We start from the raw sequence: 72089 nt of genomic DNA on the forward strand, positions 1-72089 counted from the left end.
ATTGGGGAACCTGTCACAGAAGACAAATACAGACAATTGCTGAAACATGAATTTGTACCGGCTACATGACGCCGCCGAATGCCCTGAAACTACTGGTTCGTGTAACATGGAGCATGTCCACACTATAGTGCAGACCTGTTTCTTCAGGTGACATCCAGACATCGGATCGTCGTCCTGGATAGGTTGGCATTTACTGGGCATGGTGTGAAACGGCGCCCTTAAAGTCACGATCTCCACCCGTGTGTTTATTTGGTACGGAGTTATCTAACGGACGGAGTCTTTAAAGGTGTTCCTACAGCACTCCAGGATCTTCGTACTGCACTTTTCAGAAAGATTCGTGTAGTCGAAAATGATGTTCTTCAGAAAGTCATCACGGAATTCAGTTGAAGGCTCTGCACACTCACAGCTGCAGAACGAAACCACTTTGAAGAGCCTGTGTAGTAAATTTCAGGTTCTCTACTGTAGTATATATAGGATAACAAGGATGTATCACCCCATATTACGCAGTAGTAGACAAATACTTTATAACACCTATTTTAAGCCACCCTGGGAAAAAAATAAGTTACATTTCGTTTACTCAATAAATCACATAGATTTAAAGGTTGTAGATTCAACTAATTATAAATTCCTAGGGATTAAAATTACGAATAACTTAAATACGAACCATCACATACAAAATGTTGTGAGGTTGGCGAACCAAACATTACGTTTGATTTGCAGAATATATGGAAGATACAATAAATCTAGTAGAGTCTGGCTACACCAGATTTGTCGTCCTCTACTGGAGAACAGCCGCGCTATATCCAATCGTTAGCATGTAGGAAAGGCAGAGTACGCTGAAAAAGTTCAAGGAAGGGCATTTCGTTTTGTGTTATAGCGAAATACGGCAGAGAGTGTCGTGGATATGAGAAGCGAGTTGGAGTGGCAATCATTGCCCGTACAGTTAAGTCATCATTGTTGCTACGAGCTCTTTTAACGAAATCACCAAGTTTCTCTTCCGAATCCGCAAATACTTAGTTGATTACCACTTACGTGAAGTGAAATGACGATCTTAATAAAATAAGAGAAATCAAAGTTGGCACGAAACGATTTCAATCAATGGTCAACGAACTTTTCCTCAAGAATCAGTACTAACATTGTGCTGCGGCACCTCGGACCGCATGTTGTTAATTAGTAATCCACATAAGCTAGTGTGTTATGAATCCTCAATAGACTAGCTATAGCAGGGGTGGCCAATCTGCGGCCCGTGGGGCGCTAGTTTTTGGCCCATAGAGCTGTATCATATGAAACAAAAATTTAAGTTTTATTTCACATAACACCCCCCAAAAGAGCATTTTATCAACCGTCTTTCGTATCATATTCAGCTACAATAGGAACATATCAATTCATTGATACAACTATGTTAAATTTTTGTCTATATTCTTGTTTGAAGAAAGTCACCATGTTGGATTTATTTTGAAAAGTCGGCGAGCCGTCGTGAAGATACAATAATTCTCCTCGGCGATATGCAAACCCCAATCAGCAGTAGTATGGATTGCGCAACAGGATACGTTTTTTGCGCTGCGCGAGTGAGACGACTGCCACACATAGCCAATAAATTCCATATTTAATTTTACTGCAGACTCACGACACTAACAGCTTCCCGTGTATACGTGGTGCACATTCGATCGCCATAGATCTGTCATCACTTCAGGTAAGTAAAGCCAGCTTTCAACTTTTTACAACTAGTGCTGCTTGTCTTTAATTTTAGTATGCTCGCATTTATTTTACGTATTCAATTATGGTGAGGAGGAACACCAATCGACATTATGAATGGTTTCTGCGTCAGTACCTTCTTTTAATTTTAGTAGTATAAAATAAATAAATACTTAATTGTAATAATGTATTTTACTAATGATGTCCAAGGATTCCGCATTACAACGTTAGAAAAGGGACTCTCCTAGTACAACTTCATCCACTGTCTTTTTCTCTTATTTACAGCAACTAATAATGTTATCGACTTGAAATGTTGAATGGTGTTAAAAAACAATCACAACAAAAGAATTCGAAATGGGTATCGAAATTTTAAAGTAAGCCTGCCAGGTTAAGTGAAGCATATGTAATTTTTTATATCTATGATACATAACGTCCAGGACTAAAATATCAATTTCCTAAAGTAGTTGAATACTACTCTCAAAAATTTTCGAGAGAATAGATAATGAAGTTTCCCAAGTGCATATAATACTCAAATGAAAGGCCGTTATCTAGGCGAGCACTGTAGCTCTGTGATACGATGCTAGGTTTCCATGTGTATATGTTCTGTAACCACACAAAAAAATGCCGTTTTCTTTGCAGATATAAATCCCTATCACCAGTCCTTTATACATATATAAGGTTATTCGAAAAAAGAGAAAAACATCTCCAATTAACTTTTTTTCCATCTTCATGTATCCTACGCTTCACGGATAGGCCCGTGGAACATTAATCTTTCTTTAAAAATTTACCATAAGTGGGAATCGAAGGCCACCCATGTGGCAGCTGGGCATCCTACCACAGAGCCACACAGCCAACAAATTAGTCGACTTGTTTAACGGTGCTAAACAACTTAAAGGAACTTTAAAGCGGATTTTGTAGGGAATTTTTGAGAGTTGCATCGAGTTACTTTAGGTAACTGAAATTTGATTCTTAATTTTACGTACCATACATACATATAAAATTACAAAACTCCGTTTACCGTGTGGTCTGTTTGTCAGTTTCCAACTTGTGGTAATAAAATTTCTATTTCAGTTCAAGATGTAAACATGGTATGGCGTCAACTAGTAAACAAATAGGACTTAAGAAGAGGAAGGTTACAGAGGAGTCGAGAACTTTTCAAGACAAGTGGACTGTAAGCTATTTTTTTGTGGAATATAAAACACAACCTATATATCTGACATACAATGAAAGGTTATAATATCAAACGACAATACGAGACGAAACATGCAAAAAAAAAAATGTTCAAATGTGTGTGAAATCTTGTGGGACTTAACTGCTAAGGTCATCAGTCCCCAAGCTTACACACTACATAACCTAAATTATCCTAAGGACAAATACACACACCCATGTCCGAGGGAGGACTCGAACCTCCGCCGGGACCAGCCGCACAGTCCATGACTGCAGCGCCTGAGATCGCTCGGCTAATCCCGCGCGGCACTAAACATGCAGTTACATTTCATAAGTACAAGGAACAATTTCGGCAAGACCAGGTAAACGCCGGGGAAAGGAGACTTTCTGCTCAACAGCTGATATTTACAAGGACTAATTCAGAGTTATCATGCTGTATGAAAGCGAGTAATGGAGTAGCTCTGACACTGGCAAAAAAATCAGAGACATATTCACATGGCTAAATGGCTAAGGAATGTTTAGAGACTGTCGTTGAAATTGTGCGCCCAGAGAAGAAGGATTTCTCAAAAATAAGCCTATCTCATCAAACTATTGTAGACGAATGGACGACATTGGAAGACAAATTGAAGATAATTTAAAAAATCGTGCATCTGAGTTTATATTTTAATCTGGCGGATACCGCCCAAGTGACGATTTATGTCAGAGGTGTTTATGCCCTTTTTAATAAAACAAGTGAATTGTTGAACGTGGTCCAAAGATGGCCGAAATCGAAAGAAGAAGAAGAAGAAGAATTAGCGGCATTGTATCCGTTTAAGGATACCACGAAGTCACGAGATTTGTTGGAAGCAGTTACATCGACATTAAGTTGCTTTTCGTTAAAACTTAACAACCTATCAGGGCAAACAACGGATAGCGCTCCAACAATGGCTGGGGAATACGAAGGTTTACCTCAGATGATTGAAAACGAGGCCAGCAAATTCGGCTATACATCAATGCTAAACTTTTATTGCATCATCCATAAAGAGGATTGATGTGCCAAGTCCCTTAAAATTGACCATGTCATGAATGTAGTTCATTAAATCGAAAGGATTGAATCACCGTCAGTTCCAAGAATTTCTAAAGTTTTGGATTCAGGGCACGATAACATTACGCATTCTACAGAAGTAAGATGGTTAACCCATGCGGAAATGTTGAAAATAGTGTTTGATTCGAAGCAATAAATACGATCATTCTTTGAAAGCAAGTCAAGGAGACTCCCGGAGTGACAGGATAAAAAATAGCCTTCCGAATCAGCGCTCTTGGTCGATGTAACTAGCCACCCACCATTCGACTCCAAGGAAAAGATTAGCTGACACTGTGTAAGTAGGCTGTTTAGGTTTTTATATTGGTAACGCCTCGTAGTGCTCTGTATGAAAATCACAGGCTGTGCTGTGTGCAGTCTGTGGCTAGTTTGCATTGTTGTTGGCCATTGTAGTGTTTGGCAGTTGGCTGTTAACAGCGCGTAGTGTTGCGCAGTTGGAGGTGAGCCGCCAGCAGTGGTGGATGTGGGGAGAGAAATGGCGGAGTTTTGAAATTTGTAAGAATCGATGTCATGAACTGCTATATATATTATGACTTTTGATTACTATTAAGATAAATACATAGTTTGTTCTCTATTAAATTCTTTCATTTGCTAACTATGCCTATCAGTAGTTAGTGCCTTCAGTAGTTTGAATCTTTTATTTAGCTGGCAATAGTGGCGCTCGCTGTATTGCAGTAGTTCGAGTAACGAAGATTTTTGGTGAGGTAAGTGATTTGTGCAAGTTATAGGTTAATGTTAGTCAGGGCCATTCTTTTGTAGGGATTTTTGAAAGTCAGATTGCGTTGCGCTAAAAATATTGTGTGTCAGTTTAAGCACAGTCATGTCTAATTTTTCTAAGGGGACGCTTTAACTGTCAAGGCAATCGGACGTCAAACCAGCGGCAGCCATTAAATATTCTGCTTTGATATCTGAATTGAAATACGAATTCGAAAATCGATTTCAAGGTTTTAAGAAACATCGTCTGCTTTCTTCTGTATTTTCTAGGCCATTCTCCGTAGATATGACTTCACTATAGGGACATTTACAAATGGAATGCTGCGAAATGCAATGTGATGCACAGTAAAAAGAGAAATTTAACCAGTTTAGTACGGAAGAGTTCTATAAAACATATTTGGAAAAGAAGAAATATCCAGCGTTTTGCAAACATGCTTTAAAAATGGTTTCATTATTTGGAAACATTTAAAGTGTGTGAACAGTTTTTTAGTCAGATGAATTACATTAAGTTGCAAATGAGAACACGAATTACTGATGTTCATCTGGAAAACTCTTTGCGTGAAGCAACAACTTCAGTTGACATCAATACTAAGTCACTTAGTTCAGTCAAACAAAGCCAGACATCCCACTAACATCGTATTTCATTAAATTGTATAATAAATGTTCTTTCCTCAAGTTTGTTTTATTTTATTTAAAAAATAAATTAATATTCCATGCTTGTTTTGGTTCACAAAACAAAAATTGGTAATGTCGTCTTCGAGGAAATCCCCTCTCAAAAACTTGGCTCGCCTGCTGAAGAGGTTGGCCATCCCTGAGATATAGTAAGGGCGCAGTAGGTTGACTAATGGACCTCATTATGGGGTCGGAACCATTGGGAACACTTCGTCCTACCTGAGGCTTTTCGCATATTGCTGCCAGCCTCACCGTTCTAACTGTTGTGACAGTGTTGTCGCGAGGTGAATTGTTGCTGGTTTTACTCTATGTGCGAACGATTTTGATTAATAATAGTACATGTACTTATATTTAAATACACTATTGAATATGAGTCTCATAAATTATTTGAAGAATGGCATTGTATTACAACAGCCTTAATTAATTTAATATTCTTTGAAACAAATAAGTACTGTTCCATGTTTGATAATGACCATCTATGTAATGCACATTCACGAATCCATTTTACTTCCGTGTCAAAATACCATAGCAGCTGAACGGTAGGAGTTGCACAGGCCCGTGATTTGTCAGTACTGGAAGACAAACGATAAAACAATTCACCCCGCACATCCTGTAACCTTCCAGTGGCCACTTGCCACGCTACTTACTGAGGTAAGCGCCCAACTTTACACACTTCACGGCCGAATTCAAAATTAAGCACATTTTTACTGACTCTGTAGTTTTATTTCTTACTTACCAGGAAAACTATACTCCCACGAAACTTTAACGTTAGTTGACGTTTTTGGGTTCGGCTGCTAGTTTCTACAAGCATATTATCGTAATATATGGCTGAGAACCGCGGGATGCGCCAGTACTTGATTCGGGCCTCATGCGACGCACCTGACACTTTGACGGTTATTAATTTAAATACATTAAATGTACTCGTAATTGCGAATATGGACAATTATCAGCTGTCGAATGGGATACGACAGTGAATATTTCTGCCGGACGGGGACTCGACGCCGGATTTCCCGGGTTACCGCGAATGGTCGCCTTACCATCTGGCTATCCATGGATGACTCACGGAACAGACCGGAACTTCCATATGACGCCAACCATGCGTCTACAGCTTGTAGTCGCACGTCCATTATGAAGATTCCCGTACAGGAAAGACATTTTACTTGAAAGTCGCTTGTTCGGCGTCGGCGGATAAATACAATACTGCAATGCCTGTGTTATTCCGAATTACGAAGCAAAGTTCCTGTCGACACGCTTGCATGTCTAAAGGAACAGGCACTGCGGCGACTACAGCCGTTGTGAAATACATTTAATGTATTTGCAATTGCATGCATGTCCAAAGGAACACTGCATCGTAGTTCAGAACAACACAGGCACTGCAATATCATACTGATTTAGATGTTCATTTCTCCCCCATAGTCTGAAAGAGATTCTTTGAACCCACTGCCAAACCCTTTCGTGTGAATTGCGGATTAGGCGTGTAGATGTAAAAGTAGATCTACAGGGTGAGCATAAAGTCTTTCCCTGATTACAAAAATCTATGTCAAAGGACCTATGCTAGATATTGCTGAGTGGTTTGTTGCAAACGTTAGCTTATCCCACGAAGTTACCATGAGTTAAACTACCATTTGCAAGACACCGCAAAGCTGTATCCAGCATAGTTCCTTAGAAACAAATTTTTGTAATCAGGGAAAGACTTTATGTTCACCCTGTGTATCCGGGCGTTTACCTAAAGTCGTTAAGGGTAAATGGGCATCCTCCAGATTGTGAATCCAATGTGTTATCAAGGAACTGCCTCGATCGATGGATAAATGGTAAATGCTGCTATGAGAACAGTCAGTGAGACCATCCGATCATAGCTAGCCGTTTTGTTTCTGGACCAATTTTCGACCATGTTACAGTCATAAAACGGCTGGGGTTGGGTTGTTTGGGGGAAGAGGCCAAACAGCGAGGTCATCGGTCTCATCGGATTAGCGAAGGACGGGAAAGGAAGTCGGCCGTGCCCTTTCAAAAGAACTATCCCGGCATTCGCCTGGAGCGATTTCGGGAAATCACGGAAAACCTAAATCAGGATGGCCGGACGCGGAATTGAACCGTCGTCCTCCCGAATGCGAGTCCAGTGCATAAAACTGTCTCATTACGAGTATCACCATCGTTTTTACCCGAGATGCAGGGTTAAAATTGTCACTAACCCAATCCCACCGAAGTGCTCTGTAGCCTTCCATCTGTATTCAGAAAACTTGCGAGATCCGACCACTGGGATGGACAATGTACATCACTAGCATCTGTGTTCCTCTCCCATCTGGTTCTTTGCAACTCACAGAAATCTTCACAAAGGCAATACAGAACAGCATTCACAGCTATGGAGGCAGTCACCCACCAAAATTGAAACCCTTTAAACACATATACGAAAATAAATGCAGTTTGCTAGCGTGAATTAAACCCCACCACGTCCGTCTCTTCCATGAAACACTGTTACAGGTATCCAACAACTTCGCGATGTGGTACAGGGCCCCAATCTACGAACCAGTCTCTTGAACACTCACACGTCCACAACACTCGCCAGCTAAAATCGGAAAAAAACCATCAGAGTTCCACTGCCACGGGTGCGAACGCACTTGCAAATTCTCAGCTTCTTCGTAGCCGTTTGTCGTGCTATTTAGTGTTTAATGTCTAGATCCGACTTTAGGTAACAGGAGAGCCATGTGTCAGGGAAATCCTTTAAGATACAGGTGTCTCAAATTTGACACCCACCGAGCTAGCGGCTGTTATCTTCCAGTAGTGCCATCTTTAGGATACTCATAATTTCATGTTTTTCAGTCTCGTACGTCGATGTTTCACTGCAGCATAGTCTAGTACGCCAGACTTAAGTTCCACACACTTATTCTCGGTTCTTCACAAATAATAGAACTTTGAAACTTCATCCACTTTATCTGTATGATAAAAGCGTAATTCAACCATAGTTTTTATTATTGTGAAGCCAATATCTTTCCTTCTATTGTTGTTATTTTTAATCAAAATTCTCTGTCAGTCCAAGAGTTCATCCAATCAAAGAACTGTTCTGTAAGCTGATTGCTTTTAACCATTTACGAAATATAACTTTCAAAATTTGTCTTTAGCATCAGTTCTCCGGACACTGATAATCTCGTTATGAAAGTTTCATTCGCTAGTTTTATCGACTCTCCGAAAAAAAAGCAAGGAAAGCAATAAATTACAAGCATGCCTTCATCTTTTGTAAGCTGACACTTTCACTCATGGCTTCCCTTTACTTTTACTGCCACATTTTTAAAACGTAAACCGTTCTGTTGAGAAACAACTTCTGTCCACTTTCGATGACGTTGTCTGCATTCACAATCATTGCAACAATGAGTATTCTGATCTACTCAACAAATCTTTTGTATGTATTAAAAACAGGAGAGAGTCTGTAACAATTCCTTGGGGAACTCCAGATTCCACTTCGGTTACGCTAGATGACTTCCTTTCAGTTTCTGTGAACTGTGTCCTTTCTGACAGGAAATCGCGAGTCCAATTGCACAACTGAGACGATACACCATTGGCACGGAATTTGATTAGAAGTTACTTGAGAGGAACTGTGTCAAAAGCACTCTGGAAATTTAGAAATATGGAATCAACTTGAGATCCCCTGCAGATAGCATTCGTTACTGTGATGGAACACAGAATATACACTGAGAGAAATAAGTCGCCACACCAAAAAGTAATTCATGTAGAGTAAAGAAATTTCAGGAACACAATTGTCTAGGTGACATATGTAATGATTAACATTGCAGGATTACAGGTTAATGCAAGCGCGGGATAAACCATTGCAGATGTGAAATTCTGGTGCATTACTAAACTGTGTATCTGCCAGAATGTTGAATGAAAGCTTCCAGATATGCTTGCATTTTTGTCGCACAGGTGGCGGAGGTCAGTGTGTGGGACGGAATTCCATGCATGCTGTACTTGGTCGGTCGGTACAGGTGTTTGGGGGTTACTCTGGAGATGTCTTCCGGTGATGCTCCATATTCTCTCGATTGGAGACAGATCTGGTGACCGAGAAGGCCAAGGCAACAGGTCGACACTCTGTAGAACATGTTGCGTTACAGATGCAGTATGTGGACGAGCGTTAAATGGCTCTGAGCACTATGGAACTTAACATGTGAGGTCATCAGTTCCCTAGAACTTAGAACTACTTAAACCTGACTAACCTAAGGACATCACACACATCCACGCCCGAGGCAGGATTCGAACCTGCGACCGTAGCGGTCGCGCGGTTCCAGACTGAAGCGCCTAGAACCGCTAAACCACAGCGGACGGCGACGAGCGTTATCCAGTGTGAAAACACGCCCTGAACGCTGTTCATGAATGGCAGCACAACAGGTCGAATCACCAGACTGACGTAAAAATTTGCCTTCAAGGTACGCCAGATAACCACGAGAGCACTCCTGCTGCCACCGCAGCCCACAACATGACTCCAAGTGTAGATCCACGTCTGGCATGCAGACAAATTGGTTGCAGGCCCATAACTGCCCATCTTCTAACCAGCACACGGCCGTTACCTGACAACGAGACATGTCTAGTTTTCATCAGAAAACACAACAGAAACCCACCCTGCCCTCCAATGAACTCTCACTTGACACGACTGAAGCCGCAAATGATGATGGTTTTGGGTCAGTGGAATGCGCTCTGCAGGATGTCTGTCTCTGAACTGCCCTTGAAGTAACTGATTGGTTGGTTGGTTGTTTGGGGGAAGAGACCAAACAGCGAGGTCATCGGCCTCATCGGATCAGGAAAGGATGGGGAAGGAAGTCGGCCGTTCCCTTTCAAAGGAACCATTCCAGCATTTGCCTGGAGCGATTTAGAGAAATCACGGAAAACCTAAATCAGGATGACCGGACGCGGGATTGAACCGTCGTCCTCCCGAATGCGAGTCCAGTGTGCTAGAAGTAACTGATTTATAACAGTTCGTTGTGTCACTGTGGAGCCAACTGCTGCCCAGATTGCTGCTGCAGATGCAGAGCTCCATGCCGAACGCGTTGGTCCTCCCTCTCAGTAGTGCCAATGGCTTTTCTGAGTCCGGTCTTATTCTCGTGACCACCGCTGCCGACAGTCATGTACAGTGGCTACATTCCTACCAAGTCTTTCTGCAGAATCGCAAAAGGAACACCCAGCTTCTTGTAACCCTATTATACGACCTCGTTCAAACTTAGTGAGGTGTTAATAATGGCATTCTTGACTAACATCAATTCACCAATTCCAATCTCAAAGGTAACTAACGCTGAGGACCGTCACAGCGTGCCTTTAAAGCAAACTTGATTTGCGTCCTCATAGTGGCGCTACTAGCGTCATTCTTACGCGACTGGTGCAAAGTTTTAATAGTCATCATCTTTGAGACGCACGAACACGCCTACCAGCTTTCGCTCAAGCCGCGCAACTCCTTCTTGGCGGTACGATTTTTTTTTGTCAATGTATTCCACACTCTCACTAAAAATCGATGTCAATAATAAGTGGTTACAATTCGGCAGATTATGTCTTCTATGTCTTCCTTTGTGTGTATTGGTGTGATCTGCACAGCTATCCTTAGGTATGGATCTATCGTCGAGCAAGCAGTTAAATGAAATTACTTCCGTAAGGAAGTGACAGTTTATTATGACAGGCCGGTCAAATAACTTCACTTCAAGTTGTCACAAATACTTGACACTATTTTGTAACAAAATCTGCAAATCTCTGTAAACAACAGTCCGAATGTTCTAACAACAGTACAATTACTCGATGATAGAAATCCGCTCTTAGGTCACGGAGCTGTTTGAGAACTATAATGTGAACATCCGCGACTGGCCGCACAATATTCTCTGTACTTGATGTCGATGGCCGACGTTACAGATCAGCATCGCCCACGTCTGTGTCACCTTGCTCAAATCGTTGACACCGTTTCACTACGACTGGACACAACACTGCATTTGGTCCTCACACCGCCCAAATGTCAAGGTGAATCTGTGTACAATTTCGTCTTCTTGCGCACAAGAATTGTACTGTTCCGCGTACTTCAACTTTATTGTACATTTCCAGACGTTGCGCCATTTCAGTGGTACGCTATGGTGCACGTGTTATATGTGCCGCAGCAGAACTCTTTCTACGGAAAATCCAGACGATGCTCCCCTCTTGTTGTGCAATGCTCTTAACGTTGGGCAACATGTCTAACTTACTTTTTGAAGTACCCTCGCATACGACTGCTAAAAAAGGACATACACTACGTGATCGAAAATACCAGGACACCTGGCTGAAAATGACTTACAAGTTCGTGGCGCCCACCATCGGTAATGCTGGATTCAATATGGTTTTGGCCCACCCTTAGCCTTGACAACAGCTTCCACTCTCGCTCGCATACGTTCAATCAGGTGCTGGAAAGTTTCTTGGGGAATGGCAGCCCATTCTTCACGGAGTGCTGTACTGAGGAGAGGTATCGATGTCGGTCGATGAGGCCTGGGACGAAATCGGAGTTCCAAACATCCAAAGGTGTTCTACAAGATTCAGGTCAGGATTCTGTGCAGGCCAGTCGATTACATGGATATTATTATCGTGTAACCACTACGCCACAGCCCGTGCATTATGAACATATGCTCGATCGTGTTGAAAGATGCAGTCGGCATCCCAGAATTGCTCTTCAACAGCGGGAAGCAAGAAGGTGCTTAAAACATCAATTTAGGCCTGTGCTGTGGCAGTGCCACGTAAAACAACAAGGGACGCAAGCCTCCTCCATGAAAACCACGACCACACCATAACACCACCGCCTCCGAATTTTACAGTTGGCACCACACACGCCAGCAGATGACGTTCACCGGGCATTTGCCATAGCCACACCCTGCCATCCCACATGGTGTACCGTGATTCGTATCTCCACACAACGTTTTTCCACTGTTCAATCGTGCAATGTTTACGCTCCTTACACCAAGCGAGGCGTCGTTTGGCATTTATCGGCATGATGTGTGGCTTATGAGCAGCCGCTCGACCATGAAACCCAAGTTTTCTCACCTCCCGCTCTAACTGTTATAGTACTTGCAGTGGATCCTGATTCAGTTTGGAATTCCTGAGTGATGGTCTGGATAGATGTCTGCCTATTACATATTACGAACCTCTTCAACTGTGGGCGGTCTCTGTCAGTCAACAGAAGAGGGCGGCCTGTACGCTTTTGGGCCGTATGTGTCTCTTCACGTTTCCACCTCACTATCACATCGGAAACAGTGGACCTCGGGGTGTTTAGGAGTGTGGAAATCTCGCGTACATATGTATCAGATAAGTGACACCCAATCACCTGACCACGTTCGAAGTCCGTGAGTTCCGCAGAGCGCCCCATTCTGCTTTCTGATAATGCCTAATGATTACTGAGGTCGCTGATATGGAGTACCTGGCAGTAGGTGGCTGCACAATGCACCTAATACGAAAAACGTATGTTTTTGGGGGTGTCCGGATACTTTTGATCACATAGTGTATTTCATCAGCATACACGACAGGAAGTCTATTCGAATGAATCTGAGACTGGCGTTTTCCTTTCCAATCAAAACTTCAGCTTTGTCTTTAAAGATCTAATCAGTGGGCGGACGTTAAATCCTAATATTCCTTCCGTTCTTTTTGCATTACACATATGTCAATCTGGTGAGTTTCTACATCTAAATCTAGATGACTACTCTTCAGTTCGAATTTAAGTGCCTCGTAAGAGCCGACCTCGTGGAAGATCAGTCTGGATTCTGGAGAAATGTAAGAACACTCGAGGCAACACTGACCCTACGACTTCTCATAGAAGATAGGTTAAGAAAAGGCAAACCTACGGTTATAGTGTTTGTAGACTTGACAATGTTGACTGCAATACTCTCTTTCAAATTCTAAAGGTGGCAGGGGTAAAATACAGGGAGAAAAAGGCTATTTAGAGATAGTACAGAACCAGAGGACAGTTATAAGAGTCGAGGGGCACGAAAGGGAAACAGTGGTTGAGGAAGGGTGAGACAGGGTTGTAGCGTATCTCCGATGTTATTCGATCTGTATATTAAGCAAGTAACACGGAAATAATAGAAAAATCTGGAGTAGGAATTAAAGTCCAGGGAGAAGAAATAAAAATCTTTAGGTTTGTCGATGACATTGCAATTTTGGCAGAGACAGCAAAAGACTTGGAAGAGCAATTGGACAGAATCGACAGCATGTGCAAAGGGGGATATGAGATGAATATCAACGGAAGCAAAACGAGGATAATGGAATGTAGTCGAATTAAATCTGGTGATGCTGAGGGAATTAGATTAGGAAATGGAAGACGTAAGATAACGAAATTTCAAACAACTAGACGATGCACAGCAATCTGCGGAATGGCCCGAAAATTTGTAGGTGAGATTAAAAATCGTTATCCCATCGTTCAGTATGGAATTTGTTTTCAACACTGACGAACGGTAATTTAAAGAGTAAATGTATATGAAGGGAATCCTGAAATTAAGGGGTAGGAAGAGAGCTGTATCAAGGTTATCTAACTTCAATGCCTTAACCAATTCTTATCCAATTATGTCGACTGTTAATCGGACGGTAAATTGGCTGGAAAGTTGTTTATTGTGCTGCGAGAAGTTGGAGGTGTTCTGCACCATACGATTCTTTCCCGTCTGCATGACCTTGCAAGGGCAGTAGGGAATGCTTACGTCACAGCGAGCAAGAGTGAGAAACTGGGCGTAACTATGGCGTGACCACTGCTTTTTGGTAATGGAATTGGAAATGAAGTCCCGTGTTTCTTGACAGAGAGTATGCCGTATGAAACACCCCCGTTCAAATTCCTTTATTGGGTTTTGTGCGATTTACCGAAGCCGCCAAATAGTTAATTATTATAATTATATGACCGTGTGCTTAATGGATGAAAGGCCATCGGTTTTTCTGCTGTGGTTTCGGGGGTATTTCAACCGAGTGCGGCTGTTCTGAGATTGAATAGTGGAATGATTGAAAGTTTGTCTACTATTAATTCTGAGGCAGTTACTACCTTCGCCTTACACGTCTAATTACTGTCATATCTTTTTACTGGTTGCTGATTTCAAGTACTTCGTCGCACGCAATGATGATGGTTAACATTCACAATAATCCTCACTGCAATCCATGGTTGTTGCTGGCCGACGCGGTTGACGCGAAACACGTAATTCGGCACTTGGCACTTTAGGTTTCATATCACTCGCGAATCGGTATTAGTGAGGGTCAACCCCACGACGGTCAGGGGGACGCGCTCACTCGTCATACTCCGGTGAACTTACCGTTTACTACTCACTCGACCACCATTCTTGCCCGTCTCTCCAGTACTACTCACTCAACACTAGTCTCACTGCTTCCTGCAGCGCTCGACAATCGACTCCCGTGCACTACCGACCTGGGTGTCGGGTACTAGCATCTATGTTCGTGGGATCACGGATCCCTTACACGTACTAGGCAGGGTCCTAATGGGGGTGGTTTGCCGTTGCCTTCCTCCGACCGTAATGGGGATGAATGATGGTGATGAAGACGACCCAACAACGCCAGTCATCTCGGGGCAGCTGAAAATCCCTGACCCCGTCGGAAATCGAACCCGGGACCTCGTGCTCGGGAATCGAGAACGCTACAGCGAGACCGCGAGCGGCGGAGTTTCGGACAATAGCTAGTCAAAATAACTTGTTTTTGCTTGATTCCTGCTAAGCGTATAAAAATGTAGTGCTTTGGAGCAAACTATTCCTCCTGAAAAGTGTGTGACATTGCAGTTCAAACCACCTGGAACCACTGGACAAGTTCATCATGTGTAGATTTTTTTTTCCTGCGCCTACAAAATATATCGTCGTACTATCTACAGCTACGCCTTAAAGCATAGCCAGTTTGACTGTAGGCCCCACGACAGACTGGCTCGCATCCGGTTGCATGCCATCAGATTCCATCAGTTGTCATAACGCGTTACACCAACATGACTCTATATGCATTGTTTAAATGTGGATACCTAGCTGACAGTCCTGCACGGTTTGTAGCTCCCAATAAGTTCACTTTCGGTCTTGATGTGCCGCGCGGTGTAGCCGCGCGGTCTCGGCCGTCTTCTCACGTCGGAGGTTCGAGTCCTCCCTCGGGCATGGGTGTGTGTGCCATCCTTAGGTAAGTTAGTTTAAGTTAGATTAAATAGTGTGTAAGCTTAGGGACCGGTGACCTCAGCAGTCTGGTCCCATGAGACCTTACCATAAATTTCCAAGTTTCAAATTTCGGTCTTGATGGTGCTAATCTTTGTAATCATTATGACGCGCCATTTTTCATTCGGTGTTCATGGTACGAGTTAATGGTTTGTTTTGAACATTTCTTGAATGGCGACGATATCCATTTTGTGAAGTGTAACACACACATCCTATAGTAGGTTCACCACTGCTCCTTCTGGACATTCAGTTACTATTGCCCTCCTGATGCACATGGCGAGTCATTATCAGCTAATATGTTTCTCTGTCATAATTCTTAACACAACACTTTCTAATGAGCATTACTAAAGGTTGAACTTGCGACGTCGCACTGAAGGAGTGCCTTGTAAGACGGCTGCCGGATTGTCTCCTAAATCGTTTACATAGTTTAGGGATAGTAGAGAGTCTATGACACTTCCCTGCGGAAAGCCACAAAATTACTTCTCTGTTTCTCGATGACTTTCTGTCAATTAATACGATCCGTGACCTTTGTGACAGAAAATCTCGAATCCAGTCGCACAACTGAAACGATACTACATAGGCACTCAATTTGATTAGAAACTGCTTGTGGGGAGCGGTGTCAAAAGTCTTCTAGAATCTAAAAATATGGAATCAATTTGAGATGCCCTGTCGAAACAGTTCCCTGTCCGTTACTTCACGAGCACTTGCCAGCAATACAAGAGTGTGCATCATAATCGAAAGGCCCACACAGTACGAATCCGTCAGATATGGTCCCCCTCGGAAGTTTTCAGATGCTGCATTCGCAACCACATTCGACGAAGGGCGCGGCGCGGTCCCCCAGCGGCAGACTGCTCGGTCACGGCCCGTGGTGCCACCGCGTGGTGATCGGGCCAGCGGCGGTTCCCGCGACGTCCGCAGACCTCCTACGGTGCGAACGGCGATGGCGCATGATGGATGGCGTCCGCGGGAGACGGATGGAGGCGCGCCATTAGCCATAGCGGCCGATAGCCGCGGCCGTGCCACACGCGCGCCTCCGCGCCTATCCATCTTGGCGGCCGCTATCGGCATTCCCGCCACTAATGGCCCGGGGGCGCCTGTCCGGGCAGGGCCGCCACCTCGCGTCGCCTTCCGGTCCCTCGCGCCCCGACTTCCCTGCACGAGTCTCAGGATGAAGCCTTACACGTATTCCTCGACATCTGCTATCATTAATGGGAGCCAGGCAACTTCCCGGACGACTGGCGAACTTATATACTTTTCCCCATACTCAACCCGGGCAAAGACGTAAGTCTGGGCAGCTAATACCGTCCCATCGCTCTTTCTTCTTGAGTTTTTAGAACGTTAGAAAGGTTCATGGTGCCGTCTGGAACTCCCTTCTGACCCCCTATGAGTACGTGTCTCGAAAAGGAAGAGGCACCATAGACAGCGAGGTCTCTTAACTCCCCACATAGAACGTATTTCTGCATCTAATGGTTACTTGACAGTGTTGTTTTTCGATGTTTTCGGTGCATGTAGCAGTGTTGTCGTGAACGTGTTGACACAGAAACTCCAGCCAGTGAGTATGGCAGACCCTATTACCCACAACCTTTACTCTCTCCTACGGCAACGAGTAATCCATGTCAGATAGACCTCGTCTGGCCTACAGAAGATTGTCGAAAGTTTCGATCTTGAGTCCAATTCTTCATGCAATGTACTCGTCAGACCTTAGCCCTTCAGTAAAAATCCTAATATACGCCGATGACATCTGCCTATACACGTTTCCTCTCAGCTTGGGGGTGACGCTAAGATGGTTGGGTCAAGCGGCATACTCGTGGACGTGCAGAACTGGACTAAAGCTGACAGATAGCAAATCTTCGGCTGTTGTCTTTACACAGCAGAGACGAACGATAACAGCGTCCGAGATACGATTAGGGTCTTTCAGTATTCCAGTAAGGAGCTCAGCCAGATGGCTTGGGCTCGTTGTCGACTGTCGTGGGCAAGCCATTTGCAATATTTGATTTTCAAGACTGGTCATTCAGTATCCTACAATCGGAATCTCGCATATGATGTTGAGCTGATGTTACAGTCCTACTCACTCTATACCATGGAATGATCCGGTATGTATTGGATTATGGATGCACGTTATATGGCAATGAATGCCTCGACATCTCTACTAAGCGAGATCGATATTCTGTAGTACCGTGACATACCCATCTGCTTGGGCTGTGAATGCGCTTTTGGTGGAGGCAAGGTTTGTCTAAATATACCATTCCTCGTCACCAGTAATGACACAGGACGGGAATGGTCAGTGTTGTTCACAAGCGAAATGATGAAGTGCAAGCAGAAGTACACATATGACTACCTGCCGATTTTTTTGATTTTGTATTTGAGCACGCATTACCCATTCATCCGATTTTCGAACTTTCCCCATTGCATGCAAATGTCGCACGATTGTGGGATGATCACATTTCATCACACTTGCCAGTTCTCGAGTAAACTGGCATGGCTAATTGTGGATTAACGCGTTTAAACTACCTTCATCAAACCATGAAGGTCTTACTGAATCTGGAGGGTCACTAATGTCAAAATGATCCTCCTTAAAACAAGAAAACCATTTTCTTGCCGTACTCTGTCCAAAAGCATTAATCCCATACTTGCCCTCCTCTGCTGTCACCACTATGTTAAACTCAGACAGAAGAGTATAAGAGAAATGTTCTGATTTCTCCACTTGGCACTCCATTCTCTAGCTCCCACAGCCCCACTCACTATCTCCAGAAGACAACATATAAACTCAAATAAAAGGATGAACTACAAATAAAAACTGGTAATCGATAAATAAACTCCTAGGAAACCGAATACCAACACGCAAAACAAAGGTGCTGCGAACTCAAACACCAACGTAATACATGATTTGTATTTCACGGAGTATAAATTGTATATGAACAGTCTACATATCAAAGAAGGGGTGTAGTTTCAAAGTTTTTTTTTTTCAATGTGTCCCCTCTTTTGCTGCACGTCAAACATCTATGCTTGAGGTAAACGTGTCCCACACGAGAAGAAGCATGTCTTGTGTTACGGGTTTCACCGCAGCAGTGACATGGTTCCGTAGGTTAGCCAGAGTTGTTGATTGAGGTTGATCGTAAACAGCCTCCTTCACATAGGCCCACAAGAAAAAGACGGATGGGGCAGATCAGGAGACCTTGGTGGCCAGAAGTGCATGTCCCATGCAAACTATCCATCGCCCGGAAGGAGAATGATTTAAAATTCTTCGGACATAACGGTGCCAGTGGGACGGAGCTCCACCGTGTTGTAAAATGAAGTCTTGTAAATCTTTGATAAGTTGAGGAAAAAGCCGTTTTCCTAGTGTATTATCCCATTTAAAGTGCGTGTACAGCAAACGCCTTCTCAAAGCTCGCCATAGAGTTGTTGAGGTATTCCAAGTTTCATCCTAGTTGCATTGGTTGACTTACGTGGACTACGAACAAAGCTGTCTTATATTCATCTGCCATCATCCTCTGACACACACGATTAGCCGGGGATTTCTCTTTGCAGAGACATCGGGTTTGTTGAAACTGCTTTCCTAGTTGGTGGTTCAATGCTGAACTGGAGACGAAATACCTCCTGCACTGTAAATGACAACTCACTTCTTTCAAACTTAAGAGCGCAGAAAATCTTCCGTTGCATAGTAGTCATCTTACCCACAACTGTCTACTGGCGCGAATACCCTAGCTGTCGTTTACGAAACTATCACCGCACTAGCACCCATTTACGCAACAAGTGGTTAACAAAACCTTCCTTTTCGCTTCGGTATGTGGACTCTTCACGTCCCATTCGTATGTCGTGAAATGCAAATTAATTACATTGGATCCATCTTTTTCAATGACCCGGTGCAGTCGCAGTGCAGTAAGTGAAATTGTTCGTGCCGAGTTCACTACTATCAACACTGAATAAGATAGTTTAATCACAGTCTAATATATACAGTCACGTTACTCGCTGCTGGGAAAGTTGTTACCGTCCGACAGCTGGATCGAGACTAGTGCCCCTAACGGTGAGAAAGTCAGCCGTAAGATTAATGTTTGTGTTTGTCGTAGGGTTCAGTTTGAAAACAGGTTTGATAAAGTTCTCCATGCTACTCTATCCTGTGCAAGTCTCTTCATCGTCGAATAACTGCTGAAACCCACATCCTTCTGAATCTGATTACTGCATTCCTCTCTTGTTCACCCGCTACGATTTTTACCGTCTATACTACCCCACCCCCCCACCCCCCCTTATTACTGAAGAAATGCTGAAGATTAGATGGGTAGATCACATATGAGGAGGTATTGAATAGAATTGGGGAGGAGTTTATGGCACAACTTGACTAGAAGAAGGGATCGGTTGGTAGGACATGTTCTGAGGCATCGACGGATCACCAATTTGGTACTGGAGGGCAGCGTGGAGGATAAAAATCGTAGAGGGAGACCAAGAGATGAATACACTAAGCAGATTCAGAACGATGTAGGCTGCAGTAGGTACTGGGAGATGAAGAAGCTTGCATAGGATAGAGTAGCATGGAGAGCTGCATAAAACCAGTCTCAGGACTGAAGACCACAACAACAACAACTACCCCCCAATACTAAGTTGGTGATAGCTTGATGTTTCGAAATGTGTCATTTCAACCGATCCCTACTTTTAGTCAAGTTGTGCCCTATATTTCTTTTTTCTTGAGTTCTGTTCAGTACCTCCTCCTTAGTTACGTGATCTAGCCATATAATCTTCAGCATTCTTCTGTAGCACCACACTTCAAAAGCTTCTATTCTCTCCCTGTTTAACATGTTTATCGTCCATGTTTGAGTTCCGTACATGGCTACACTCGAAACAATTCCTTTAGAAAAGCCATCCTAGCACTTAAGCCTATATTTGATGTTAACAAATTCGTCTTCTTCAGAAACACTTTTCTTGCCATTGCCAGCATTCATTTTGTAGCCTCTCTACTTCGGACGTCATCAGTTATTTTGCGACCCAAATAGCAAAACTCATCAACTACTTTCAATGTCCCGTTTTCTAATCTAATTTCCACACCATGACCCAATCTCATTCGACTACATTCCAATATTCTTGCTTTGCTTTTGCTTATGTTCACCTTAACCCTCCTTCCAAGACGCAGTCCATTCCATTCAGCTGCTCTTCCAAGTCCTTTGCTGTCTGTGACAGAATTACAATGTCATCGGCAAATCTCGCAGTTTTTATTTCTTTTCCATGGCATGTAATTTCTACATAATTAGAAAGAATGGAGTAGACGATAGTCCATCAAAATTATCTGGATTCTTGGGAGAGAAGCCACCTGGTGCTCAAGATGTGTGAGACAGGTAAAATACTTTCAGTTTTCAAGAAGAATGTAATGATTCCAGTTCCGTAGAAGGCATGTGCTAATAATTGAGAATATTATCAATTTAATAACTCACACTTGTAAAATAACGACACAAATTATTTAAAGTAAAATACATCAGCTGACAGAAGTCAGTCGTGGTAATATCAGTTCGGTCCTGGAGAAATGTGAGATCACAGCAGACAATACTGACTCTACGACTTATCTTAGAAGATAGCAGAAAGAAATTGAAACCTTCGTTTATAGCACTGGTAGTCTTAGAGAAAGTTTCTGGAAATGTTGATTGGAATACACTCTTTGAAATTCGGAAAGCAGCAGGGATAAAATTCACGGAAAGAAAATTTATGTGCAGCTTGTATAGAAACCAGACGGCGGTTATAAGAGTCGAGAGGCATGAAAAGGCAGCAGGGGTTGAGAAGTAGGTGAGACAGGGTGTTAGCCTATCCTCTATGATCCTCTATGTTATTCAATCTGCAAACTGAGTATGCAGTAAAGGAAACTAAAGAAGAGTTTGGTGCAAGAATGAAGGAGAGGAAATAAAAACATTGAGATTTGCCGATGACTTCCTTTTTCTGTCAGAGACGTGGCATGTCAACAAGTCGCTATAATTTCTCTGCAGAAATATTGAGCCATCATCCCTCTATAGCCGTTAATAATTACGAAAGTGTTGCCGGTACACGATTTTGTGCACGTACTGGTCTCCCTATTATGTCCTATAAATGTTTGATGGGATTCATGTCAGGCAATCTGGGTGACCAAATCATTCACTCCAATTGTCCAGAATGTATTTCAAAGCAATCGCGAACAGTTGTGGCCCGCTGACAAGGCGCGTTGTTATCCATAAAAATTCCATCGTCCTCTGGGAACATGAAGTCTATGAATGGCTGCAGATGGTCTCCAAGTAGATGGACATCACCATATCCAGTCAATGATCGGTTCAGTTGGAACAGTCGCCAGCTTGCACAGTGCCTTATTGACAACTTGGGTCCATGGCTTCGTGGAGTTGGCGCCACACACCAAGCCTACCATCAGCTCTTACCAACTGAAATCTGGACTCATCTGGCCAGGCCATGGCTTTCCAGTCGTTTAGGATCCAGTCACGAGCACAGAAGAATTGCTACAATCGATGTCGTGCTGTTAGCAAAGGCACACACGTCAGCCGTCTTCTGCTACAGCCCATTAACGCCAATTTTCGCCGCACTGTCTTCACGGATACGTTCGTCGAACGTCCCATATTGATTTCACGCATTGTTGCTTGTCTGCTAATACTGACTACTCTTCGCAAACGCCGCTGCTTTCGATCGTTAAGTGAAGGCCGATTTTCTTGGCGCACTCCTGGTACTGTGGATCTTGGAATATTGAATTCCCTGACGATTTCCGAAATGGAATGTCCCATGCGTCTATCTCCAGCTACCATTCCACTTTGAAAGTCTGTTAATTCCCATCGTGAGGCCATAGTCAGACATGAAAACGAATAACAGCTCCGCCAAAGCACTGCGGTTTTATTCTTTGTGCACGCGATACTACCGCCACCTGTCCATGTGCATATCGCTGTCCCATGACTTTCGTCACCTCAATGTATGTTTGGATATGAGACATGAAAAAAAGTAGATGAATTTTGTTACTCGGACAGTGAAATAACTGATGATGGCCAAAGTAGGTAAGATATAAAATACAGACTCTCAATAGCAAGAATAGCTTATCTGAAAAAGAGGGATTCGTTAACATCTAATATAAATTCAAGCGTTAGAAAATCTCTTCTGAAAGTGTAACTTCTGAAATTTTCCCCCATATTTCTTCTTCTAATAATTTTCGGGCATGCACCTGAAGATGGCCGGACGCCTTTGGGCCGAAATATCGTGGCAGAATATCGACGGGATCTGCTCTTCTGAAGGTATTTGTTTGGAACGTAGCTTTGTATGGAAGTGAAACATCAACGATAGGCATCTGAAACAAGAAGAAGATAGAAACTTTTGAAATGTGATGCTGTGGAAGTTTGCTGAATATTAGTGGAATATCTAATATCTAACGAGGTACTGAATCTGTCTGCGATAAAAAAGAGAATTATGGCACAACATGGCTAAAATGAGGGATCGATTGATAGGATACGTGCTGAGGCGTCAAGGATTCGTCAATCTGGTAATGGAAGGAAGTGCGAAGGGTAAAAATTGTAGAGGGAGACCAAGCCTTGAACACAGGACACAGGATGAAATGGATTTTGGCTGCAGTAGTTACGCAGACATAAAAACATTTTGACACGATATGTGCTGTGACCGACAGAAGATACTGTACGCAGCCACAGACAGAAAGGGAACCCCATTGCTTTGCCACTCTCCAGAAAGGCGCAACGTAGTTTAAGGTGAGATGCCATGGAGGGCGTACACAATACGGGTTATGTTACGCTTCCGTCTTGGTCACGCTCAGTCCCGCCCACAAGGAATACAAGCCCCACAAAGCACTTGTGACATCACACTAGTGGCCTTGTTCGTCATACTTCACGAATGTTTGGCGAAATGCAGGGTCCACGGAAAATAAATACGTCAGTAGAAAGGTGCCCACTATAGGTCTCTACTGGGTCCTGTACCATCGAGAGCTTGCACGCATTTAAAGTAGCTGTTACAAATTATTAAACTCCTGTGAAATAAATGGTCTTTCTCCAGCAATGACGACTGCTGGCACTCGTAAGACCTAGAGCGTCAAGCGCTGTGAAGTACGCGCCGCCGCTTGCATTTTTCGTCGTCCTCGGTCAGTCCGCAAGTGAACATCCATCGGCCAAGCGCAGTAACGAGCGAGTGTGAGTGAGAGAGAGTGTATGAACAGTTCGTTAGACAGTATCAATCCTACGCCTCAAAATATGAGCAGGACCTCTGCAATCGCCTTCTAGAAGTGACCAACTAGCCTCTCTACTTGTTGCATTAGTCATCGTTCACTGGACTCAGGGCTAGGCCAGTGTTCAAGTATGGAAGTGAACTTTGGAGTACACATCCACGCATCATCTTCATACTCAAGTTACGTAATGTATAATTTGCATTTGTACATATTTGCTAACGTTTGTTGCTATATAGTTTTGTTTGGCTGCTGCCTAGCCGTGTTCGGTCATATGTTGTACAGCGGCTGAGTCCAAGCGAGCCACCACATAGCAGCAGTTACTTTCGCTTGTAAAGGGGTTCTGTTGCTGCCACCTTATTATTTTGGTGCCAAAAGTATTTGGTGAAACAACAATAGACGATGTTGAGAGATGCGTCAAAACGGTCTTCGGACTGAAGACCACAACAAGAATATAGGAATGCTCTGTACACAATTCATTGCTACGTTAGTGTCGTCGCTTTATACATTTGTCGCAGCTCGAACGTAACAACACTCTTAAGCCATCCTCATATTGAACGTGTTTCTCATCGCGAAGCAACCGTGTGGCTGCTGCACGCTCTGAAACGACGTGCTACATATCACGGAACTTGCTCCTCGTCGTGATCTGCGACAGCACCACGCTCCAGCGAAAGTTACCAGCTGCGTCTGGCGAGCAAATCACACAGTCTTTTGTGAAATTGGACACGTGTAAGACAGTTCTGGTAACTCAGTCGGCGATCGTCGAAGGAGGAAGAAACCAGCCGGTTACGTAGACCGCAGTGTTGTAGTTCATTGGATCGTGTTCCCTGGCTCATTCACAAAATCGAACCAACTTTCTCTTGAACGGACAGCGTTTTTATTTATAACAATTAACATCGAATATTGCGGATCGGACTTCTATTAAATTAATAGACAAGGCTGAGAATATTTTAGGGAACATAAGGTGAAAAAAATGTAGATATCCAGACACGAATGTGTTACATTTCACTCGACACTCCATCAACTGCGCTGCATTTCTAACACGAAAACAGAGTCTAAAATTATATATATATATATATATATATATATATATATATATATATGTATGTGTGTGTGTGTGTGTGTGTGTGTGTGTGTGTGTGTGTGTCATTACTTGATATTTACCAATAATAAAGAGGAGGAGATCAGTGTTTAACGTCATGTCGACAACGAGGTCACCAGCTCTGATTAGAGAAGGATCGGGAAGGAAATTCACCGTGCCCTTCCAAAGGAACCATCCCGGCATTTCCCTGAGACTATTTAGGGCAATTACGGAAATCCTAAATCAGGATGACTGTAGGCGGGTCTGAACCGTCGTCCACCCGAATCCGAGTCCAGTGTGCTAACCATAACAAATTGTAGTAAAAATGACGTGCATTTAATAAGTTAATAATTTACCACAGCATTGAAATCGTACATTTCGATAGGTAGCATGCTCTAATTCCGTCATTTTTTAGAGTGCCATACATCAGTCGGTAAAAACACAACACATATTGGCTCGCTTTGTTGTCCGTCTGTCTACATGTATCAAGATGAAATTTATGTCACACAACAAGGTTTACGGCCCCTTGGTGGTGTAAAAAATATGTAAGCTTCTAAGTCAACGCAATCAAAACGGCTATTTATGTTACACATTTTGATACAAACTCAGCCATCAAAACCTATAGGGTACTTCCTCAACGCAGAATCACGAAACTTGGCAAGAAGCTAGCATTCACAGTACAGGTAAAGGCAAAAATTCTAAAGTTATTAAATTGTAATTATATCATATATAATATAATTTTTACACTACAATATCACGTATCAAAAGCATAATAGAAAATTATTATCGCTTGCAATCATAAAATTTAAGTTCCAACCACGTTTCAGTAATTAAATAATAAATATTTTATTAAATTTTCTCTCTCTACGCATATAAATTGAACTCCCCTGCACGCTTCTTTTTATACACTGAAGAGCCAAAGAAACTGGTAAACTGCCTAATACCATATAGGACCCCCGCGAGCACACAGAATTGTCGCAACACGTCGTGGCGTGGACTCTACTAGTGTCTGAAGTAGTGCTAGAGGGAGTTGACACTGTGAATCCTGCAGGGCTGTCCATAAATCCGAGAGTGTACAAGGGAGTGGGGATTTCTACTGAAGAGCACGTTGCAAGGCATCCTAGATATGCTCAATAACATTTATGTCTGGAGAGTGTGGTGGGAAGCGGAAGTGTCTAAACTCAGAAGAGTTTTCCTGGAGCCACTTTGTAGCAATTATGGACATGAAGCGTGTCGCATTGTCCTGCTGTAATTGCCGTCGGAATGCACAATGAACACGAATGGATGCAGGTGGTCAGACATGATGCTTAGGTACGTGTCACTTGTCAGAGTCGTATCTAGACGTATCAGTGGTCCCATATCGCTCCAACTGCACACGCCCCACACTATTACAGAGCCTCCACCAGCTTGAACAGACCCCTGACATGCAGCGTCCATGGATTCATGAGGTTGTTTCCATACTCATACATGTCCATCCACTCGATACAACTTTAAACGGACATGTTCGACCACGTAACATGTTTCCAGTCATCAACAGTCCAACGTCGGTGTTGACGGGCCCAGGCGAGGGGTAAACCTTTATGTCGTGCCGTCATCAAGGATACACAAGTGGGCCTTCGGCTCCGACAGTCCATATCGATGATGTGTCGTTGAATGGTTCGCACGCTGACGGTTTTTGACGGCCCATCATCGAAATCTGCAGCAGTTTGCGGAAGGGCTGCACTTCTGTCACGTTGAGCGATTCGCTTCGGTCGCCGTTGGTTCCGTTCTTGCAGGATCTTTTTCTGGCCGCAGCGATGTCGGAGATTTGATGTTTTACCGGATTCTTGATATTCACAGCACACTCGTGAAATGGTCGTACATCTTCGCTACCTCGGAAACGCTGTGTCCCATCGCTCGTGTGCCGACTAAATCACACCGATTTAACAACTGCGCCAGACACTTATGGTTTTATATAGGCGTTGCCGACCACAGCGCCGTATTCTGCCTGTTTACATATCTCTGTATTTGAATATGCTTGCCTATACCAGTTTCTTTGGCGCTTCAGTTTATGTCCAGGCTGGTCTCAGAAACAATTGGAACGATTTTGCTATGGTCTTGGAATTCCTGGGACAAATCTGTTTTCATATTGGTGTCGATAACAGGCAAAGATCGTCGTGATTCTCGATCACAGGATGGGTGAACTGTGTGCACAGTGAGTTTTGTACGAAACCCTCAGTGCCCGAGTGCTAGTCGCATTTGACCAAATGTTTTTACATCAAATCGTTCCAAAAACTAAGTGTTTTCGAGAGTTCCTTAATGTGCCGGTACTTTGAAACAGAATACATTCATAGCAGGTATGTTACAACATAGAAACCACCGAGTACAAAGTCGGCTCCATATGACGTAATCCAATAGGGCGAAGTTCCTCTGTAGGAGGTAGGGCTGTTGATATGTCGTTATGTCTCTGAAATTCTCGGTATATATCGTCGATATTTTTCCTCCCGTCACATCGATATATTGATCTCGAGGTGGCAATATTGAGTGCCGATATTTTTTTATATTATACTTTTCTACTTTCTTTTGAACATAGTTGTACTTTCACTCTGTGAAGGAGTCTTACTACTTGTTGAGGTTTCATCACGTCGAATGTTTCTCTTTGAATGTGGTGAAGCGAGTATAGGTGGTACAAAAGAAGAAGTACGATTGTACTGGGGGTGACGATATGAATGGAATAACAATTTTTAACGCAACTAGTGTGCTAATTCTTCACATCGGCATTCTTCAAAAACAGTTGCTGAAAAAGATGAACAAAAGACTGAATGAAAAGGGGTCGGTGGAGACGTGTGAGGAAAAATGGTGACGTAATCCGCGCTCGGCGGTACCGACAGAAACTGCAACGTCTAGCTCTACCACGCAATTATGACACCCAACTACTAGGTCGCTGGTTTTGGCAGAAGTGAAAAAACAAGGAAAGTGGACATGAAGTTTTCCGGACAAATCGGATATGTGACGAAACCAAACGACGGACCCATCAGGCGCCTTTTTTTGTGCCACTTACATGCAGTTACCAATGTTGGCAAAGTGGTTATCGCGAAGCGTGAATGTGCACCGTTTTCCTTTCAATTCCTGCTCTAAGGGGGATAAGCAGACTGCTAGCTTGTTGATGCACAGAGTATCTGCCGGCCGGAGTGACCGAGTGGTTCTAGGCGCTACAGTCTGGAACCGCGCGACCGCTACGGTCGCAGGTTCGAATCCTGCCTCGGGCATGGATGTGTGTGATGTCCTTACGTTAGTTAGGTTTAAGTAGTTCTACGTTCTAGGGGACTGATGACCTCAGAAGTTAAGTCCCATAGTGCTCAGAGCCATTTTTGAACAGAGTATCTAAAAATAAATGAATACTTAAATATAAAGCTCGAAAACTGGCAATTTACACTACTGGCCATTAAAATTGCTCCACCAAGAAGAAATGGAGATGATAAACGGGTATTCATTGCACAAATATATTATACCAGAACTGACATGTGATTACATTTTCACGCAATTTAGGTGCATAGATCCTGAGAAATCAGTACACAGAACAACCACCTCTGGCCGTAATAAGGGCCTTGGTACGCCTGGGCATTGAGTCAAACAGAGCTTGGATGACGTGTACAGGTACAGCTGCCCATGCAGCTTCAACACGATACCACACTTCATCAAGAGTAGTGACGGCCATATTGTGACGAGCCAGTTGCTCGGCCACCATTGACCAGACGTTTTCAATTGGTGAGAGATCTGGAGAATGTGCTGGCCAGGGCATCAGTCGAACATTTTCTGTATCCAGAAAGGCTCGTACAGGACCTGCAACATGCGTTCGTGCATTATCCTGCTGAAATGTAGGGTTTCACAGGGATCTAATGAAGGATATAGCCACGGGTCGTAACACATCTGAAATGTAACGTCCACTGTTCAAAGTGCCGTCAATGCGAACGAGAGGTGACCGAGTCGTGTAACCAATGGCACCCCATACCATCACACCGGGTGATAAGCCAGGTTGGCGATGACGAATACACGCTTCCAACGTACGTTCACCGCGGTGTCGCAAATCACGGATGCCACCATCGTGATGCTGTAAACAGAACCTGGAGTCATCCGAAAAAATGACGTTTTGCCATGAGTGCACCCCAGTTCGTCGTTGAGAACACCATCGCAGGCGCTCCTGTCTGTGGTGCAGCGTCAAGGGTAACCGCAGCCATGTTCTCCGAGCCGATAGTCCATGCTGCTGCAAACGTCGTCGAACTGTTCGTGCAGAAGGTTGTTGTCTTGCAAACGTCCCCGTCTGTTGTCTCAGGGATCGAGACGTGGCTGCACGATCCGTTACAGCCATGCGGATAAGATGCATGTTATCTCGACTGCTAGTGATACGAGGCCGTTGGGATCCAGCACGGCGTTCCGTATTACCCTCCTGAACCCACCGATTCCATATTCTGCTAACAGTCATTGGATCTCGACCAATGCGAGCAGCAATGTCGCGATACGATAAACCGCAATCGCGATAGGCTACAGTTCGACCTTTTCAAAGTCGGAAACGTGATGGTACGCATTTTTCCTCCTTACACGAGGCATTACAACAACGTTTCACCAGACAACGCCGGCCAACTGCTGTTTGTGTATGAGAAATCTTCCTCATGTCAGCACGCTGTAGATGTCACCACCGGTGCCCACCTTGTGTGAATGCTCTGAAAAGCTAATCATTTGCATTTCACATCATCTTCTTCCTGTCGGTTAAATTTCGCGTCTGTAGCACGTCATCTTCGTGGTGTAGCAATTTTAATGGCCAGTAGTGTATTTACAATGTGCAACCGATATTTTTGTAGACCGGTCAGCCGATTGTCTCTCGGTCGAGATATCGATATGTTGATACTTCTTTTCGATATTTCGAGAGCCGGTAATGATACATTTTTAAGTACAGATATATCGGATTCCCAATATTCTTAAAAATATCAGCAGTCCTAGCACGAGGCAATATTCGACTACTTAGATCCTTGCTTTCACGCTTTCCATCGTAGTGAAACGCGAAATTCGACGCTGTGACGTCACTAGACTCGACCAGATCGTCGTCCACGAACGCATTCCCGTCCCGTGGGAGGACCGGTGCTGACAGGCCAGCAGCTCCGGAGCACGACGTCGAGTGTCGCACACACGGGACGCGGCAGTACGGAGCGGAGCGGAAGGTCCCTGCGGCGTGGGAGGCCGGTGTCCCCGATAAGGGCCCCGCAGGGCCGCCCTGTGTATAATTGGTGTCTAATGTGCGGCCGAGATGGTATCTGGCCGGCGCCACGTGGGTGGTCCGCGCGCGACACAAGCTGGGCCGCGCTCTGCCCTGGCTGCGACAGCTGCGGCTCCTTCCTGGCTCTCAAAGGCCCGCCCGTCAGCCAGCCTGTCTGCCTCGCTGCCCCGGGACTCCAGTGCTGGAAGAAAGCAGGTTGGGAAGTTGCGGTTTCGAGTCGCGTTTACAGGCTATCTGCACTATCTGATCAAAAGTAACCTCAACCATTGATATGGGCAGTGTTCACCATTCACCTGTATGACAGCATGAACTCTGCTCGGGACACTTTCAGTTAGGTATCTGAGGGTTTGTGGAGGATTAACAACCAGTTATTCCTGAAGAGCCGAAACCAGAGATGGTAGTCATGTTGGACGCTGGTGTCTAAAGCGAAGCCCACGTTCTAACTCATCCCAAAGGTGTTTCATTGGCTACAGATCAGCAGTCAGGGCAGACTAGTGGATTTTAGAAACGTTATTGTCCACAAACCATTTCTTCACAGATACTGCTGTAAAATGTGTTCATCCTTTCGCATGTAGTGTTCTCGTAAGTGCAGTCACGAAAAACGCCCCCATACCGTAACACCACCTCCTCTGTTCTTCACTGTCACGTTGATGACACATGCTTTGTTTATTTGTTGTTATATCTTTGGAGTTTTCAAGCTGCTAGGTAAGTTTCGTCATCGCTGCCGTGCTGTTAATCATGGCTGCTCCGCTGTCTATTTGCACGAAAGAAGAGCAACGCTCAGTTATTCGTTTTTTGTGGTCGGAAGGCGTATCAGGGGCCGAAATTCGTCGAAGACTTTCGGTACAGAACGGGAACAGTATTTTGCCACAACAGAGTGTCTACAAATAAATTAAAAAATTCTGAAATGGTCGCACAAGTGAAGGACCGGACGACCGTTTACCGCCACAAATGAAGAAACCATTGAGCGCTGACGTGGAATGATTCTCTTAGACAGACGATTAACTATTGACGAAGTGGCACATAGTGATGCAAATTAGTCACCGTTCTGCCTACGAAAGCATCCACAACAGACTTGGGTTTCAGAAAGTTTGGGCAAGATGAGTCCCAAAACAACTCGCACAGTTGCATAAACAAACGCGCTTGGACATTTGCAAAAATAATTTGGATCGCTGTGGTAACTTCTTAAACAGGATCATTACTGGTGACTAAACATGGATCCATCATTACGAGCCAGAGAGTAAGCGGCAGAGTATGGAATAGAAACATCCAAATTCGCCGTGCAAGAAAAGTTCAAGACCCAACCGTCCGCAGGAAAACTGATGCTTGCGGTGTTTTGGGACGCACAAGGTCCAGTGTTGGAACATCATGGGGAAAGGGGCACAACAATAATCAGTGTACGTTACAGTGGGATGCTTACTGCCAGGCTAAAGCCTGAAATTCGAAACAAACGCCAAGGATTGCTGTCGTAAGGTGTTGTGTTGTTGCACGACAATGCCCGTCCGCATACTGCTGCCCACACTGCTGAAACGCTCCAGAATCTCACATTTGAAGTACTGGATCATCCTCCATATAGTCCGGATCTTGCACCTTCTTGTTTGATCTACTCAAACAGGCATTAAGGGGCCGTCGATTTGCCTTGCACGAAGCAGAGAAAGAAGCGGTGCATTCCTGGCTCGCGGCTCAACCAAGAACCTTCTTTTATGAGGGCGTCAGGAAGTTTGTATAACGATGGAGTAAGTGCGTTGAAACGCAAGGAGACTATGTCGAAAAATGATGTTCTTGTAAGTTTCCTGTTTGGTTACAGTAAAATTTTTAACTACTTTGCCGGTAATAATTGACTTACCCTCGTATATCTATACGTCTACTACGGAAGTCACCTGAGCGTGTGTGTGTGTGTGTGTGTGTGTGTGTGTGTGTGGGTGGGTGGGTGGGTGGACGGGGGGCGGGTGGGTGGGTGGATGGGTAGGTGGGAGGAAGGGAGAATACTTTTGGGATCACTATCTGATCCCTTCTCCCCTGTTTCATTCGTGAATGGTGTGTAGGAAGAATAATTGACAGTAGATGTCTGTATTATAACTAATGTTTATAATTTTTTTGTTGTGGTTTTTCGCGAGACGTATGTGGAGGTAAGTAATATGTTCTCCGACTCTTCGCGGAACGCACTCCCTCAGAATTTCAACAGCAAACTCGTCCGTGATGCGCAACGCCTCCCACGTAGCATCTGCCACTGGAGGATGCTGAGCATCTTCGTAGCGCTTTCAGGTCGACTAAATGATCCCGTGACGAAACATCCCGCTCTTCGTTGCAACTTGTCTATCTCTTCTACTAACCCAACCTGGTAAGATCCGAGAGTAATGAACAGTATCCGAAAATCGGTCGATCAAATGTTTTGTAAGCCATTACTTTCGTTGGTGAATTACATTTCCATAAGATTCTTCCAATCAATGTCATTCTGGCATTCGATTTTCCTACTATTTGTCTTAAATGATCATTCCACTTAAGGATGTACCGGATGGTCACTCCTAGGTGTTTTACTTAGCTACTGTTTCTAGAAATTTGTCGCCAACAGTGCAGTTGTGCAGTGGTGGATTTGTTCTCTAACGTATGCTCAATACATTACATTAATTTACGTTCAGTGCCAGCTGCCCGCCACCGCACCGTTCACCAATCATTTGCAGGTCTTCCTGCAGTTCGTTACAGCTTTCTGATGCTGCTATCTTATCACAGATAACCGAATCATCTGCAAACAGCGTCATGGAGCTTCCGACCTTATCTACTAGATCATTTATATATGTAGTAGACAGTAACAACACTCCCTTCAGGTACTCCTGAAATTGCGTTTACACCTGTCGATTTTGTTTCGTTAAGAGCAACCTTCTAAGTTCTGTTTGCAAGAAAATCCTGACTCCATTCAAAAAACTGGCCCCATATTCCATAAGCTCATATTTTTTGTACTGTATCATATGCTTTCCAGAAGTCAGGAAATACATCAACCTTTGCGCCGATGTCTGAAGCTTGGAGGAACAGGGCGATACCTAGGTCACTTGACAAGAAGAACGAGATCGAATTGGACAAAATTGGGGAAACATATTGGCCGCTGCCTTGACCTATGTCTGCATCTATGTGATTACTCTGCAATTCACACTTAAGTGTTTGGCAGAGAGTGCTTAGACCCACTCCTAATTTTTTTTTTTCTCTCTGCCGTTCCACTCTCGAATAGCACTAGGAGAAAATAACCGCTGTATCATTCCGTCCAAGCTCTGATTTATCTAGTTTTATCACAATGAGCATTTCCCCATTACTAGGTGGGAGTCAATAAAATTTTCGGCATTCGGGGGAGAAAGTTCCTTGAAATGATCTCGCCGCACCGAAAAACGACTTTGTTTTAATGATTACCATCTGAACTCTCTTATCATATATGTGAAATTCTGTCCCTTATTTTGTGATAATACAAAATGAGCTCTTGTTCTTTGAACTTTTTATGCGTTCTCCGTAAATCCCGTGCGGTAAGAACCTCATACCACGCCCAATACTACAGAGCAGCACGGACAAGTGTAGTGTAGGCAGTCGCTTTAGTAGATCTTTTCACAATGTTCTGCCAATAAAATGCAGTCTTCGGTTCGCCTTCACCACAACATTTTCTCTGTGTTCTTTCCAATTTAAGTTGTTCGTAACTGTAATTTCTAGGTATTTAGTTGAATTTACGGCCTTTAGATTTGACTGATTTGTCGTGTAAGCGATGTTTAACGGATTCATTTTAGCACGCACGCGGATGACCTCACATTTCTCATTATTTAGTCAAACGGCAATTTTAGTACCATACAGACATCTTTTATAAATCGTTTTACAATTGTTTTGCTCTTCTGATGATTTTACTAGATGATAAACGACTGCATCATCTGCAAACAACGTAAAGACGGCTGCTCTGATTGTCTTCTAAATCGGTTGTATTGAGAGGCACCCACAAGCCTTGCTCATACTGTGGCATCAAGCAGTCAGGCCTGCAAGATGAGTGGTCTGCCAAGCGAGTGGATTCATTCTTATTTATCGAGTAACATGAACTCTCGTACTCACACTTAAGTTACAAGTTATCCTCCTATATGATTAATGCGCAACGGAAACACGCATCTATCAGAAATTTACAGAACTCTGACTGTACACTACGCACTGGCAATACCACATTTTCTTTCCTTTTTTTATTTAACGGCTTTTGTTAACACGTGGCCACCGCACTGAATACGAATGGCGCACACATTATAAATTCGGGACATTATGACAACATACAATTCGAAGGAAAAGTCCACCAATCTTTTTCTTTTCACTATCTTATTTATTCCGATAAATTCTCTAACCTAAACACACAAATTCTATAACCTATAACAATAACACATGAGAAATTCCGCCCAGTGGGCATGGCTTTACATTGGTGAATCTCTATATTATGGTCTCGTAATTATTTAACGCTACAGTGCACTTTCTGGATAGGATGGTGGATCTTTTATTATTTCTCACACTTCGACTCTCACAATCATCATCACGAAACTATCCTCCAGACCGAGCAGTACAGAAGGAACAGGCATAACCCACTAATCTTTTGAAACTACCTTGCTACTCTCCCATGCAAACCGCACATACCCAAATTACATGACATACACCACACTACGACATGGAATACAAAACACTAAATAGTCACAACATTATCACTTTCAGCTTCCCCACTTCAATTAGTATTTATCCCAGTTTCACACGACACTGCCCCACTTTGTAATTCTACTTTCCTACTATGAACTCTGGAGATATTTGCAAATGCAAGCCAAGTGGCGTTGCTGGATAGACGGCCGACTCACCTTGCTTCTCTCTCAGAGTTTGAATCTAGCGTCACACGGAATCATATCACGCAAAGTAATATTAAGAACATATTCATCACACACGCGAGTCCTCAACTAATACCATGGACGAGTACTTCTCTTTATCTTTTGTCTCATACACAGTTTGAGACTCACACAGTACTCACCACGTCGAAGTACTCGTCTCTAATTTCAAGTCCTGCACACGCCATTTCTTAAATATTTCAACTTATGGTATACACGCTATTTCTTAAATATTTCAACTTATTGTACACACGCTAGTAATTCAGCTTAACTTAAGCACACGGAAGTATTTCAACTTATTGCTACACATGGTTTCATTGTGACCGTTGGTCACTTCTGAAGATTACTACAATCCCATTAATATTACCTGCCTGACATTTAATTCTCCCCACAAAAGTTCCTGAAATAGAGAAATTATTATTTCAAACTACTCTTAAATATTCCACATGCATACCATGTCTCCACTCTTTCGTCATTACGGAGCACAACTAAAACAGGTCTTAACAGCACAAGATCCAGCGGCAGAGTGCTGAAACATGGCCGTTCTCCAGGTCCTCTCACACCTCTGTCGAAGTGGGGGAGCACCTTGCTACCGTATTGGTCGGCCACATTTCAGGCGCTCAAAGCTCAGGTAAATTTCATCTCTGTGGTCCCACCAAAGGTGGCCAAAGGATCAACTCAAAGATGATCATATATTCACATTCACTATCTGCGGTTAGCAGACGACCATACATTCATTCATTTCACAGATCTCACCAAACTGGATGTAGGGATTGACTTTGTGGGAGTGCACATGTGATCAATTAAATAAATTGTCATTCTTTCCCACACTGGTATCCGGCTTCGCTGTATTAATTGAAATTGAGTTATTTTACAAAAAAAAGTGTTGTTCTGACAAAAATAATGAAGTATGTTGTACCTATTTTAAATGTCGGGCGGTACTGTACCCTTTCAGTATAAATAAGGAACAGCAGAGGGCCTATGACGGTACCTTGGGGAATTCCAGAAATCATTACTGTTTTACTCGATAACTTTCTACATCTACATCTACATCTATGAGATTACTCTGCTATTCACAATAAAGTGCCTGGTAGAGGGTTCAATGAACCACCTTTAAGCTGTCTCTCTACCGTTCCACTCTCGAACGGCAAGCGGGAAAAAAGAGAACTTAATTTTTTCTGTACGAGCCCTGATTTCTCTTATTTTATCATGATGATCATTTCTTCCTATGTAGGTAGGTGCCAACAGAATGTTTTCGCAATTGGAGGAGAAAACTGGTAATTGAAATTTCAGGAGAAGATCCCGTCGCAACGATAAACGCCTTTGTTTTAATGATTGCCACTCCAATACACGTATCATCTCTGTGACACTATTTCCCCTATGTCGTGATAATACAAAACGAGCTGCCCCTCTTTGTGCTTTTTTGATGTCATCCGTCAGTCCCACCTGATGCGGATCCCACACCGCACAGCAGTACTCCAGAATAGGGCGGACAAGGGTGGCGTAAGCAATCTCTTTAGTAGACTTGTTCCACCTTCTAAGTGTTCTGCCAATGACTCGCAGTCTTTGGTTTGCTCTACGCACAATATTATCTATGTGATCATTCCAATTTAGGTTATTTGTAATTGTAATCCCTAAGTATGTAGCTAAATTTACAGTCTTCAGATTTGTGTGACTTTTCGCGTAATCGAAATTTAGCTGATTGGTTTTAGTACTTATGTGAATAGCTTCAGACTTTTCTTTATTCAGGCTCAATTGCCATTTTTCGCACCATACAGATGTCTTATCTATATCATTTTACAAGTCGTTTTGATCATCTGATGACTTTCCGTCAATTACTCGAACTGTGATCTCTCTGATAGGAAATCACGAATCCAGTCCCGTAACTGAAACGATATTCCACAAGCACGCAATTTGATTACAAGGCGCTTGTGGGTACAGTGTCAAAAGCCTTCTATAAATACGGAATCAGTTCAAAACCTCTTGTCCATAGCACTCAACACTCGGTGTGAGTAAAGAGTTAGTTGTGTTTCACAATAATGACGAGCCTCATTTTATTTTTATTGAAATCGTTGATCGGTTTACAAGAATTCTCGTAAACCACGACTTCGTCGCAACTTGAGGTTGTAATGCCGCATAATACCTACCTTTCATTGGTCGTGATGCGTTCCAAATCTTTTTCCACTTACGTTTCCCATGGCTCATGAGCTAAGTAGTCTGTGTACGGCAATTTTAAACAAGAGACTTCATGTAGATGCAGAAAGTTACACTAAGACGTCAACTTCCTTGTCATAGCGGACGACTGCACGGGAATGCCCCCACAGAAATGGACTGTATGTCTCCTGCGTCTTTACTGGGAACGGTTGGTTGCTTTATTCCATCTCCGGCGTTGAACATTTTTAAGGACACTCTGGCAGTCGGTCAGGATTAATGCCTTTAAGAAGGGAGTTGTAGATACAAGACTGAGTGGTTGCAAAAATACCATTGTTTCCGCCGTAAAAACTGACGCCCTGAAAGGTAGTTTGTGTTTTACTAACTTGTGTCAGCGTATGTAGAAAAGGACCATCCAGTATACTCTTCTTGTTTTCACTTCTTAATTTGTCCGCAATCGGCTTAGAGCTGTTTGCTTTTTGTGTATTCCATCCGATCTTTTAACAGATATAAGGTACGGAGATTACGCGCTGTGCGTCTACTACTCAGAGTCGAGCAACAGCACAACCGAGCTTTACTTCTTTACGACATCAAATATGACTTTGCATTTAGTAGTTATGAAGTAGTTGGCGGGTAAAAATGGGTTACTGTTCCTGTCATCGTATGTGATTCTCGTCTTTCGGATTCTTCTACAAGTTTAGTAGGCATACCTCTTCGAGAGGTTGTCGCTTACAAAACTATAATAACAAGTGAAGAATCGTGGAAGATTTCAAGAAAGGTTTCTGCAACTGATAGTGATGACAAGCCCTTACATACTCGGTTTCGACGCGTATGTAAACTGCATGCCTGTGATTATTTCATTACTCGACTTAAAGGTCATGGTGGTGTATCAAAATTCCGTATCGTTAGTGATTTAACATCCCTTTTTCGCATGTTTAAATAACTGCTTCTCATTCATGTGAACCGGAATCATTGTTCGGCAACGGAGCTAAAATTTTCATCCATACTACCTATAACTTCGAATTTAGTTTTGCAACTGCCGCTCGAGGTCCTGCATACGTTTCCAGCCAACAGACAGCGGCTGGCCGCTACTTTTTTTTGAAATTATTAACTCTCTTATAATTGTTAATCATAGATCAACGTATGATCGCAGATTACCGTATTCTCAGATTGAACTGATGTTACAAAACAACGAAATGGCACAACGTTTAATTTGTCGTATCTTAATGTGCTGCGAATTCTACATTTACCTTGCGGATAGTTTGTTGTAAATGCTGGAGTGTTGTGTAGAGGGGGATGGGAGAGGAATCTCGTCGTACTCCCCGATAACGATCGCGGTTCAGTGGCCTCCATCCATCATTGCGACGTCCTGCGTTTTGCGCACGTCAGTCACGTCCTCTGCATGGCAGCTTGGTGGCGTCATCGACCAAACGCAACAGGACTGCTAGGTACCAGCCGTGCTCTTTATTAGTTAAAGAATGGGATGTAACGGATAAAGGAAAGAGGCAGCTAACACACTGACCGCAGGTAGAGAGGAGGAGTGCTGCGGTCACAAGAGGCACACGTTAAAGGCAGTGTTAGCAAGGGGAAGGATGATACGCGGAGGCAATGGACGATGAATTGTATACATAATTAAAGAGAAAATTCCTTGACAAAGTAATAACCTGCATATTGGCATATATTGATAAATCACAAACATTGTCTTTAACCACAAACTGACCTTAAAAATACAAAGAACTAACTTTAACATCGTACTCTGAAGCGTTGTTTCATCACAGTGGCTGTGCAATTACTAACGCAGCTGTACTACACTGGTGTCCAAAATTAAAGCAACAAACAGCAATTTCCCCGTCCTGTGGATAATTCACGATAGACGTATCGGTTGTTAGTAAATAGTTGCCACTATTTAAGTTCCAACCCTCGTAACCATGCACACTGTAACACAGATGTCCGTACGATCGTATTCTGCACGGAAGATGGCACACCAGTCAGCGGACAACCACGCCAGCGTTGACGTCAGGGCACCTATCAAACGGAGTAGTGTTGCCAAAATCGCTGTAGACACAGTCACAGACGGTGTAGTATGGTACAGAGAAGGCGCCTACCAGACTCTCTGCGGTGGAGGAATATAGGAAGAAAGGAAGCAGGACAGTTGCAAATTGATGTGGCCCGATGTCTTGACGCGAATCGCTCTGTTGTTTCTCTGATGTGGCGACAGTTTATAGAGACCAAAACTGTATCCCGAAGACCGACGCAGGGCTGACTACGCGTGACATCAGAAAGGGAGGACCGTTACTTGCCTTTAAGGGCACGACGATACCGCCTTAGTACTGCCCGGTAACTGGCATCTGACCTCGTAGCATCCACTGGACGTGTTGTACCGAGGCAAACGGTGTAAAGAAGGCTTCGGAAGAGTGGCCTTTGTTGTTGGAGACCTGCTGTATGTGTACCTCTGACGTGTCTCCACAGAAGGAAACATGTAGATCGTCAACATGCCACTTCGACGGCCGAACTATGGGTCAATGTTCTTTTTACAGATGAGTCCCCATTTGGCCTGGAGAGTAATTCTTTACGGATTTGCATCTGGAGGGAATGTGGAACACTATATCGGAACTCAAACAGTATGATGTGAGCAGGGATTATATTGACCACTCGAACACCTCTTCATGAACTTGTACGGATGGATATGAAATTGTCAGGCACCGTGATGAGATCGTGGGACCTCAAGTGCGGTTGTTGCGAGTCGCTGTGGGCCCAAATTTCGTACTGACGGACGATAACGCTCGCCCTCTTAGAGCACGGGTGATTGATGTTTCCTTGGAAACGGAAGATATTGCACGCATGGCGTAGCTTGCTCGCTCTCCCGATTTGATTCCCATAGAGCATGTCTGGAATGCAGTAGGGTGACGGGTTGCATCACATAAGCATCTACCAACACTTTCCGAGACATGCCAGTAGCTCCGTAGGAAGAATGAGTGCTATGGCCTGATGACGTCATTCACAGCATGCCCCGAAGTTGTCAGCCCTGTATTGCTGCCAGAGATGGTCACAGCCCGTACTGGGCGCATTAACCAGCTGTTGAAACGTATATGCAAATCAGTAAAGTTGAAAAAAACGAAGGACTTTTTGTCTAACTTTTATGCATATTGCAGTTGTTTACATTCTGTATTCTTTCATTGTTTCTACTTTACTATGCCCTGTTTGTACTGTATTGATAGAAAATATACGTAACATTGCAAAAATTCCGTCTGTTGCTTTATTTTTGGACACCAGTATATTCACTAAAACTCTTTTTGTTACTATCACATTACGACTAAAGAGGAGAGCAGCAGATGAAGGGTTACGGAGAGTACTGAAGGAGGCGTGCGTACAACGATGACCCAAAACATTATTACCATATGCTTAACACCATGTTAATTTCCATTTGGAACGTAATACAGCAGCAATTCTGTGTGGCATGGATTCGATAAATCTTCGGTAGGTACCTGGAGGTACGTGGCCCAAGATGTCTATGCACAGGTCATGCAATTAATTACGTGCTGATCGCTTGTGGACTCGGAAATGGCTCTCGACAGCATACCGATGTGTTCCATCGGGCTCAGATCAGGCGAATTTGGTGCACAAGACGTCAACGTCGGTTCACTATCTCGTTTCTCAAACCATTGTAGCACAATTATGACCTTGTGGCAGAGACAGTTATCCTGTTGGAAGATGCCATCGCAATCATGGAAGACATCAGCATGAAGAAACGTAGGTGGCCAACAACAACGTTCACGCAGTCCACAGCTTTCCTGGTGAATGCTCCCTCTAGCATAATATTGCCGCCACCGATCTGAACCCGTAACGGAGTGCGTGTTTCGTACAGCCAAACGTCTGGATGACGGTGTATCTGGATCCATCAGTAGATCTGGTGTAACAAGAAACACATTCACCCCACCAACCGACAGGTTACCATTGACACAGGGTCAAATTTCGACGATCCCAGGTCCGCTGCAATTGTTATTTTCGATGTCGTTGGGTCAATGTGGGAACATGTAGGGATCGTCTGCTGCTCGACGATGTGCAGTGTAAGGTGTGCTCCGAACTCTTGATCCTGCACCAGCATTGTACTCTGTTGTCAGATCAGCCACAGATCTCTGTCTGTACTACAAAACAGAGTGGTTAAACTTCCGACATCCATATTTTGTGATGAGACATGGGCGTCCGACCACTTGTCACCCACTCATGGTTTCACTTGACGTGTCACAATATACTTCGTCACCAGCAGTAAACTGGCTGGAACTGCTGACCTGATAAGACGACCACAGTGCATAATATGTCTTCTTTATAATGTATGACTACACATCAACATTATTAAATGCGTTCCGAAAATATAGAAAAATAAATTGTTAAAAGCGTCTATTGGACACGAGTTGCATTAGCTATGATTACTCTTGCGAATGTCAGTTAACGAACAGCCTGTTTTTCGCTTTAAAATTAGAAAAAAGACGTTTCATCAACATTGTTGTGCACCAAGTTTATTATATTTGGAACACTAATTACGTAAATATTTCTTTGCTAAATGTTTATGGCCAAATTGGTAATTTCTTATCTATATTCACAATATATCATAATTTTAATTGAGTTCAGTGAGTCGCTGGAATGTATGCATCTGGCAGAATACGAGTAGGATCCTTTTTTTATTCATTCTCAGTATTCCATCGGAGGCTTCTATGTGGTGCTGGCAGTTAAATAATTGTATAAAAGTCTGAAGGGCATCCTTGGAACAAATCTGAGGACAAAATGAATATAAATCTATGGCCCAAAATCATGAGCCGGTATTTCGAGGTAACATAATTTCGGAAATGTAGGTCATGGCGCCAACATACACACAGAAAATATTGTCAAGAAGCGTTTACACAACTACCATGACGAAATTTGAGGCTTATTGACAGTATCTGAGGCAAAAGTGCCAGGTAGTACACTTTCGGTTTGAACACAGATAACGTGATGCGTGATGGCACGTTATACAAATTAAGACATTGCTTGAGTAGCCGTACGTGGACTGACGTAATCCGAGACTCATCAGTCCTGGGAGGTTTATTTTATGTCACGACCGCTCAATTGCGCCGATTGCGGGCACATTCTCGCGATTTTGCCTCCTGTCGCGTGGTGTGTAGAGGTACTCGTACGGAGCGGTGACCTTCAGATCTCCCGGCGGAGGTTCGAGTCCTCCCTCGGGCATGGGTGTGTGTGTTCGTCCTTAGGATAATTTAGGTTAAGTAGTGTGTAAGCTTAGGGACTGATGACCTTAGCAGTTAAGTCCCATCAGATACCACACATATGAACACATATGATATGACCATCAGATCACATATCGAGTAGTGGTCCTGAATGGCGCGGCATGCTGACCAGGTGGTGTTGGCCAGCACGGAATTAGCGAGCGATCTGTTGCGCTGTGATCCGCTTATCTGCTGTTACAGTCCACGACAATCCCTAGAGAACAACCCTGTCATCGACACGTTATTGATCGAGAGAGTCAACTCTCGCGACGATGATAAGTACTCGCGGAATATCCTTAAAGCCGTCTCTTAGAAATATCTTTCCTATTATATATCACTGTATGAGCTGCGAGCCACTTGCATGATACAAAAACTACATTGCCACGATTTTGTGTGCTAGCATAGTCTCAGCTTTCCTTATGTAGCATATCTGCAAGCAGTACGTTTTGGGGGACAGAGTCTTGTCTACCAATCACGTCGTTAGACCATTTGAGTTCGCTTTGCCCTCGTGGATGCGGATAAAGCACATTTTCACTCTTTCTTCCTTCCTCTCCACACTCGGAACTGGAGAAGCTGTTTACATAGCACATCACACCGATGGCTCACCAACATATCAGACATGTCGTCATATGAATGATTTCCGGTGAGCATTACTCAGCTGCAGCTTCCAGGAATTTTGGATAGAATTTTTCATACTTTCGCTGCACTGGCGTGATTGTATTTTAGTTGTTTTTTGAGGTACAGTTGTAGATCCATCTGCGTAAGTTTATGTTCCTTTGGTTTTAATCGAGGGTTTGTCCAAATAGGCAAAGATCATCAAGTAATGCAGGGATATAGATCGAATTTTACGTTACTTTCCCACTCATTTGATAGTATTACGGGAATCTGGAAGTACAGAGTGTATCAAAAAGAATCATCTGATTTTTTTAAAAATCTGTAAGATGGCAAGAACTATGCCCCTTACATGATGTCATTAAAGATCACCTAACTCACGTTGAGCGAACAGTAGGGCTGAGCAAAAATGACTGACATGGCACAATGCATCTTGTAGAGGGTATAGTATGGACGTATTGGAATAATTAATGTCGGTTGATGGTTTTAAAGTAATTCACATGGCATGAAAACTTTGTGGAAATGCGTCGATTTACTGGAGGCTAGTTTATCCCAGGGAAGTATTCAGAACTGACCATAGCCGGCGGGGGAGTGGTGAAGGGAAGCGGCAATAGGCAGCTTAGGGCGGCTCAAGCTCTGAGAAAGCGGTAATGGGGCGTGGCCTCCAGCTGCCTTAAGATGAGTGACAGTGTTTTCAGTGAAACATGCGAGAAAGCCGCGCAAAGCTACGGTGGAGCGGTCAACAGAGGTCAAAATATGCGTGTTTGTGACTATAGCAACTTCACGCTGAATTCACGGTCCGTAGAGTCTGAAGTAAATTAGGTGAAGAGCAACAGAATGAAATACGCCGGCCTACGATGGGAACATAGGACCAAGGAATCTGAAGTACTCTCCTGGGAGTCAGAATTCCGGAAAAATTGGTGTTTTTGCAGATGATAACCTTGATGGTGGCCTGGGAGGAGATAAATAGCGGAAGTTGAGAAGAAGGGAAATTTTGTGGGAATTTTTTCACTTCCCAGAGCAGGCATTGGTCGGCGCTTGGAAGCGACACATAATTATCGCGACTTGCGCTGCAATTGGCGTAAGTGATTTTGCTGGAGGGGAAACCGAGGCGAAGAGCAGACTGTGAGAAGTTTCTGTAGTGGTCTTCGGTTCCCAGCTCGCCTAGATGCGGACGTGGCGTTCTTTACTCAGCTTGCCTGAGAGAAAGTGAGCATCTCTGCAGTTTAGGACTTAGCAAACGGAACGATTGAGCTTGGAGATAGAAAGTTTTCGTTCAGCTATGTACTGAACAAAATAGCTAGAAGTGAATAGACGAGCGCCGCCTTGCAGCACCATGAAGTCGGCTGACGTCCGCATAACAACGTCGCTCCGCCACGCTGAATTCGGTGATATTGTGACCGCTCCGGCCACTGATTAATTTGTTGGATCACGTCGGCAAAGTTTCCACGAGGGTTTCATGGGCCGTGTATTGTAGAATTCTTTTCGCACTTCGCATTATGCCTGGCTCAGTCGATAGGAGTTAATTACTTTTGATTGATCGCGCTTTACTCCACGCAAACGCAATTTATTAGCACTGCCTGTTAGGTGAGCCCTGTAATGTGATGATTGAAGGGCGTGAGTTAAAATAAATCTGTGCTAATCGACTGCATCAGTTTTCAATCAAGTAGTTGAAATCCCAAGTCACTTTCTTAATTAATTTTATGTTTAACATTTGCATCTGGTGTTCAATACCTGAATATAACATCAATGTGCACCTGTTATTAATTTAAAGTGATCAATTCTGAATCAATTAATGTCAACACTGCCACCACAGTTCAATCAGGAGTCACAGGGCCTTATTACTTTCTTTGCGTTATCCAACATTGCGGCAGTTTTGCACTCTGTGTTGATCTGTTAGTCAATTACCTGGGGTGAAAACACACCAAAACCAGATAAGTGACGGGTGGGGTGTTACAAATCATAACTACACTACTGGCCATTAAAATTGCTACACCACAAAGATGAAGTGCTACAGACGCGAAATTTAACCGACAGGAAGAAGATGCTGTGATATGCAAATGATTAGCTTTCCAGAGCATTCACACAAGATTGGCGCCGGTGGTGACACCTACAACGTGCTGACATGAGTAAAGTTTCCAATCGATTTCTCATACACAAACAGCAGTTGAGCGGCCTTCCCTGGTGAAACGTTATTCTGATGCCTCGTGTAAGGAGGAGAAATACGTACCATCACTTTTCGACTTTGACAAAGGTCGGATTTTAGCCTACCGCGATTGCGTTTTATCATATCGCGATATTGCTGCTCGCGTTGGTCGAGATCCAATGACTGTTAGCACAATATGGAATCGGTGGGTTCAGGAGGGTAATACGGAACGCCGTGCTGGATCCCAACGACCCTGTATCACTAGCAGTCAGATGACAGGCATCTTATCCACATGGCTGTAACGGATCGTGCAGCCACGTCTCGATTCCTTAGTCAACAGATGGGGACGTCTGCAAGACAACAACCATCTGCACGAACAGTTCGACGACATTTGCAGCAGCATGGACTATCAGCTCGGAGACCATGGCGGCGGTTACCCTTGACTCTCCATCACAGACAGGAGCGCCTGAGATGGTGTACTCAACGACGATCCTGGATGCACGAATGGCAAAACGTCATTTTTTCGGATGACTCCAGGTTCTGTTTGCAGCATCGTGATGGTCGCATCCATGTTTGGCGACATCGCGGTGAACGAACATTGGAAGCGTGTATTCGTCATCGCCATACTGGCGTATCACCCGGCGTGATGGTATGGGGTGACATTGGTTACACGACTCGGTCACCTCTTATTCGCATTGACGGCACTTTGAACAGTGGATGTTACATTTCAGATGTGTTATGACCCGTGGCTCTACCCTTCATTCGATCCCTGTGAAACCCTACATGTCAGCAGGACAATGCACTACCGCATGTTGCAGGTCCTGTACTGGCCTTTCTGGATACAGAAAATGTTCGACTGCTGCCCTGGTCAGCACATTCTCCAGATCTCTCACCAATTGAAAACGTCTGGCCAATGGTGGCCGAGCAACTGGCTCGTCACAATACGCCAGTCACTACTCTTGATGAACTGTGGTATCGTGTTGAAGCTGCATGGCCAGTTGTACCTGTACACGCCATCCAAGACCTGTTTGAATCAATGCCCAGGCATATCAAGGCCGTTATTACGGCCACAGGTGGTTGTTCTGGGTATTGATTTCTCAGGATCTATGCACCCAAATTGCGTGAAAATGTAATCACATGTCAGTTCTAGTATAATATATTTGTCGAATGAATACCCGTTTATCATCTACATTTATTCTTGGTGTAGCAATTTTAATGGCCCATAGTGTATTATGTTATTTAAGATAGGTGCGTGAACAACGTAGTGTTGGAAAGAGCACACTCTCGAGTCTTACATGGTACATCAAAACGAATCATCCGATTAAAAAAAAAAAAAATCATAACTATTACGTTATTTGAGATAAGTTATGGTCTATTTTTCTTCGCCGAGAACAGTGTTACTGAAAGCCCGTATCTCGATATGCTTGAGAACCTTCTTTTCCCACAGTTGGAGACTTATTAGCCACCTAGCATCTGAAAGTGCGGGATTTTTTAAATGAAAGGATTGCTGAACTATGGATCAGTCCTACAAAACCAAATGATTCAGCCTTACAATATTACTAGTCTCCAAGGTCACCGGACCTGAATGTATGTTATTATTTCTTTTGGCAGTTTATAAAAGACTATTTATGTGCCTCCGTAAGCAATAACAATGAATGAACTGAGACATCGCATAACAGCAGCTGTGGAATCCGTAACTCAAGACATGCTTACTGCGGTGTGGGAACAACTTGAATACCACATTGACCGTGCACATCAAGGGGGGCTTATCAACGCCTATGAAAAAGTATGAAAAAAACTTTTTTGATTTTCGTGTTCATCAAAAAACGAAATTAATTGTACATATTTATTAGTTTCAGTAATACAGACGTTCCAAATCGGATGATTCTTTTTGATGCACCCTGTATATTGGGTCCTTTTCTCCTGCTGTGAATGAGTGGTATTTGTACAACCACGTGGTCCGCTTCAGGACATTTCTATCTCTAGTTGAGGAATTTTCATGATTATTTCGAATAATAATTGAAATTAACCTAAATTCTGTTTCGCGTTGTTTTCTCTTGAAGTCACTGTTTAAGGATGTGAACTACTGGAGTCAGTTCTGAGATAATACCAGCCTGCCTGCAGCAGAATTCATGCAACTATAAACTGGTTTCAGCAGATGAAATATTTACTAATTTATAGCCGATTTCCAGCCCAACTGCGCTCGCAAATTCCAGGGAACTTCGAGGTGCTTGTTGTAGCCATGAAGGTTTTGAGACATTAGATTTCACCATTTTATTCTTTTATTATTAGATAACAGGCGATGCCATACAAAAAGCAGCCTGCATTTCACTGCACGCGTCTCTTCTATCAGAAAGAACGCATTCACACTTAAAGTTGTATTACGACGGTTGAAAAACTTGGTTACAATTTTTGTATTAGTTCAATACATGTCAAAGGACCCTTTACAGACTCCATTCTGCCATGGAAGTTCGGTCACTCCCACATAATTCATTAACAGCAATCAGGTCGTGTTGTCCGTTCATCATGGGTCAAGTTATAAAGGGTGTCGGGAAAAAGTTATCAATATTCACACAGGACGCAGCATGCATCAAGATAAGAAAAAAGTTCCTGTAAACAATGGTCGTAAACCTCATATACACATATCGAGCCGTGTACCTCCTTCCTGGTGGAATGACTGGAACTGATCGGCTGTCGGACCCCCTCCATCTAATAGGCGCTGCTCATGCATGGTTGTTTACATTTTTGGGCGGGTTTAGTGACATCTCTGAACGGTCACAGGGACTGTGATTGTGATATAGTATCCACAGTCAACGTCTATCATCAGGAGTTCTGGGAACTAGGGTGATGCAAAACTTTTTTGATGTGTGTATTTGGATTTATGGTCTTCATTTGTCCGAGGAACATATCTTACACACCGAGAACTATGACACGAGGCAAATGAGGAAATTGTGTACGTAATAGACGTTTATGCAGTACAAAGTGTGTGCATTGATATCAAAGATGCACCCAACTTAACAACACGTACAGTATTCCTGACATAGCGTATCTGTCAGGTATTTTATTTTAATCTGTTGTATGCGGAGTGTTCATGTTGTCGTGATCTTCAGTCTGAAGACTGGTTTGCTGCAGCTGTCCATTCTACTTTATCCTGTACGAGCCTCTTCATCTTCGAATAACTACTGCAACCTACATCCTTCTGAATCTGCCTGTACTTACTATGTTCATCTCTTGGCCTCCCTATATGATTTTTACCCTCCACATTTCCCTCCAATGCTAAATTGATGTCACAGAAAGTGCCCTATCAACTGATCCCTTCTTTTGGTCAAGTTGTGCCATAAATCTTTTGTTTCCCTAATTCTATTCAGCACCTCCTCATTAATTTCGTGATCTATCCATCTAATCTTCAGCATTCTTCTGTAGCACCACATTTCAAAAGCTTCTGTTCCTTTTCATCTGAACTATTAATCATCCATGAAACTTCCTGGCAGATTAAAACTGTGTGCCCGACCGAGACTCGAACTCGGGACCTTTGCCTTTCGCGGGCAAGTGCTCTACCAACTGAGCTACCGAAGCACGACTCACGCCCGGTACTCACAGCTTTACTTCTGCCAGTACCTCGTCTCCTACCTTCCAAACTTTACAGAAGCTCTCCTGCGAACCTTGCAGAACTAGCACTCCTGAAAGAAAGGATATTGCGGGGACATGGCTTAGCCACAGCCTGGGGGATGTTTCCAGAATGAGATTTTCACTCTGCAGCGGAGTGTGCGTTGATATGAAACTTCCTGCCAGATTAAAACTGTGTGCCCGACCGAGACTCGAACTCGGGACCTTTGCCCGGGCAAGTGGTCTACCAACTGAGCTACCGAAGCACGAGTCGTGCTTCGGTAGCTCAGTTGGTAGAGCACTTGCCCGCGAAAGGCAAAGGTTCCGAATTCGAGTCTCGGTCGGGCACACAGTTTTAATCTGGCAGGAAGTTTCATATCAGCGCACACTTCGCTGCAGAGTGAAAATCTCATTCTATTAATCATCCATGTTTCACTTCCATACATGGCAACACTCCAGACAAATACTTTCAGAAAATACTTTGTAACACTTAAATCTGTATTTTATGTTAACAAATTTCTCTTCTTCAGGAATACTTCTGTTGCCATTTTCAGTCTACATTTTGAATCCTCTCTGCTTCTGCTATCATCGGTTATTTTTCTGCCCAAATGGCAAAACTCATCTACTACTTTTAGTGTCTCGTCTGCTAATTTAATTCCCTTAGCATCATCTGATTTCATTCGACTACATACCATTATTCCTGTTTTACTTTTGTTGACATCTTGTATTCTCCTTTGAAAACACTGTGCGTTTCATTCAACTGCCCTTCCAAGTCCTTTGACAGAATTACAGTATGATCGTCAAACCTCAAAGTTTTTATTTCTTCTCCCTGAACTTCAATTCCTACTCCAAATTTTTCTTTGGATTCTTTTATTGCTTGTTGAATGCACAGATTGAATAACACTGGGGTAGGATACAGCCCCTCGACTCTTATAACTGGTTCCTGTACAAGTTGTAAACATCGCTTAGCTTCCTGTATTTTAACCCCTGCTGGCTTCAGAATTTCAAAGAGAGCATTCCAGTCAACATTTTCAAATGCTTTCTCTGTTTAAAAATGCTATAAACGTGCGTTTTCCTTTTCTTAACCCATTTTGTAAGATAAGTCGTAGGGTTAGTATTGCCTCGCGCGTTCCTATATTCCTCGGTATCCAAACTGCTCTTTAGCGAGATCGGCTTCTACCAGCTTTTCCATTCTTCTGTAAAGAATTCGTTTTAATATTTCGCAAACATCGCTTATCAAACTGATAGTTCAGTAATTTTCACGCCTGTCAGCCACTGCTTTCTTTGGAAATGGAATTTTTACATTCTTCTTGACGTCTGAAGTAATTTCAGCTGTCCCATGCATCTGACCCACCAGATAGAAGAGTTTTGTCATGGCTGGCGCAATATTTGTTGTGATATAGCACTACATTGCTGTAATCTGTTTTCGTATCCGTCACTGGAGGTGCAGTTGCTCCCAGTTCAACGCAGGAGATGCCAGATAAAAAATGGGTCAAATGGCTCTGAGCACTATGCGACTTAACTTCTGAGGTCATCAGTCGCCTAGAACTTAGAACTAAGTAAACCTAACTAACCTAAGGACATCACACACATCCATGCCCGAGGCAGGATTCGAACCTGCGACCGTAGCGGTCACGCGGTTCCAGACTGAAGCGCCTTTAACCGCACGGCCACACCGGCCGGCGAGATGCCAGATATGGTCTTCTGCTTCAGGCAAGCAGATGGAAGTAGAGAATACATGTTCAATGCCTGCAACGCAATCCGGCAACAGCCTGGAGGGGCCCGTACGAATTCGTGATTCCATAACATGTAACTTGGAAAGGCAATTGTAGGCAGTCGCATCAAGCACCTATTATGAAGAGTAGCGCAGAGACATAATGATCATTGATAGTAGTGATAGTAGACTGTAGCTCCGAAAATACGAGATTTACATCCAATCTTTAAAAAAAAATTCTTCCCTTGTGCATACTACATCCTCTTCTAAATATTGGACCCTTTTTTTCCGAACATCCTGTATAGAAAGGGAGATATCTTCGGAGCATTAATTTCATAAGTTGAACTAAGTAACTAAAACCGAAGCTTTCAGTTCTTACCAGGGTGACGAGTGAAGAGCCCTGTACCTGCAGGGCCCCGAACTTGCTGTCCCCCTTAGGTTGCGTTCACAGTCGCACCGACGACGCTCGTCAGACACCGTCGCGAGATGTCGTCCGATAACTTTGGCTGACAGTTTAGGTCACGTTAGGTTAGACTCTATTCTATGTATGAAGTAGGTTACATTTTAATCTCTCATGGTGGGGTGGATACCATGACGCCTCTGTGTTTGGATACGAGTGCTGCTTCTGCTATTAAAGAGACGCCTAATCCATGTGAATGAGCTTTCCTCTCTCGTAAAGAACGTGGCGAGTGCTATACACTCCGTCCATAGTTATCGGAAAAGTTTTACGAATATATGAGATGACGGAAAAATACACTCCTGGAAATGGAAAAAAGAACACATTGACACCGGTGTGTCAGACCCACCATACTTGCTCCGGACACTGCGAGAGGGCTGTACAAGCAATGATCACACGCACGGCACAGCGGACACACCAGGAACCGCGGTGTTGGCCGTCGAATGGCGCTAGCTGCGCAGCATTTGTGCACAGCCGCCGTCAGTGTCAGCCAGTTTGCCGTGGCATACGGAGCTCCATCGCAGTCTTTAACACTGGTAGCATGCCGCGACAGCGTGGACGTGAACCGTATGTGCAGTTGACGGACTTTGAGCGAGGGCGTATAGTGGGCATGCGGGAGGCCGGGTGGACGTACCGCCGAATTGCTCAACACGTGGGGCGTGAGGTCTCCACAGTACATCGATGTTGTCGCCAGTGGTCGGCGGAAGGTGCACTTGCCCGTCGACCTGGGACCGGACCGCAGCGACGCACGGATCACGCCAAGACCGTAGGATCCTACGCAGGGCCGTAGGGGACCGCACCGCCACTTCCCAGCAAATTAGGGACACTGTTGCTCCTGGAGAATCGGCGAGGACCATTCGCAACCGTCTCCATGAAGCTGGGCTACGGTCCCGCACACCGTTAGGCCGTCTTCCGCTCACGCCCCAACATCGTGCAGCCCGCCTCCAGTGGTGTCGCGACAGGCGTGAATGGAGGGACGAATGGAGATGTGTCGTCTTCAGCGATGAGAGTCGCTTCTGCCTTGGTGACAATGATGGTCGTATGCGTGTTTGGCTCCGTGCAGGTGAGCGCCACAATCAGGACTGCATACGACCGAGGCACACAGGGCCAACACCCGGCATCATGGTGTGGGGAGCGATCTCCTACACTGGCCGTACACCACTGGTGATCGTCGAGGGGACACTGAATAGTGCACGGTACATCCAAACCGTCATCGAACCCATCGTTCTACCATTCCTAGACCGGCAAGGGAGCTTGCTGTTCCAACAGGACAATGCACGTCCGCATGTATCCCGTGCCACCCAACGTGCTCTAGAAGGTGTAAGTCAACTACCCTGGCCAGCAAGATCTCCGGATCTGTCCCCCATTGAGCATGTTTGGGACTGGATGAAGCGTCGTCTCACGCGGTCTGCACGTCCAGCACGAACGCTGGTCCAACTGAGGCGCCAGGTGGAAATGGCATGGCAAGCCGTTCCACAGGACTACATCCAGCATCTCTACGATCGTCTCCATGGGAGAATAGCAGCCTGCATTGCTGCGAAAGGTGGATATACACTGTACTAGTGCCGACATTGTGTATGCTCTCTTGCCTGTGTCTATGTGCCTGTGGTTCTATCAGTGTGATCATGTGATGTATCTGACCCCAGGAATGTGTCAATAAAGTTTCCCCTTCCTGGGACAATGAATTCACGGTGTTCTTATTTCAATTTCCAGGAGTGTAGTTCTGTTACATACTCGAGATAATTCGTAGTGACTTTAAAAAGCAAGTTATAAATACTCTCTTTCGCTGTACTTATTTAAAGTTGTGCTGACGTACGTCAGTTTACATTCAGTGACTGTCATTTACCAAACGAGTAAAAGACAAGCATAAATTATAAGATAGTCTGAAAACCTAAGCACTTAAAAGTGGAAATACATGGCGCACACCGCATTTGCAAACCACTTCACATTAAGAGTATCACTACCCTACTAGCATAAAACGCCAATAAGCAGTAATAATATTTGTAGACAACTAATGACAACCTACCACAAGTACAGTAGCTATAAGTATATAAGGTACGCCACCCTCTTCACTTGAACAAATTAATTTTTGAGGTTATAATCTACGCCTAAACTTTCCAATAAAGATTTTGCCTATTTGAGGTTTCGAATAGACATGCTATTTCAATCCATAGATTCCTAACTATATCCCGGTTATGATATTTTCATCGTCAGGATTCCACACACTCACTCTTTCTTGGACTAAACCTACCAGTTTCTCACACTCTATCGTGTGCTAGAACGTCGGTCGATTTGACCGAAGAGAGCAAACGTGAATTTCACCGATTGTCGTCCGAAGTCTTTACGTTCAGGAGATAGGACCGGTTGTAACGTGACCGCACACGTAGTGGTGTACTGATTTCAAAAGATCGGCTGTCGCCGGCCGATGTCGGTCGTCGGCGGAATCTACAGATATCGGAGCCACTGTGACCGCAGGCCTAGTTTCGAAGGCCAGCACACGCTGAACCAATCCGTTTGTCGTGGCGACGGCGGCCCCTTCTCTCCAGCACAGTGGCAGTTGTTCGTGAGTGCGAATTTCCTGTATCGCTTCAGAAACGTACAAGTGCAGACCGGGAAAGGGGAGCAGGTAACACCCTGATGAGCTGCTGGGTGAGAGCATCTACTCATTACAGGCAGCAGACGAGGAGGAGATGCTCTGGGCTCTTCGTAATGAAGCCGCAGTTAAAGTAACGGTCGGAGAATGAGCCCCGCGGCTACACGTCTGCATCCGGACCACAGACGTTGCCGGCGCTGCACTAGATTCCATGTGGGGGCAATAACAGCGTTTCCTGTACTGGGTAGAGCTAGAGCGACTGGAGCAGCAGGGCAATGACCAGACTAGAGGCCAGCTTACGTACGAGTAGCATCCCATGCACCACTGCACTGCCTCGTTGGTGTCATCCTGCGGCCTTTCTCTAACACGATTGGAGTGCCGGTTATTATTTAAAAACTCTTTTCAAAGTGATGGCACCATCTCCAACAGTAGCTCAAAATTCGTATGTACAAGAGGATACCCAAAAGAAATTGAAAAATTTTTTGGTGTGCAGAGCTTTTGTAGTACCGCGTTTTGCCTCTAGAAGCGCGGACAGCGAATATTCCAGTTTCATTAAGGAGAGTGCATTCGCTCAAGAAGGCCAGGACTAGTTTTAGCAAAGTTTGTGGTGACAACTGTTTTGTGTGATTATCGTTCACGCAACGGCTGATTTTCGCGAACAACGTGCCTCCGTGAAATTGTGCTTTTTGGTCGTAAGAAGTTGGACAGAAACTCTTGAAATGTTAAAATCGGCGTACAAGGGCGATGCCATGGAAAAAAAACCATGGGTGTTTGAGTGATTTTTCCATTACAAAATGGTGAAATGTAAACTGATGACATTCCTTGTTCTGGTCGACCTTCCACGGCCAGAACACATGAAAATATTGCAAACATTCGTGCAGTGATCAGCGAAGATCGATAACGGACCACTGAAGAAATTGTGGAGCTATCGGAAGCGACTTGGAGTTAAGTAGAGCGAACTGTGACAGAAGATTTCGGAATGAAGAGGGTGACTGCCAAATTCGTGCCACGATTTCTGGCTGCCGAACGAAAACAAGGTCGTCTGGAAGCATGCTGTGCTTTGAAAGAAGAGCCCAGAAATGATAAAAACTTTTTTTCAAAAATTATCACATGTGATGAATCTTGGTGTTATGATTACGATCCTGAAGCAAAGTAACGATCAAGACAGTGGAAGATTTCAAGTCGTCTCTCCCATGAAAGCTCGTCAGGTAAAATCAAACATTAAATGTTGATTTTTTTTTTTTCGATGTGAAGAGAGTCGTCCATCTAGAGTTTTTCTGCAGTTAGGTGACTGGTTTTCCATCATAACAATGTCCCTGTTCACACAGCCCTGTCTGTACCACAGTTCTTAACCACTATGCCGCCTGTTCCTCCACCCCCTTCTCCCCCCCCCCCCCCCTCCCCCGCTCTCCCACATTCACATGACTTTGATCTATGCCACTTTTTTCCCTTAGAAGGAAAAGATACATGAAAGAAAACCGTTTGGTTGATGTTGCTGAGGTAAAGAAGAAAGCGACGGAGATGCTGCCAACCATCACAAAGATGAATTTAAACAATATTTTGAAAAATGGAATAAAATATTAGTGCAAGTGGAGAGTAATCTGAAGGGGATGGAATGTTTGTGCTTAAAATGCGATAAATAAGTTAAAAAAATAAGTACGGTTTCCTTTGGATACAGCAGATGCAGTGTATTTTTTCTCGCTGCGTATGTGGTCCCACGAGTACATGTCAGTCACAGTTTCGCTTACTTATAGACTAATAGACAAACTGCCACAAAACTTGATAGCGAAGAATTACTATTTTGTACAGTTTGACGCCTTTGAAGTTTAAATAATGTCCATATCGCAAGAGGACATATTATATACAGAAACATTGCCTGATTATTACATACCTTTCTGGATATGGTGTTCTTCTTGCCACCCAGGTATCACACTACAGATTCATTTGGTCTGTACCCCAGTCGTTTCTGGGATTTTCACGTAATATGCACCTTTCCACGGTGCCACACAGTAAACGCAAGATTGAGAAGTAGGTCTGTGCATGATTATGCACTTTATAGCATGATTTTGCTTAATCCTTACACACTGCAAGCTGTGTGACGACGATCGATTTTGAGTCATGTAAGCTTGTGCAAGCATACAATGCTTGAGCGTGTGTGCTGACAATGTACGGGCTTGTACAAGCAAACGTGAGACAATCATCGTAGCACAAACTCTCGGAATTTGTAATCGAGTATACGAAAGCCAACCTAGCTGTGGTGTCACCGCCAGACACCACACTTGCTTGGTGGTAGCCTTTAAATCGGCCGCGGTCCGTTAGTATACGTCGGACCCGCGTGTCGCCACTATCAGTGATTGCAGACCGAGCGCCGCCACAGAGAGAGACTTCCTAGCACTCGCCCCAGTTGTACAGCCGACTTTGCTAGCGACGGTTCACTGCATACTTACGTTCTCATTTGCCGAGACGATAGTTTAGTATAGCCTTCAGCTACGTCATTTGCTACGACCTAGCAAAGCGCCATATACAGTTACTATTGATATTGTGAATCATGTACCGTCAAGAGCGAAGTTCATCATTAATGGATTAAAGTTAAGTATTCCACCAGCTACGTTTGTTTTTCTAAAGTCTAATTTCCTTGTCCTGTTCCAGACCTCACGCCAGCCTGCGTGAGCTAAAACGCGTGCCTTTCGGCCTCCTCTAGCAACACGGTGTTGGCTCTCCTGCCAATAGCATTAAATTGAAAACCTATCGTGATAAGACGATTCGGGAAGTTGGAAACGTAATACGTATGTTTAACAAAACACAAAGCAATTATTATAAATTCTCCCAGAAAGTAAAATGTGTTAATTAATTCTGGGCAGGAATAGATGAAATACGTAAGACGAGACTTGCTTTTACAGAAGTGTACATATCCGTATTTGAAGGCCCCATAGCTCTTCAGCTCGCGAACGATCTTAACATCACTGTCAGCATTTCGTGTGGTGTCGATACTTGTCTCTCGGTTGTATTCTTGTTATGTAATCGAAGATGTTACAGGTTCAAGTAAACCGCCCATCGTCTTCACCCGAGCTGTATACATTCGATGCCTGCTGCCCGTATCAAGGCTTGAGGGTTGTAAAAGTATGTTTGGCCTATGTGGAGGTGAGGGGAACTTGTATATGCTCCTAAAAGCTCCTAAAAGCGCTTGATCATGCATGTAGTTAAGTATATGCCTGCCTTAATGCGTTTCTGTATAAGCCTTCTTCAGAAATCTATCAGTTAAGAAAGAAACAAAGGAAAATTTGTTTTATACGTAGCATACATTTTTACATGTATACAAAATTGACAATGAAATAGACCACATTAAAGCAATTACGGTAAACAGTACATCGTCAATGTTCCTTCGTACGAGAACATATCATGGCCTGTACTGCATATAGCGAAATAAGTAGACTGAAGCACTAGTTGCAAAAGCCTGCGTCAGTACCGACTGAAAGCCACAGTTGCATATAACTGCCGCACTACTATGGTGTTGCCATGCAAACGTACGTGATTGGTTGTGGCAGGCGAGCAAAGCAGACGCGCCATGCACATGTCAACTGTCAGAGTTCTTCTATTGACATACGGACTAAAGTACTAGGTTTTGGTGGAGCAGCCCACTCTAAATACAATAAGCACGCTGTGGCCGATAGACTGCGCTAGTGAAACGCTCTTCTCCCGTTAAAGTTCGAACATAAGATCTAGAAAAAATATGGATTAAATTAGAATGCTGGACACGGTATGGTCACCATTTTGCCCTCATTGTGTTTACTTGCAGCCTCAATGGAGCCATTGCCATACACTCGGCGGCTTGCAGCCATCGTACACATGCTGGAAGAAACTATCACTTGATACGTCACACTGGTGGACAGTGCTCCCAAACCGGCAGCAGCAGTTTGGCAGGTAAATTCAGTGAGAACCAATCACAAAGCTCCATTCACAGGAAGTTCCATGACGTCAGAGAGTCACAAGACGTTCTTTATGGTGGGCATAGGAGACTCTACAGACTGGTTCGAATAAGACAGGGGCAAGATATCTACAGAAAGTTCTGTGACGTCTGAGAGTCACGTGATGACTTCTTTGTTTGAGTGTTCAGAGACAAGTCCAAGCAGACCAGTCTCCTCTGGTTCGGACAGGCGGGATGCTGTCCCTCAGCCAGCATTGCGGCTTTAGAGCCTCTCCAGAAAGCAGCTGCAGGACATCGAAAATTTACAGAAAATATTCCAGCCATTTTTTTTCGTGTGTAGGATAGTGCTTCGAGTTCTGTTTCGGAACTTGTTCTGATCTTCCCATTTGTGCTTTGACTCCGGTGTGTGCTTCGAGAAGTGAGGAAAATAACGTCCCTGACTCCAGCAGCAAATATAACCCAAGCCTACTTAGCGTTTCAGGACAATGGTGAACACCACAGCAGCTGTAGGACTCAGAATTTTTTTTCTCTTTCTCTGGCAGTGCCTTCAGACAGGCCACTAAAATTCGAAGAGTGGTGAGCTTCCTGTTTAGGGTTGCAGGGATAGTTATTTCGACTTCCAAACATCGTAGTTTTGGAGAGTAAAATCGGATATTGCAGCTCATATCAGTTTCAGGATCTATTTCCCACAAAAGAGCGAGAAGTGTCTCAGGGAGATTTCACAAGAGTACAGCGATCTTTTTAGAGTCTGTGTTCTGGTTTGGCGGTATACATCTCAAAATTGAAGCAAACTACTGTGCAGTGCCTCTGGGAAGTTTCACAAGTGTGCCACAATCTTTTTCTAGAGTCCCTGTTCAAGTGTGGTGGTGGTGGTGATATTCCTCAGAGGAAAAGGTGTATTTACATTGAAAATTGTTTAAGTGCCTCTGGGAAGTTTCACAAGTGTACCACAATCTATTTCTAGAGTCCCTGTTCAAGTGTGGTGGTGGTGGTATTCCCCAGAAGAAAACGTGTATTTACATTGAAAATTGTTTAAATGCCTCTTGGAAGTTTCACAAGTGTGCCACAATCTTTTCCTAGAGTCCCTGTTCAAGTATGGTGGTGGTGGCATTCCTCAGAAGAAAACGTGTATTTACATTGAAAATTGTTTAAGTGCCTCTGGGAAGTTTCACAAGTGTGCCACAATCTTTTCCTAGAGTCCCTGTTCAAGTGTGGTGGTGGTAGTGGTATTCCTCAGAAGAAAACGTGTATTTACATTGAAAATTGTTTAAATATTCTTGTGTCATCGGCGAAGCTCTTGCTCTTTGTGCAGTGGTACATTTAGTTCTTGTGACATCTTCAAGATATGTTTGTGACAATATTCCGCACATTGCTTAAACACCACAAAGAAGGCAGGGTATTTCTTGCTCAGTGCGCAGCCGCCCTGCGGCTGCTGTATACCAGCGCTGTGAGTCCAGCGCATGGTCTCTTAGAGTGGGGTGCGAAGACTGTGTCAGGGAGCATGTGTGCCAGAGTAGGTGAACGTCTTACCTCTCACACTTTGAAAGACTGGCTGGATTTTTATCGAATGATCTTCAGTTACAGCACATGCATTTATCAGCATGAGTTGCAAGTGCCCTCAGCCCCGTCCTGCTCCATGTTCATTATCTGTTGTAGCAGCTTCTTCATACATACAACAAATAACATTGCTTTCCAAGCACCTCATCCACTGAACACATAGTACACAGTAAACAATTACGTCAGTCCTCCTGGGAAGCTTGCCACAGATTGAGCGAATTTCCTGATTTTTACCTGGACCCTCATCTTGGATTATGTCATGGGAGAGGAGCGGGAGGGGAGGGGGAAGGGCCCACAATACCCTCTGGTTGTGGTGTTGTGTGCTAGGTCAGTTGGACTCTGAACACACTGGGTGGAGCTACTTTCTATGGCCGGCCGCGGTGGTCTCGCGGTTCTAGGCGCGCAGTCCGGAACCGCGCGACTGCTACGGTCGCAGGTTCGAATCCTGCCTCAGGCATGGATGTGTGTGATGTCCTTAGGTTAGTTAGGTTTAAGTAGTTCTAAGTTCTAGGGGACTGATGACCACAGCTGTTAAGTCCCATAGTGCTCAGAGCCATTTGAACCATTTTACTTTCTATGACAAATCAAACTGTTTGAATAAACAGTACCCCACAATTCCTACAAAATAAAGACTTACATCCATCTTATTCAGCAGCCCATCACAGACCGAGTTCTTTTCCTGCCAATTTCCAGATGGGGGAGGGGAGGGTATGAAAGGGTAGGGGAGGGAAGGAGGGAGGGGCGGTGGAGTTAGGTTAGTGGAAGGAGCCCAATTTACCTATTTTCCAGCCAAACTGTGAATTACCTACCATGACGTCAGTGCGATGTTGCCATGTGTATGGTCGCCATCTTGGATCCTCCACTTTGAATAAATATGGCAACAACACAGAGTGGGGTGACGCCGCTGTTAACATATTACTTCTACCGATGCCCAAAGTTAACTTTAAAGATAACATCAATGACAACAGTGCCTTTAGCAGGCAAAAATTAAGCAAGTACACTCAGGACAGGGCAAAAAGAGGTATATGTCACAATTTTAATAGCGTACATAGAACCCGACCTCAGGGAAGATCAGTTTGAATTCCGTAGAAATGTTGGAACACACGAGGCAATATTGACCCTACGACTTACCTTAGAAGATAGCATTTGTAGATTTAGGGTAAGCTTTTGACAGTGCTGACTGCAATGCCCTCTTCCAAATTATGAAGGTGGCAGTGGTAAAATACAGGCAGCAAAAGGGTATTTACAATTTGTACAGAAACCAGATGGCAGTTATAAGAGTCGAGGGGCATGAAAGGGAAACAAGAGTTGAGAAGGGAGTGAGACAGGGTTGCAGCCTATCCCCAATCTTATTAAATCTCTATACTGAGCAAACAGTAAAGGAAACAAAAGCAAAATTTGGAGTAAGAAATAAAAACTTTCAGGTTTGCGACAACACTCTAATTCTGTCAGATACAGCAAAAGACTGGGAAGAGCAGCTGAACGGAATGGAAAGTGTCTTGAAAGGAGGATGTAAGATGAATATCAACAAAAGCAAAAGGAGGATATTGGAATGTAGTCGAATTAAATAAGGTGATGCTAAAGGGGGATTAGATTAGGAAATGAGACACTTAAAGTAGTAAATGAGTTTCGCTGTTTGGGGAGCAAAATAACTGAGGATGGTCGAAGTAGAGAGGTTATAAAACGTAGACTATGGTAAGGGAAGCGTTTCTGAAGAAGAAAAATTTGTTAAGATCGAGAATAGATTTAAGTATTACAAAGTATTTTGTGAATGTATTTGTATGGAGTGTAGCCATGTATGGAAGTGAAACATGGACGACAAGCAGAGAAAAACAAGAATAGAAGCTTTCGAAATGTGATGCTACAGAAGAATGTTGAAGATTAGATGGGTAGATCACTTAACTAATGAGGAGGCACTGAACAGGATTGAGGAGAAGAGGAATTTGCGGCAGAACTTGACTAGAAGAAGGGATCATTTGGTATGACACGTTCTGACGCATCAAGGGTTGACCAATTTAGTATTGGAGGGAAGCGTGTAGGGTAAAAATCGCAGAGGGAGACCAAGAGATGAATACACTAAGCAGATTCAGAGCGATGTAGGTTGTAGTAATTATTCGGAGATGAAGAAGCTTGCACAGGATAGAGTAGCATGGAGAGCTGCATCAAACCAGTCTCGGGACTGAAGACCACAACAACAAAATAGTTTAGAGATTATATTCAAACAAAAATCAACTCATATGTTGCCTTTAACATAACTGTACTGCGGATGACATGCTATATTAATACAGACTTGCGGCTGATTTCTGTGGCAGCTACATGACAGACATAATGTAAAAAAAGGTGAAGTGTACATGTAATCTAAACAATAACAAAATGTGATGTCGACATCTTCCTAACCCCGATAAAATTTGTATTTATATATTTCAGAAACAATAAAAGAAGGCCACTGAAGATACAAATGTGATGAATCGTATTTGGGGTCAAACGAAAAAATGCTTTCTTGCAAGAAAGCGGATCGCCTTTAATTCATTAGCATTTTCCAAACTTACTGAAAACAATGAACAGCATATAGAATTTATCACTGTTCACTCATGTGCCTGTCACAAGAAACTTGATCACCTAGTGGTTCAGCTAACAAAGAACCACCTTCTCAGTGGCGTAGTGTTTCCATTATTACGTCTTCTCTCTGGAGCGTCCTCTTCTCTTCCTCTTTCGCGTCGCTCTGGACTCAGGAGAACCGCACTGGAGGCCCCTGTGCTTAACGCCCAGTTTACAGACAATTCGGCTGCGCAGCATCCAGCGCCGCTATCGTAAATCACCTTGTTTTACGACGCCACCCCGGGGCCGTCATTGTAAACGCCGCTGTTATAACTGCCCCGTTTTCCAGGGAGCTGGGCCACCGGGTCTGTGCCAGAGTGTTCCGATCCTTCGTGGGGCGAGAAAACGCGCCAGTCTTGGTTGTGACACTCGACTTAAAACTGGGTCGTGTTGGACACTGTGGTCTTCAGTCGAAGGACTCGTTTCCTTCAGCTGTCCCGAGCTAGTCTGGCCTGTAGAAGCCTCTTTACCTACGCATAACTATTGAAACCTACATTTACTGCATTAAAGCCTCAGTTCCCTACCCCGGCCCGTCAGCCTTCCCTCCATCACCAAATTCACGATTTCTTGTTGCCTCTTAATGTGTCTTTTCACCCGATCCATTCGTTTAGTCAAGCTGTGCCAGGAAGCTATTTCTTCCTCGCCTCGTTTCAGTATCTCCTCATTAGTTATTCTGCGCACATGTTGTACAGCACTGGCTTCGTAAACTTTTACTCAGTCTATAAAACAAGGGGAAGTGTTTTTTTTATTAGTTGTTGGTTTTATGCAAGTGCTGTCCCATAGCAGTAACAGAAGGCCATGCTTAGAAGTTATTACTAGCTGAAAAGGAGCCACCCTTTTTAGTCTTTCTTCCATTTGTTTTCTGAACTGGAAAAATATTAATTGAATGATTTCATTTGTATAGAATCTAATTCATTCAAGGTTTATTCTTACAAACGAATTTTGTTGTTTTGCTTCTGAGTGCAAAGATGTACAAGTTTTCTGCTTGTCAAACACACGGACACGCTTTGCATATACGATCATGTCACGATGCTTTTATATTTAATCATTGGCATTGGATTCTTTGCCGTATGTGCTTTATTGATAACTAGTGAACTCAGAAATGCGTCGAAACTGCTAAATATCTATGGGAATTGGATATACATCTTAATTTCGTTCTCCCCTCCCTCTGTCCATCGCTTCCTCTCTCTCCACCAGCACTATTTCTCCATTTCCTTCTTCCGCCTCTCTATGTCCATTTCCTTCTCCTATCCTTTCTGACAATGAGCCTTGTTTATTGTTATCCCAAACAAAGCCGTGATTGAGAACTGAAGTCTTTTAAAATGAATGGGTACACCAGCTGGGATTATTGGAATATCGGGTATGAAAGAGACTCCTCCAGCTGCTAGATCTGTGATGATAGTAGCTGCAATGATATTATTTCGCATAATTTTAATCTTCGAACGGACTGTATTCTAAGCGTAAGCTTACATACAAGCAATTAATAGAACTTTACTGTTTTATTTGAAGCTGACTTCGTGGAAGAAATAACAATAATTTAAAAGTGATACAGATTCTGGCTTGTGCAACGGAATTTACTGGATTAGAGTCCATGACATGGTTTGGTGTGTCAGCGTCTCTGTTTTGGCCCTAAGTTTTGCACTCACCTCTTTAGATCACTGCCTTTTTCCATGTGGTTTACAGCAATTCGCAGCAGCATGCAACAGCAACGGTTCAGGCGTATTGCTTGTAAGAAGGGATTTCATAGGTTTAAGTCTATTTAAAAACTTTAGAATCATCATAACCCATAACCAATAATAGACAATGACAGTTATAATGACGTTGTTGTTGTTGTTGTGGTCTTCAGACCTGAGACTGGTTTGATGCAGCTCTCCATGCTACTCTATCCTGTGCAAGCTTCTTCATCTCCTAGTACCTACTGCAATCTACATCCTTCTTAATCTGCTTAGTGTATTCATCTCTTGGTCTCCCTCTACGATTTTTCCCCTCCACGCTGCCCTCCAATACTAAATCGGTGATCCCTTGATGCCTCAGAACATGTCCTACCAACCGATCCCGTCTTCTGGTCAAGTTGTGCCACAAACTTCTCTTCTCCCCAATCCTATTCAATACTTCCTCATTAGTTATGTGACCTACCCATCTAATCTTCAGCATTCTTCTGTAGCACCACATTTCGAATGCTTATATTCTCTTCTTGTCCAAACTATTTATCGTCCATGTTTCACTTCCATACATGGCTACACTCCATACAAATACTTTCAGAAATGACTTCCTGACACTTAAATCTATACTCGATGTTAACAAATTTCTCTTCTTCAGAAAAGCTTTCCTTGCCATTGCCAGTCTACATTTTATATCCTCTCTACTTCGACCATCATCAGTTATTTTGCTCCCCAAATAGCAAAACTCCTTTACTACTTTAAGTGTCTCATTTCCTAATCTAATTCCCTCATGATCACCCGACTTAATTCGTCTACATTCCATTATCTCCGTTTTGCTTTTGTTGATGTTCATCTTATATCCTCCTTTCAAGACACTGTCCATTACATTCAACTGCTCTTCCAAGTCCTTTGCTGTCTCTGACAGAATTACAATGTCATCAGCGAACCTCAGAGTTTTTATTTCTTCTCCGTGGATTTTAATACCTACTCCGAATTTTTCTTTTGTTTCCTTTACTGCTTGCTCAATATACAGATTGAACAACATCGGGGAGAGGCTACAACCCTGTCTCACTCCCTTCCCAACCACTGCTTCCCTTTCATGTCCCTCGACTATTATAACTGCCATCTGATTTCTGTACAAATTGTAAATAGCCTTTCGCTCCCTGTGTTTTACCCCTGCCACCTTTAGAATTTGAAAGAGAGTATTCCAGTCAACACTGTCAAAAGCTTTCTCTAAGTCTACAAATGCTAGAAACGTAGGTTCGCCTTTCCTTAATCTTTCTTCTAAGATAAGTCGTAAGATCAGTATCGCCTCACGTGTTCCAGTGTTTCTACGGAATCCAAACTGATCTTCCCCGAGGTTGGCTTCTACTAGTTTTTCCATTCGTCTGTAAAGAATTCGTGTTAGTATTTTGCAGCTGTGACTTATTAAACTGATAGTCCGGTAATTTTCACATCTGTCAACACCTGCCTTCTTTGGGATTGGAATTATTATATTCTTCTTGAAGTCTGAGGGTATTTCGCCTGTTTCATACATCTTGCTCACCAGATGGTAGAGTTTTGTCAGGACTGGCTCTCCCAAGGCCGTCAGTAGTTCCAATGGAATGTTGTCTACTCCGGGGGCCTTGTTTCGACTCAGGTCTTTCAGCGCTCTGTCAAACTCTTCACACAGTATCGTATCCCATTTCATCTTCATCTACATCCACTTCCATTTCCATAATATTGTCCTCAAGCACATCGCCCTTGTATAGACCCTCTATATACTCCTTCCACCTTTCTGCTTTCCCTTCTTTGCTTAGAACTGGGTTTCAATCTGAGCTCTTGATATTCATACAAGTCGTTCTCTTATCTCCAAAGGTCTCTTTAATTTTCCTGTAGGCAGTATCTATCTTACCCCTAGTGAGATAAGCCTCTACATCCTTACATTTGTCCTCTAGCCATCCCTGCTTAGCCATTTTGCACTTCCTGTCGATCTCATTTTTGAGACGTTTGTATTCCTTTTTGCCTGCTTCATTTACTGCATTTTTATATTTTCTCCTTTCATCAATTAAATTCAATATTTCTTCTGTTACCCAAGGATTTCTACTAGCCCTCGTCTTTTTACCTACTTGGTCCTGTGCTGCCTTCACTACTTCATCCCTCAAAGCTACCCATTCTTCTTCTACTGTATTTCTTTCCCCCATTCCTGTCAATTTCTCCCTTATGCTCTCCCTGAAACTCTGTACAACCTCTGGTTCTTTCAGTTTTTCCAGGTCCCATCTCCTTAAATTCCCACTTTTTGCAGTTTCTTCAGTTTTAATCTAGAGGTCATAACCAATAGATTGTGGTCAGAGTCCACATCTGCCCCTGGAAATGTCTTACAATTTAAAACCTGGTTCCTAAATCTCTATCTTACCATTACATAATCTATCTCATACCTTTTAGTATCTCCAGGGCTCTTCCACGTATACAACCTTCTTTCATGATTCTTAAACCAAGTGTTAGCTATGATTATGTTGTGCTCTGTGCAAAATTCTACCAGGCGGCTTCCTCTTTCATTTCTTAGCCCCAATCCATATTCACCGACTATGTTTCCTTCTCTCCCTTTTCCTACACTCGAATTCCAGTCACCCATGACTATTAAATTTTCGTCTCCCTTCACTATCTGAATAATTTCTTTTATTTCATCATACATTTCTTCAATTTCTTCGTCATCTGCAGAGCTAGTTGGCATATAAACTTGTACTACTGTAGTAGGTGTGGGCTTCGTATCTATCTTGGCCACAATAATGCGTTCACTGTGCTGTTTGTAGTAGCTTACCCGATTTCCTATTTTCCTATTCATTATTAAACCTACTCCTGCATTACCCCTATTTGATTTTGTGTTTAAAAACCTGTAGTCACCTGACCAGAAGTCTTGTTCTTCCTGCCACCGAACTTCACTAATTCCCACTATGTCTAACTTCAACCTATCCATTTCCCTTTTTAAATTTTCTAACCTACCTGCCCGATTAAGGGATCTGACATTCCACGCTCCGATCCGTAGAACACCAGTTTTCATTCTCCTGATAACGACATCCTCCTGAGTAGTCCCCGCCCGGAGATCCGAATGGGGGACTATTTTACCTCCGGAATATTTTACCCAAGAGGGCGCCATCATCATTTATTCATACAGTAATGCTGCATGCCCTCGGGAAAAATTACGGCTGTAGTTTCCCCTTGCTTTCAGCCGTTCGCAGTACCAGCACAGCAAGGCCGTTTTGGTTACTGTTACAAGGCCAGATCAGTCAATCATCCAGACTGTTGCCCTTGCAACTACTGAAAAGGCTGCTGCCCCTCTTCAGGAACCACACGTTTGTCTGGCCTCTCAACAGATACCCCTCCATTGTGGTTGCACGTACGGTACGGCTATCTGTATCACTGAGGCACGCAAGCCTCCCCACCAACGGCAAGGTCCATGATTCATGGGGGGGTATAATGACGTAGGTATCAATAATGACTGAGTTCCAGATTAACAAGTTATTTCAATTTCAAAGTTACATTACCATTTAGTTACCACAGCATATTTATTAATTAGATGCGGAGAAAAATTATTATTATTTGAAGGATAAGGAGGCTTCTTTAACTGACAAGCAAAATATGGGATTATTACAAACTTGTACTAATCTTCACTAGCCTAAGCCTGCAATTGCTTTCGCACTATGCTTGCGAATTTTTACCTTGAATTCCATCTTCAATCGTAGTTAAGCCATCAAAATCTCTCCTGCCTATATCAGTGAAATCAGGCCTTGAGTGTGGCAAGGTCTGCCACCACCGACGGAAGGGCAGCGTGACACGTCTTCTGTCTCCGAGCTCTCGACAGACACTACTACTTCTACTCTCGCAGACAAATCTCGTCTCACAACAATGCTTAGAATCGCGCTCTCATGTTTCACCCTCAGATTGTTACTATCGATATCTGGGTGCTTACACAGTGCAAAGGATAGCATTAAGTTGGCTATATTGTTTTCAATGTAATGGAGAGTTCCTACACACCCCTTACAACGTTTATTGGACTTACTTATCTTGTTTCGATGAGTACTACCACTCTCAAAGTATTCGGCATTTCTTTGAATACCCTGTATATATTATATGTACTAAAAATATACAGCATATGTTCTTCAGACTGGAATTAGACCACAATGTAAAAATTTGAAGTGAATCGGTAAAGAACTTTTCGAGACTTTTGCTAACAACGTTAAATAGCGTGATGTCCTTCATATACACTGATGGGAAAAAGTTGTAATATCAAGAAGGAGTTGTGCGGCATAAACGAAAGTTAGTGCGCGTCTTTCTACATCTGAAAGATGACATCTATTCAGATTTCGCCGCAGGCTCGTAAGAATGGCTCTAATAGCCTCATTATGAGATTACAACTCAGTTTAGCTCTAAATACACGCTGTAACGGTCGTGAGAGTTAGTTACCGTTGAGATTGGATGTGGCGAGTTGATGCTGGCCAAGAAAGCATTTAAGGCGACCAAGACGCCATCTCAACACCTCATTGAGTTTGAATGCGGTTGCGTAATAAAGGGTTACTAGAAGCTGGATGTACCTTCTGCGATACTGCAGAAAGATTTGGCAGGAACATAGCCGCTGTAGACGATTACTGCCAGCAGTACACATGAGACCGTACGGTCGCAAGAAGACCAGGCCCAGGGCGGCCACGTGGCACTAACGGGAGGAAGACCATCGTGTTCGGCGTATGGCTCTGGCGCATCGTTCTGCATCTGCAGACTGTTATAAATACACTCATACTAATAAATTAAGGATAATGCTGATACATGGTGAAACAACGCTCTGTTGGGCTCTTTGCGGATTTAAATCACCTTGGGGTATGACTATGCGGTGCATTTGACCTGCGGTCGTCGCACGGTGGCGCTGGCAGCAGTCCACGTACGCAGGGATGTGTCGGTACATGTCAGAGTACGGTGCGGCGAGTAAGTGTGCAGACGTTTCCAGACGTGCTAATGGTGACTGTGTGTTGAAAATGGCTCAAAGAATACATATTGACGACGTTATGAGGAGTAGAATACTAGGGCGACTGGAGGCTGGTCAAACACAGCAGGTCATAGCATGGGCCCTCTGTGTGCCACAAGGTGAGATCTCAAGATTATGGCAACGATTCCAGCAGACAGCCGGCCGCGGTGGCCGAGCGGTTCTAGGCGCTTCAGTCCGGAACCGCGCGACTGCTACGGTCGCAGGTTCGCATCCTGCCAGGGTCATGGATGTTTGTGATGTCCTTAGGTTAGTTAGCTTTAAGTACTTATAAGTTCTAGGGGACTGATGACCTCAGATGTTAAGTCCCATAGTGCTCAGAGCCATTTGAACCATTTTTTCCAGCAGACAGGAAACATGTCCAGGCGCTGCATTACGGGACGTCGACTGTGTACAACACCACAAGATACCAACCCCTTAATGTCCTTGAAAGGGACCTGTATGAAGGTTATGGTTTGATGGTGTGGGGTGGGATTATGACTGGTGCACGTACATCCCTTCATGTCTTTGACAGAGGAACTGTTACAGGTCAGGTGTATCGGGACGTCATTTTGCACCAGTATGTCCGCCTTTTCAGGTGTGCAGTGGATCTCACCTTCCTCCTGATGGATGATAACGCACGGTCCCACCCAGCTGCCATCGTGGAGGAGTACCTTGAAACAGAAGATATCAGGCGAGTGGAGTGGCCTGCCTGTTCTCCAGACCTAAACCCCATCGGGCACGTCTGGGATGCTCTCGGTCGACATATCGCTGTACGTCTTCAAACCCCTAGGATACATCAGGAACTCCGACAGGCACTGGTGCAAGAATGGGAGGCTATACCCCGGTAGCTACTCGACCACCCGATCCAGAGTATGCCAACCCGTTGTGCGGCCTGTGTACGTGTGCATGGTGATCATATCCCATATTGATGTCGGGGTACATGCGCAGGAAACAGTGGCGTTTTGTAGCACATGTGATTCGGGACAGTTTTCTCGACTTATCACCAATACTGTGGACTTACAGATCTGTGTCGTGTGTGTTCCCTATGTGCCTATGCTATTAGCGCCGGTTTTTGTGTAGTGCCACGATGTGTGGCACCACATTCTGCAATTATCCTTAATTTATGATCATGAGCTTAGTTTACTTCAAGGACAGATCCGAACAAGACGCCCTGCACCGTGCATTCCACTGACCCCAAACCACCGCCATTTGCGATTTCAGTGGTGACGAGCGGGAGCTTATTGGAGGACAGGATGGATATCTGTTGTGCTTTCTGATGAAAGCTGGTTCTACCTCTCTACCTCGGCGGCAGTGACAGCCGTGTGTTGGTTAGAAGGAGGAAAGTTATGAAACGTCCCCTTAGAAAAATTAAACATAAGACTGTGCTTAAACTGACAGAATATTTTTTAGCGCAACGCAATCTGACTATCAAAGATCCCTGCAAGAGAATGGCCCTGAGTAACATTAAACTATACCTTTCAGAAATCACTTACCTCACAAAAATCTTCATTACTCAAGCTACTGCAATACAGCGAGCGCCACTACTGCCAGCTAAATAAAAGGTTCAAACTACGGAAGGCACTAACTACTGATAGGGATAGTTAGCAAATGAAAGATATTAATAGAGAACAAACAATGTATTTACCTTAATAGTCATAATATATATAGCAGTTCATGACAATTTACAAAACTCCGCCATCTCTCTCCCCACATCCACCACTGCTGGCGGCTCACCTCCAACTGCGCAACGCTACGCGCTGTTCACATCCAGCTGCCGCTGCCCAACACTACAATGGCAGACAACAATGCAAATTAGACACAGACTGCACACAGCACAGCCAGTGATTCTCTCACAGAGCGCTACGTGGCGTTACCAATAAGAAAACATAAACAGCGTTCTTACAAAGTTGAGGGAGTGTAGCCAACCAGCACTGGACCTCCTCCTTGAGTTATGGTCTGGGAAGAGATTTCGTATGATAGCAGGAGCACTCTCGTGGTTTTCTCACACCCCAGACTGCAAATCTGTGTGTGCGTCTGGGGATTCGACCTGTTATGCTGCCATTCATGAACAGTATTCCCGGGGGTGTTTTCCAACCAATAACACGCTCACTCACCTGCTGTTGTTGTAACGCTACATGCTCTACATAGTGTCGACGCGTTGCTTTGGCCTGCTGGATCACCAGATTTGTCTCCAGTCGAGCACGTATGGGACATCATTCGACGACGACTAATGTGTCATCTGTAAACAGCATTAACCGACTCCATCCCACAAACTGATATCCAGCACCTGTAAAACATAAGGCATCCACGTTTGCATGCTTGCGTTAAACATTGTGGCGGCTACACCGCTTATTAATGTACCAACATTTCACGTTTTCAATGGCTTATCTCGCCCTTACATTAACCTGTGACCTTGCAATGTTAATTACTTAGATACGTTACCTAGAGTAATGTATTCCCGAAACTTCATTACTCTTCATTAATTACTTTTCAGTTACAGTTCTTTCATAAATAAAACCCGAACATTTGGAAGGAGGTTAGACGTCGTCACATAAGGGAGCGAATTCCTGTTTAATCAGAGTTTACTGTCCAGTTTCGGAAGAAAAGTCCCCACAAAGCCTCAAGATATGGGCGCTAGACACTTGGCAGGCTTCCAGTGACAAGTGGGGTTGTCCACCTACTGTGGTTTGTTCCTGGCACAAATCCCTGTTCATGGGCGTGCACGTGCCTAATCATGCAAGTGCACTCTTGAGCTGTGATAAACGCCTATTCATTCTGGATGTCTGAAAGACTACTGCCATTCATTTCCCTATGCTACGTGAGAAAATTATTAGCACCTTCAATATATTATTTGGTCTCAGTAACAAAACAACAGGAATAATTAAAGGTACTTTAAAAACACAATTTCCAAAGTAAAATTTTACCACTCAGTCCTGCATTCCTAGCTGGCAAACCAGCTGCCTCCCTCTGAGCTGCCAGCCACCCACCCTAGCTTTCTTGCTGCTTCATCTCTTTGTCCCTCTCTCCTCTCTCTCTCTCTCTCTCTCTCTCTCTCTCTCTCTCTCTCTCTCTCTCTCCCCCTCTAAGGATTACTCCAATGGCTAACAAGTTGTCTTTCTTTTTTGTGTTTGCCTATCAACGACTTAGTGCTTCTGCTTTTTGTATCCTTTATTCTTCAAGTGTTTACATTCCACCACAACTTTCCTGCAAATTTATACACCGTGTAATGCATAAGTTGCAGATATTTCTATTGGTGACTGAGGATGGTGTATTAAAAAACATAATATCAGCATTACAACCGTAAGTAGGCTGTTTAGGTTTTTATATTGGTAACGCCACGTAGCACTCTGTTGGTCATAGTATATGCATGTGACAAGTTGGGACTGTTAGTGTTTCCACGTGTGTTAATAATTCAGCAAGGGACTGGTTAACAGCGTATTATGACTTTTGAACACTATTAAGGTAAATACATTGTTTGTTCTCTATTAAAATCTTTCATTTGCTAACTATGCCTATCAGTAGTTAGTGCCTTCAGTAGTTTGAATCTTTTATTTAGCTGGCAGTAGTGGCGCTCGCTGTATTGCAGTAGTTCGAGTAACGAAGATTTTTTGTGAGGTAAGTGATTTGTGAAACGTATAGGTTAATTTAGTCAGGGCCATTCTTTTGTAGGGATTATTGAAAGTCAGATTGCGTTGCGGCAAAAATATTGTGTGTAAGTTTAAGCACAGTCATGTATAATTTTTCAAAAGGGGGACGTTCCACAACATTTGCCGGCTAATAACTGCAGCTATTACAAGTCTATGTTTTTACGTTAGTGAGTACCTCCAAGTATGTAATGCTTATTTTCGCTTGGGAAAAAAGTCAGGTGTTGAAGCGTGGATGTATGGACACAAAACGGTTTATCTGTACTGACAGGTGTACTACATTGCGCTTACAAGCATGCAGAAAACATC

The sequence above is a fragment of the Schistocerca piceifrons genome, chromosome 4 (genome assembly GCF_021461385.2).
Source record: "Schistocerca piceifrons isolate TAMUIC-IGC-003096 chromosome 4, iqSchPice1.1, whole genome shotgun sequence".
NCBI classification, from domain to species: domain Eukaryota; kingdom Metazoa; phylum Arthropoda; class Insecta; order Orthoptera; family Acrididae; genus Schistocerca; species Schistocerca piceifrons.